The sequence below is a fragment of the Setaria italica genome, chromosome I (genome assembly GCF_000263155.2).
Source record: "Setaria italica strain Yugu1 chromosome I, Setaria_italica_v2.0, whole genome shotgun sequence".
In the NCBI taxonomy this organism is placed as follows: Eukaryota; Viridiplantae; Streptophyta; class Magnoliopsida; order Poales; family Poaceae; genus Setaria; species Setaria italica.
In genome coordinates, this window is record NC_028450.1 from 3,396,054 (window position 1) to 3,450,927 (window position 54,874).

Genomic DNA, 54,874 nt, shown 5'->3' on the forward strand with positions numbered 1-54,874 from the left:
CACACGTAGGTCTGCGATGGCACAACGCCTTCGCTCAGTCTCGTCCTTCGCCATGTTGGCAGCGCTCGCCACTGAGGTCACTCCCGCCCCCTAGGACAAGCTGTCCAAGCCCTCATTCCTTTGGTGGAGCCACTTCCACCTTGGCGATAGAGGAGTGGTGTCGGTGTAGTGTAGAGAAGGGCAGGATGGAGCGGAGGAAGAGAAAGAGGAGAAAGAAAAAGGAGAGGGGAGAGGAAAATGTGCTGGCCTGTGGACCCCACTTCCACGTGTCATCCACGTCAGTGAAACCACCTCAAAACATGTAAATGGTCAAATGTGAATGGTTTTAAAATAAAGTTGGATGGTCCAAGATTTCTCAACACAAGCGATAGTTCCATGATTAAAAATGGACTTTTTTAGTTATTTTTAATGCAAGTGATAGATTTCCTTCCCTTGCATATTAGTACAGAGGAGATAATACCATACAATGCCCCCCTTTGGCAGGGCTTCTTGAGCGGCTTCTCCATCGGCTTCTCAAGAAGCCCTGCCAAACAGGCGCTCACGAAACGGCTTCGTTGGAGAAGCCCCACGATTCCCGCTGAGAGGAGCTAGGAGAGGGAGGAGAAGCCCAAAATTCTTGCATTGGCAGGAGGCGGAGGACGGCATCGGGGCTGGTAGGAAGGTGACGGGTGAATGGATAAGAAAGAGAGAGGAAGGGAGGATAGGGGAAGGATTAGGAGAAGAGAAAAGGAGAAATAAAAAAGAAAAGAAGAGAGAAGGGGAAATAAAGAGTTGAGAAAAAAAGGAGAAGAATATAGAAAAATAAAAAAAGAAGGGATAAGGGCTTTATAGATATTTCATCCTTTTTATCCTTACACAGTCAGAAGAACCGTTTTACCAAACGTTTTTCTAACCAGACAAGCCCAAGCCAAAAAATAAAAGCCGCTTCATCAGAAAAGCCACAGCCGCAGCTCAGCCCAATGTCTTCCAAGATTCAAGCGTATCATTTATTTATTTGTACTCTATCGCTTATAGTATCCGGATATTTTTCTTTGAAATATTGAGCGTGCCTCTCAAAGTATTTGCCTAGTATTTAAAAAATGCCGCTCAAAATATTTGCCCATTTCAAATTTGCCGCTCATGGCCTGCGGTTGGTGGCAAGTTCACCTTCCACATGAGGACCCCCAGCTGGCGTTTCTCAGCAACGTGACCGAATTGGACACCCGGTGAAAACCGTCGTCGAGGCTACAGCAGCGACCAGCTCAATTCGGCGCCGTCCTCTGAGAGACAGGCAGCGACCGCAGAACCCCACCGCCAGCGATCCCTCTCCTCGCCGGCGCCGCCGGAACGCCGCTATCTGCTCCAGCCGAACCGCGCGAGTCCGAAGCCTTCGTCTCTCGCGCGTCCGCTCGCAGCAGCAGCAGCGCGCGAGTGCTGAGTGGAGTGGAGTAGTCGTCCCCGCCGCCGGCGACCCCATCTCCATCTCTTCGCTTGCGCCGTGGTAAACGCGCCGCCGCGCCGCCTCCTCCAGCGGAGTCGCCCACATCGGATCTTCGGTGAGAAGATACATACCTCGCCTGCATCGCGCTTGCTAGGAAGTCCCGATTGATTCTCCTCCGTTCCCTGCGCTAAGGATCTTCTTTTGTCGTTCGGTGCTCCGTAGATCGGCCTCTGTTTTGGGGGCCCGGACGTGAATTCTTGCAGTTTCAATACTGCTGGCAGCTGGGACGCAGACGCTAGTCACGATCGAACTTGTTTTATACGTGCGTCCTCGTACTGCCTTTGTTTAGTGCGTGGAAGGACAAGGTGAGTGGCGGATCCAGTGTAACAAGGTAGGAGGGGCTCATCTTCCTTCTCTCCTTTCTTTCCTTCCTCTTTTCTTCTTCCTCTCCTTCATCATATCCATGGCTAAAACTTTAGGAGGAGCGTAAGGGAGCTCCATTGTATCTGGAGCTGTAGGAGGGGTTTGACTGACCCACCGTTGGATCCGCCCCTTGGTGTTCTTCTTCTTCTTCTTTCCTTATATAAATGATTGCTACCAGTACGACATAGGCCCATGCATACTCGATATTGACATGCTGATAGAGTTTGCTACCAGTACTTTTTGTATGGCAGACTGGCAGTTAGGTGTTCTGACCGTTAACCATATAAGATCTAATGGTTGGGAGCGTAGTCATCATGCAAGAGTGGTCTCCATGGGTAAAATTTATTGGTCATTTGTGAGCTTCTCTTAGGTTGTTGGTGTCAGTTAGTTTGTGATCATTAAATATGTCATTTTTAAGAGAGGAGTGGTATATTCCTTTTAGATGGCGTTTCTCTTTGATGTTTTATGTTCTTTTAGACACTGGGTAGCTCTATTCAATTAATAGAAAAATCTACTTTTGGTCACTTTTGGATATTTATTTAGTGTTCTTTGAAACAATGGGTGTATAGGATATTTGGTACCGATGAACACAAGCGTAAGGTGATGTGGCACGCCGACATGGACGGTCAACTAGAATAAAGGATGATTTTGATCCGAAAACACAAGTTCGAGAAGTCTAATTGAGAGTTGAGGGACGAACTTGACCGTCAGACAATAGTTGAGGGACGAAAACACCTATTTTGCCTTGTTTAATATTCTAGAGGAAAGATCGTTTGCAACTTCTTTTGTTAAAGTGCAATAATCATTGTGTTCATTTATCTGCTAAGTTTTGAGAAACCTGAAATTCACACGTTCTATAATCTTGTAACTTTATAGTGCCACATATAAGACAGTATAACAATGTTGCACAAAACTAAAAAAGTGAGCTGATTTACTATTAGTTTGTTGCCATCGAAGATGTCCTTTTTAATAGGGAAGTAGTTTATTCCTCTGCCTAGCACCATTACTGTTTTGTAAGATTCCGTTTCTTGGATGTTTATTTATATTTCTTTAAGGTATGGTGTCGCTTTGTTCAATTGATTGGCACAGTAGTTGGTCACTGATGTATATGTGGTTTCTATCTTCATCCATATTATTATGGAACATGAGGGTGTTCAAGTACTTATGGGCTGTAGATACCAAAGATGTTATATTTGAAATTTTGAAATAATTAACTCGTTTTGTTCAGCATATAGACATGGTTTTGTTCGACCTAATCCAGTACTCAAAGAGATGTTTATGTTGCATTTGGTTTCTATGAAAGTATATCTAGAATTGCTTAAATCTTTTTCTAATATTCTATAGAAAGTAGTGGAAAAAATCCTGTGCAATTTTCTTTTGTTGAAGTAGAGAAACACTGTTTTTTTTATATATACTCTCTAAATCTATTGATCGTTGGATATATATGTGCAGAAAATAAAGTTTTCACTTGTTTTACCTAGGAGTTAATACAAAGTTACCCTTATTTTCCTTACTATAGAGCTAACACTGATTTTTCTCTCTTTTTTTCTTTCTATATCAGCAGCTTACTTGTGTTGACAAAAGCAATATATAGCATAACATGGGACAGCCAGAGGGCATGCATCTGGTTCGGGAATGGACAAGACATATTTCTTCTCAAGTTCTTGAAAGTATGAGCATGCGAAAGAAGGCTGTGCCAGAACAAGAACTATCTGGTAAAAAGAGGTGCTATGCTTGTAAGGAGACATCCCACAGTTTGGATCAATGCAGCATAAAATACAAGCCTGTTACTGTGGCACATGAATTTGGCTATGCTACAGAGTATCCATTTATCATGATTCATCCTTCAGAGGAGATGCTTGAAAAGGAGAAATTTTACCACCACTGTTTGCTGATCACATCTGATGTCAGTAATTTGGACCTGGGTATATTGAAAGTTCAACTGCAGAAGCTTTGGAACCTGCCTGGTAGCTGGGTATTAAGAAGAGAATGCAGTAAGAGTTTCCTAGCATCCTTCAGCTCAGAGGGTGACGTAGTAAGCTGTGTAAAGAACCCTAATATGGAAATGGTAATGGATGACAAGGAGGTGAAATTGACTTTAACAAGGTGGTCAGAAGGCGAAGATGAAAGTAATGGCTTGATTAAACTGTGGTTTTTAGTGTGCGGGGTTCCAAGAAAATACAGAGGTTGGGCGGAGTTATATGAAGTTGTTTCTATGTTTGGAGTGTTAATTGATGTGGACGTGGGAAGTTTAGAAGTTGGGGATAAGGACCCTATAAGGTTGAAGATAGCATTGAGAAATCATGATGGTGCTCCTTTCTCTTATAACGTCGTGCTTGGATGGTCTTCCAGAATGGTCATGTTGACAGTAGAAGCCAAAATAGATTCAGAGAACAAAGACCATAACACAAGGATTGTAACTTCAACAGGCAACCATGTGTTGGACTTCGGAGATTCCTCAGAGAAGGAGCACGAAAAGGAAGTGATTAATGCATCGCAAAGTATATTGCTGGAAGAGTCAATGTGCATTAACGAGTCAAGATTAGATGGCAAAACCAAAGAAAACAAAATAAGCACTCCAGCAGCCACAGTAAACAACTCAAAGGAAACAACAATAGAGAGTTCAGAACCTGAGGGGGTGCAATCCATATGTCAAAACTCAACAATAATGATTGGAGAAGACCGCTTCAGAGGTACGCAGGCATGATTTTTTAGATTTTATCCAAATAAAAATCTTTAGTGGGTAGGACTGTTTGGCCTATATACATATTTGTTTTCTGACATCTTTTTTTTGTTGACATTGTCCTGAAGGTATACCGAAGCCTCCTATCAAGCATGTATTCAAAAGAAGAGGTAAGAAGCAGCAGGTTACTGAATCAACAAACAAAAGCCCATCGAACAAACTGGATAATGTAATGGGTCCAGAGAGCAGCAATGCCACATGGATTGGAGCTTCAGAAATGGAACGCAAGAGGGAACTGAATATGGAAGAAATTGCTCCAACGGGAGTAAGTAAAGAGTCTGAAGAGGTTGAAGCATGCATGGGGAAGGAAGACAACGGTGCCACCCTAACTGCCAATACAATCAACTCTGAGAAGAAAATATCAGAAAACAGTTCAAAAACTGAGAGAGAACAATCTGTCACTGCGCACACAAAAGGTGACCTAGAATCCCACATGCAGTTAATCCTGTATCCGTTATATTTTTAACAAAATTCATAATTGTAATTTAGAAGGAAAATGTGTCAATGTATTTGGCTAATGATTTCTATAGAAAAGAAAAGGGTAACTAATCCTCAACTTTGGCTTTGACAGTAATTGTGCCAAGAGATGAGGAGCTGAAGGATATCATCCAGTTCTATGTCAAAGTTAAGAAAGAAGAGATGAAGCTTAGTAAACTGTATGCTCTTTTGCATACTGGTAAGGTCAGAAATGTGATCATTTTTGTGAACACAAAGGATAAGGTCATGTCACTCTCACAAGATGTTGGCAAGCACTATAATGTCTCGGCAAGTCATGACGACATGGATCAGCATGCCCGGGATGCTGCCATCCAGAAGTTCCGGTCCGGATCATCCAGTATTCTCATCGCCGCTGACCTTCGAGGCACCAACGCGGTGAAGGTTCCCGTTGTGATCAACTATGACCTGCCAACACAACCCATGCAGTACATCCATCGTGTTCAGCAGCAAAATCGACAGCCTGGGAAGAGAAGTGTGTTCATCAACTTGGTAACTCGTGCTGATGAATGCATCCACTTTGAGATCCAGAGGTTTTGCAACGGACAAGTGAAGGAGCTTTCTGACATGTGACATCTTGGTGGGCTATGGAGCGCAAGGAAAGGCGTTTACAGAAGTTTTTCCTGGCTGCAAGGAAAGCTCCGATGTTTACATTGAGGTTGTTGTATCTGTTTCCTCTTTCGTGCGATGTGGTCAGCTAGACTTTTGCTATTTTCCTAGGAAAACTAAACTAGGCAGCATCTGCGTCTTTTTGGAATACTAATGCGACTTCAAAAACGTGAAAGTTTTATTATTGCTCATCTGAACCTTGTGTTCCCCAAGACCATACTCTCTCTCTCTCTGAGCAGGTCATAGTGTTACCTGCCCCTGCAAATGTATTTCCAGGTGGACAGTGGGCTTTTGTAACAGGCTTTTGGCACTGGGCTTAAGATCGAGGTCCACCCCACTCGGAGTTTCCTATATGGCTTCCGGAAGCCAGGAAGCTATTTAGCTTTCGGTGTTAGAGATTCGTGCAGCTAGTCGTGGCCACACGATCCCCATCATATCCACCACCTCCTCCTCCGTGCTCTCTCTCTCGTCACGCATGCTGCCGTTGAGGCCCGGGGTGGAAGCAAGAAGGGGTCGCCGCCGGGATGGAAGTTAAGGTTGGAGCGGTGGGGTGTGGGCGGGAGTGACCGGCGACGAGTCGCCGCCGGCCGCCGGTGGTGGTCGAGGCGGCGGTGGTTAGGGTTTGGGGTTCTGGGGGTGGGGGCTCCAATGGCCGCCAGCCTTAGAGGAGAAGGTCAGGGGGCGGCGGTAAGCCCGGTGGCGATGATGGTTCGGCCGGCGGCGGAGGACGCGTACCGCTGGCCGGGCAGGGTTGGACCCTGGTGGGTGGTGGTTGGCGTCGGGGACTAGGAAGACCACCAGATTAGAAAGGGCGGGGTGGATGGGTGGCGGCGGATGGTGGGCGGGTGGCGCGGCGGAGCGCCAGCTGCCGGTGGCCAGGGTGGTGGACGAGGAGGCGGGCGGAGGTGGAAGATGGTCGGAGGAAGAAGGTCGCTGGTGGGCTCTTCATGGGGCCAAAGCTATGTAGCTATCTGGCTTGTGGAAGCTAGATAGGAGTCCCCTATACCACCTGCATTGCGCCCGCACATACCAAGGATGCCACCAAGTCAGTCGGAGGTGAGACAATACCGCAACAGCGAGACAAATCAGAGTTTTTTTTAAAAAAAAAAGATAAATCAGACACTACAAGAAACCTATAAATCTATGATGAATTTTCCGTGATGTTTTCAGAGAACGTCACGAACGGTACTGCATCTATGACATTTTTTAGTTTTTTGTCATGGATGTGCCTTGGTGGATATTCAAGCCCAAAATATAGTGATGTTTTGTAAAATTCATCACAATTCGGCCCACAACACTGTGACGTTGTAGCAAATTCGTCACGATCAATAAATTAAAAATCATCATGTTATGTCTGGAAAAATAGAAAAATCAGGGAAAATCGAAAAATCATGAAAAAAAAATTGAAAAAAGGGTGGAGGTCAAGGATCAAACTTTGAACCTCAAGAACAGAATATATCACACTTACCATTGAGCTATTTGTTGTTTTGTTCTTCTTCCTAGTATTCAACCTTTTTATACATAGTTGCTTCCCTTGTTGCCTACGTGGCAACCACATGGCCAGGACGCCAGGTCACCGGCCGTAGCCTAGCCGCCAGCGCACTTCATCAGCCGCGGACGCAAGGTCACCGGCCACCAGCACCACTTCACCAGCCGCGGGCGCCAGGTCACCGATAGGTCACAGTCGTGGTTGGTTTGCCCACAGAAATTTTCATCATGTTATGTCTGGAAAAATAGAAAAATTAGGGAAAATCGAAAAATCATGAAAAAAATTGAAAAAAGGGTGGAGGTCAAGGATCAAACTTTGAACCTCAAGAAAAGAATATATCACACTTACCATTGAGCTATTTGTTGTTTTGTTCTTCTTCCTAGTATTCAACCTTTTTATACATAGTTGCTTCCCTTGTTGCCTACGTGGCAACCACATGGCCAGGACGCCAGGTCACCGGCCGTAGCCTAGCCGCCAGCGCACTTCATCGGCCGCGGACGCAAGGTCACCGGCCACCAGCGCCACTTCACCAGCCGCGGGCGCCAGGTCACCGATAGGTCACAGTCGTGGTTGGTTTGCCCACAGAAATTTACCCAAAAAATACATCGCAGATAGGGTTCAAACCTAAGACTTGGGACTACATCCAAGCATGCCATACCACTGCACCACATCGTCATTTGTGTCATGTTTCGGCGAGCTCAGTGGGGCAAACTAACAGTTATCATAAATGAAGGGAATATCAGGCCCGTGGTACCTCTTGTTGCTGCAAAGTTTGCAACTGAATGCAACATTGCAGTCATGAACCATGTGCCTGTGCTCACGCACTGGGCAGGAATATAAGAAACAACCTGCTCTAATTAATATTTTTATGGGAAGACTTCGTATAAGTGCATTCTCAAGGCCATTCCCCCTTTTAATTGCAATAATAACTATTGTTTTGTGAACTGTAGTATGACTCAAAGAATGTTGTCAAATTTAAAAGTAATTATAGTTTGTGTCACTGGATTCCACGTAAAAGACACTACAGCAAACAGGAGTTGCTTTCTTTCAACTTAAAAAACTTCTAGATAATATGGTTATAGAAAACAGTAACACCCTAACAGGTGTTGCAACCTATTTATTTTCTCAGATATTATATTCTTACATATGTTCTTCCATCTAAATAGGCAAAGTTTGACATTGACACAAATGATGCAATAGTTAGAAAAGGTTGTCTTGAGATGCAATATGCAGTTCGTCAACAGAGACACAGGCTGAAGCAAAAAAAATTTGATCCTTTTCCACTAAATTTGGTTACGAAAACTTCTCCTGTCAAATCAACAAGTAATGAACAGTGGATTGACCTTGTGGAATCATGGAAGACTCCCAGTAAAATGGTATGTTTTTCCCCTAAAAAACAATGCTTGCCTTGTACATGCTATTGTGGCGCATGCCTAACAAGGTTACATTCCACAATCTAAAAATTACAGGAGTATCTTGACATAGACCAAACATGACAAATTACATTACATATGACAAAGTTCACAAAACGTACGAGTTCACAAACATACAACACACATTGCAAGTCCTGCATACATGAATCACAGAAGCCCGTCATTATTCCTACATGCACGACGATCCCGACCACGCGCTGAAGCATTTGCGTCACCGCTTGATGGTCCAACTTGGTTACTCCCGCCTCCATATGTCGTTGCAGGGCAGTTCTTGTACGTGTGACCTGCTTCATGGCACTTGGAGCAGAGGCGAACATCAGGACTAGCTTCAGATTGATCTATGTTGTTTCGGATGCGTCTGTTCTTGCGTCGCCTGACCCCTTGGAACATTTCTGGATCAGGGTTAGAAATGTAACGCGCGGCATTACCAGTATTGTTTATGAAGCTTCCTAGTAAACGATATCCATAAACCTCGTTCCTCTAAGTGTGCCATATAGTTTCCTTGAGGAAATAATTTGGTACGAACTGAAGAGGTTGAAGTCCCCCTACCTCGATGCATGCATCAATGACATGGGTGCAAGGCCTGTGCAGCAATCTTGGTTTCTAGCAAGAGCAAACACACCCGTCATTGGTAATGATGCACTCATGTGTGTGCTTCTCCCGCGTCCCCCCAATCGACCTTTGTCCCTGCAAACAACCTCGAACCGGCATTCCACGGCACCCACTTCATTAACACGATGCTTATGAGCCTTCTTAATCGCCTCCTCAATGTACTCTGTCATCTTGTACCCATAAATTTTGTGATTATCGCCCATTGAGTTATCAGCCACCATGCACCGTTCCCTGAAGTACTTCATGGTGCGGTATAAGAAAAACTCCACGATACCAACAAGGGGCAGTCCCCTAACACCACGCAGGACCTTGTTGTACACCTCAGCTAGGTTTCTAGTCATTATACCCCACCTAGCACCTCCCTCGTCATAGGGTAATACCCATTTTTCCTTCAGCTCATGCTCAATCCACTGTGAGAAGTTCTTGATGGACCTACCATGTCTTCGCCTGGCATTTGGACCATCCAGTCCAATGTCCTCCAGAGACACAAGGTGGTCGGCCTCGCTGTTTACCGGCCTCTTGCCTAACTCTTCGATTGCTTCTTTGTAAGCTCATCAAGTTTCTTCCACAGTAGGTTAAATTTCCTCTCCTGATTCTGGGTACATAGCTGCTTGAACATTTTCATAAGGGTCTTGTTCTTGAATTGACTATGGAAGTTTGCCCCCATATGCCTCATGCACCACCTAATCTTCAGGTCCGGCCATATCGGCACCCTGAAACGTTCCACACTGCCATTCTGTAGGTCTTCGATTGCTTGTAGAATGTCTTTGTCCCAAGCATGAATTACACAAACACCCTCCACGTCCTTCACAATCATCTGCTTCACCCTCTCCAGGAACCAATACCAACTATCTCCAAACTCCACAAAGGCGATCGCTAGTGGCAACACCTGATTGTTACCGTCAGACCCAATAGCTGTCAAGATTGTGCATTTATACCTTCCAGTCAAAAATATGCCATCAATGCAAATGACTGGGTGACATCGCTGAAAAGCCTCAATGCAAGGACCCAAGGCCAAGAATGACCGCTGCAGGACTTGTTTGCCTGGAAACTAAGCACATGGATAGGCTTTCAGGTCGTAGTAGCTTCCTAGGTTCCTCTGGCATATAGTGTGCAACAGGAGAGGGAGGTTATCATAAGATGCTTCATACGTACCCCACTTCATCTCCAACACCTTCTGCTTGGCTTGGTAAGATTTGTGGTAGCTAATCTTGTATTTTAAACTTCTCCTCTATGGCACAAACAATCAACTTGGGCTCGAAGCTGGGATTCTCCACTATCTAAGGATACATGCATTGAGCAACAAAATCAGCAGTGAGGTTGCAGTGTATTCCTTCCAATTCATCCAGTAAGCATTGGTGCTCCACCACTCTGGTGACCTCCCCGTAATCCTTCCACTTCCCCTTGTATGCGTGCACTCTAAACGGGCAATTGCTTCTGACATAGCACATATCATACACTGTCAGGTTGCTCTTTACCACCCTGAACTGCCGTTGCAAAGATAAAGTAGACCATCACTTCACATTTGCCTTCACCTCAGCCCCACCAGGGTACAAAGCACCCACGCAAACCTCATGCTCCTTGTACTCCCAAGGGATATTTTCCCCTACATTGACCTGTAGGGCGGAATGATCATAAGTTGACCAGTTCCGCGGGATAGGATAAGCATCATCCTCATCCGATGAGTCATAATCCATGGCACCATTAGTCTCTTCTCCTTCCCTCTCCACCTGCTCAACTAACCCAGGGATGTCTTCCCCCTCATTAGCCTCCCCATTTGGCTCACGGGTTGCAACATCAACCTCTGCATCTCCCTCTTCTGCCCCATCATCATTATCTTCTTCATTTTGCCCATGAGTACTTTCCACACCTTCCACGGTTGTAACTTCAGCACCTCCTACTTCTTCCATCTGACTGCTAGACCCAACATTCATGAACACTTCAACAAAGAATATGAGCGGTAAACCATGCTTAGTGCAACCATTTACATAGGCCCGGTAGTTCTAGGTTCCTTCAAGCGGGATCAGCTCCCAAAAGTTTATGTCAGGCCGTCTCCTCACTATAGCCCTAACAGACAGATCCACTTGCTCTCTATCAAGATCAAAAGCCTTAAATAGCCAGTTGCATATTGAAGCCCAAGTCTTCTCTCTTGCTCTTGGTAAATTCTTGCAGAACGACTGAAATTCAGACAAATCTACCCCTTCTGGACCATATCTAAGCTTCCTCCAACTTTAGAACACTTGAAAAAATAAACTTTTCGACATGCCTGCCACTATACACGACACGAACAGTGGAAATTTCTCTCATGTACTTAATTTAATTAACTCCAACAACACCTACAGTTCAATATATGGTAGAAACATCTAACTCGAGCATCGCCAATAATAACAATTTTAGAGTTATCCAAAATTATGAACAAATTCATTTCATTTTACCCGATCAATATACACGACATTATCATAGGCAAGTACTAAATATTACTAAATTTAACTAACCCTAAATGCCCAGTCAATATACAGGACATGAACAAAAATTTTAACTAAATCAACTACCCCTAACGCACCTACATTCTGAATACCTATGCAAAATGTAACTCTAGCATTGCGAATAATATTCATCTTAAATTTATCTAAATAAATCAACAAACTAATTTTAGTATCATCTAAATACCTAAGCTAAATCCACTACATCGACTAACCTATATTTTTCCATGTCCCAAATCAACGCCTACATTTCATCTACTAATTAACACTATACTATTTCTATAGCTACTACATCAACTACTACATCTATCTACTACGAGCTAACCTAAACTACGGGATTAGTAAAAATACCTCTACCGAAGTGAAGAACCCGGTTTCAATCTCCCCTCCCCTCCTCCCTTCCTTCCTTTCTTTCTCTTCTCCTCCCTTCCTTCCTTCTTCTCCTCCCTCTCTTCCTCTTCTCTCGCGTGGGCTCGCTCTGGCTCGGTTGTTCTGGGCGTCGGCGGAAGGAAATGTGGTGTGGCGTGTGCCAGGGAGGCCGCCCGTGGGTTTTAAAGAGACGGGGGAGCTACCGCCACCTGATTTGGGGTAGCTTTCCCGCTCCCGCCGTTTGAACTGGCAGGACCTGCTACCGCCAGATCCTTCGGCGGCAACGGGCTTTCGTCGTTCGATCCAGCGGTAGCAGCCTCATCCCCCGCGCCGCTGGAATCCGTGTGCGGCCTGCCGGATGGAAGGGCAGTAAGCAAGTTTCGCGCTGACGTGGCGGGCGCGGGAAGCTATCACCGGCGGTAGCTCCTATTACCGTCGTCTCAACCGACGGTAACCCGTTATCGCCGTTTGATCCGGCGGCATAAGTCTATTTCTGCAAATTGTAAGAAAATATATAAATAAATAAATTCCCTATGATCACACAGATGGGCCGGTGTGCAAATGGAAGGAACGAACGAACTTGCTTTTGTTCCTTTTGGTCCCCTGCCTCGCACAACTCTGTTGCCCAACAGAGGCGGCAGGTAAGTCAAAGACTCAAAGGCGTGGATCGAGTGAGTGAAAGGGCGTGCATGCATGCATGCGCAGATGTGCTTCACTTTCATTATACTCCGTTCCAAATTGTAGGTTATTTTACCTTTTTAGGTTCATAGATATTATTATACATTTAGACATACCCTATATTTAGATGCACAATAATATTTATGAACCTTAAAAAATTAAAACAACCTACAATTTAGAATGGAGGGAGTACTGTTACCAATGTAAATACAAGTAAGTATACATTAGAGGATAGGAGACCTAAATCCCAAATCCTACATAACAGTAATACTCCGTGCTAGGAGGCCAACGCCCCCTTTTTTTCAACGCGAATGCGCGTGTACCGTAGGGGGCTCAGCCCGAGGCACACGCACATGGCTGCAGTGCACGCGTGGTGGTTGTTTCCGCTTACCCTGGTTGTTCCACTTGCTTATCACAACCACGGGGGTGATGCCCTTGTTAGCAACAGGCCTTTGAGGTTGCCTCTGACCAAACTAGAGAGGCAAAGCAACTGTTCAGCTCGCACAGGGGTCAAATTCTGAATGACGTCACATGGGTGACCTCATGCTCATGCCCATTCCGTGTCAACTCGATCGACCCTTTAAACCAAATTATAGGTTGTTTTGATTCTAATTTATAGGTGTTTGTATACATCTAAATATACCCTATATTTAGATGTACAAACACCAATACACCTAAAATATTTTAATTAGCCATAACGGTGACAAGGTTTGGACGAAGATGTAGCTAATGGCAGGGTTGACGAAGAGAATGTAGCTAATGGCAGGGTTAGTGTGAAGCGTTATGCAGGCTGATGGATTTTCTCCCTTTTTTTTTGATTTGAACATATAAAAGGCAGACAGGTCACAGATGGTAGAGCCGGACGACGTTCCACGGCGACTCTTCTTTTTTGGGGAAAATTAGTTCCACGGTGACTCTGGGAGATGAGGTTAATTAGCAAAATACAAAGAAGCCATGCGTGTTCTTGATTGCGACACAAATTGGGCATCTGAGATCCTGATAACTCATTTCAGGATTTTTTTTATAACCCATTTCAGGATTAAGCCATTAAGGCAGCTACGAGCTAGTCATTTGATATTAGTAAGCGGGAAACTGATTGCAAAAGATTACCATCTAGGAGGTCCGTTTGGTATCCCAAAACGGCCCAATCAAGAAGCAACACGTATGAAAGCTCACACACAGATTAAGGGGAGAAAAAAAATACATTGCATATTGTCAGACAAGGCAAGTTCTTGACACATATGCTGGAACTTTTACCGATACACCCTCGGCCTCGACCTCTATGCGAGGTGTAATTGCACTTAGCCCCCTACGGCGACTGCGATTTCGTGTTGGAACCTACTAGGCGGTGCCGGTGCGGCGGAGCGTGTCCCGGTAGCGGAGGATGGAGTCGAGGCGCTGCAGCCGGAGCTGCTCCCGGAACCGCCGGATGAAGTCGTCCGCGCGCGCGTCCACCTCCACCGCCGGCTCCTCGCCGCGCCCGGCGACGGCGACGGCGACGGCGCCGGCCTCCCTCGCCGCCACCGCCGCCGCGCGGTGGGCGCGCGCGGGGGTGACGACGACGTCGTGCGCGAGCGCCGGCTCCTCGGCCGCCGCCGCCCTCCGCATCCTCCTCGCCCGCGGACGCCGGCTGATGGGCGCCAGCTCCGCGGCCGCCTCCGACCGGCTCCTCTCGATGCACACCACCTCCTCGCGCTCGAGCTCATCGTCGTGGCCGCCGTTCCCCGCCGCCGCCGCGGCCCCCGTCGCCGGCGGCTGGGGGGACGGCTCCGCGGCCGCGTAGTCGAAGAGCGGCGCGTGGTCGGCGGCGAGGCCGCCGAGGCGGGAGAAGCTGAACGACGCGCGAAGGCGGTCGACGGCGAGGGACGGCGCCCGCAGGAGTGCCCTCCGCCCGCCGCCCACCTCGTCGACACCCCCGGGCGCCGCCGTCCCCGTCCCTGGCGACATTAGCCTGGACGCGACGGCGATGGTGGCGATGACGAGGTTCACGAGCACGAACAGCACCGCGGGCGTGAGCCACCCGCGCGCGGCCTCCAACATTTCTTTCCCTCGGTGTACCCGAGGTCCCGAGCCCGGTGGTCTGATTCCGCCGCTGCTGCAGGGTTTTAGTAAGCAGGCCGGCCGGGGTTTTGCTGTGCGGTGGCGTGGGAGCGAAACGGAGGAGCCGCGTGCCCGCGTGGGAGGGAGCAGAGAACGGGGGGTGGGGCGAGGTGTTTAATGGCGGTAAATGCGCATGTGGGGCACATGGAGGGGATGGAGGACGAGGAACCAAGGAAGGAAGAGGACGAGGGGAACCGACCGACCGAGAACGTGGTGCGTGGCCAGTGGCTGACAAAAGGGCTTCACGGCTATAGGTTATGGCCTCTGCGGTGGGGCGCGGGTCGACGGCCGGTCACGAGCGGTGCAGCGCAACCCATGTAAAATACGAGCGCGTGGATAAGAACGTCCCAGCAGACTCGAGTAGAGTATAGCACAGAGGCACTTTAGTAGGTTTCGACTTCATCTGTTTTACGTAAAATGAGGAAATGTATGGTGAGATTATTTTGTAGATCAAGGTTAAAATAAATTGGAAGTGGAGTGAAACTACTATTTTTTACTTTACCGGTAAAATTATTTTGGAAGAAATTTTCCCGAACGGGATTTTTAGATTGCCTTCATATGTTAACAATATGTTACCATGTATATATTTGTTCTCTCCCATCTAAAATATAAGAAATCTGAGTGTATTATAAATAAAACTATCTAAGTTTGTTCAAATTTATAGAAAAAGAACAATATTTATTTAAACTATCAAGTAAGTACAATTAAGTATATTATAAAATATATTTTTATAGTTACCTTTTTAACGTAGTGGAGGTTAATATTATTGGTTATGGACAGTGGGGGCATGGAAGTTAGAATTTCCAATCCTCACTTCAATAAAATCATCGCAAACATTTGACTGTAAGTTAATCATACTTAAGTCAAATAAGTTAATCATACTTAAAATAGTTTGACTTCTTAGGATCCTTTATAGAATATTTCAGGACTAAGAGAGTGAGTATCTATATTTTTCCGTTCATTCCCTCCAATTTGAAATCATCGAGAACATTGACTGAATTCCAATTAGCCTCAGGAATAGCATATTTGAATTCGACCTCTTCGGAAGGGATCATTCTTCGCCTTCCACCTATAAGCTGCGCTGCAAAGTTATTTAGGGTCGGCTGCGTTGCAGTGTTACTGCTGTGTTCCCCTGCATTCGTAGAAATACGGTACTTGTATCTCTGCACGCTTACAAGATTGGAATCCTCAATGGGCTCTAACACGGACGCAAACCAATCATAAAAAAATATCAGACGTACAGAAACAAAACAACAAATCGTTCCACCAGAATGCGAGAATTCCCTGCAAATATGTACAAACAGATTCCAAACATCTCAGATTTATGTCATTGTTCCTGGGCATCCCGTAGTTTCCATGTCAAGAATATTAATCAACAATCAGTTTGAAGACTAAAACCAAATCCTTTAATGAGTTCCTAATTATAATCACCACAGATGGCAATTGTTAATTGCTCCAAAAAGCAATGTTACAGCACAAAATATAGTTCTACCGCACCAAATACTGTTCCTACCATAAAGCGTTTGTTTCTCAGGGTTCTAAGCTCTCTGCATATTACCAAACTAAAGAATACAACACAGGTTTCAAGTGTAGCTTCTGCAGCAAAAGGCAGGCGGGCGGGCTCAGCAACTGCAATTACACAGTTGCTCTAGTAGCGACTAAGTTCAACCCAACAATGTTCCATTGCCGCTGATTAGGTGTGGCCTCACATGAAAACTGAACTTCTAGAAGGCACGAGGAACCCCCGGGCCCTAGAAAACCAGATTAAACTTGTCGCTTATTTTCCATATGGATGATACCTGCTAGAACCCCGAGCACCTGAACTCCCACCACCAGCACCACCTGCTCCACCTGCTCCCCCATAACCGCCATATCCGCTGGCACCATAGCCACCTGGGGCACCACCATAGGCACCGCCTCCATATGCACCCCCTCCATAAGCACCCCCTCCATAGGCACCACCACCGTAGGCACCATATGCACCATAAGCGCCACCATACATGGAACCACCATACCCACCGCCAAAACCAGACCCAAAGCCAGCATTGCCTCCATAGCCATACCCTCTACCGTAGCCATATCCTGCTGCTCCTGCACCACTGTCATATCCATAGCCTGCCGCAGCAGACCTATAAGCACCACCATACCCATAACCACCACCACCGCCAGCACCGCCACCACCGCTGCCACCGCTGCCGCTGCCAGCTCCACCACTACGGTAAGAATTGCGGTAACCACCACCCCCGTGGCTAGATCTACCGTTACTGCTGTGATCAGATCCATGCTTCTTTGGTTCAGCCTTCTTTATTTCAACCTGAAAACAAAATAATACAGAAGAAACTAACATCACTACAAATCACTTCAGCTTGAAGTAGAGTAAATAATCTTCAGTTAATGGGTACATATATCTTAGATTAATTCCAGTATGTATGACCAAAAAATGAGAAATGCATAAATACCACACACCCAAACATCATACATTATGGAAAACACAATGAGCAATACCAACGAAAAGATATCCAGCAGAAAAAAACAGCTGCCCAAAGAGGAACCACAGAATACAACACCACCACCTTGCAGTCCCAAGCAAGTTGGAATATGCTAGAGAGCTACACAGCACCATTCAGAACTTTCAAGCAGGTGATTACAAATTAGGTGCTAAACTCCTTGTGCCCTAAAAAAATGGTCCTTTACTCTGTAGCACATGAACATGAATATATTTCTTTTTCTTCCTTGTTAAAGTATAGTTGAAGAAAAAAATATATGAGACAGCTGCATGTTCAACAAAAGCTACTACGGCTTACTGCTACTACAGAGTTTACAACAAAACACAATAAAAATCTAACCTGCTTCCCACCAAGATCACGCATTCTCCCCTCTGATATGACCCTTTCAACAGAATCCTCGCTTTCAAAAGTGACAAAACCAAACCCCCTTGAACGCCCAGTGCTATGATCAAGCATTATCTGATGTTCAACCACCTTACCGTAAGAGGAAAAGTGATCCTTCAACTCATCTGAAATTTTGTACCTTCAGTATCATCAACAAAATGTATTAAATATTTCATCATTCGTAGCAAACACCTACCTTCAGTTAGTGATGGTGGTAGCCCACCAATGAAGATCTTTCTTGTCTTGGGGCCATCTTTGGTGGTCATTTCTTCCCTAGGGACTGTCCTCTTTACTTCAACCTGCATAAACAAGACGTTGAGAGGGGTCGAGACAAACTAAACTATTCAATTGCAGAAGCTTGCAAATGAGAGTAAACTGCAATCTTAGGTCCCACATTACGGCCGATCTAAATTTAGATGTCCTACCGTTCTGCCATCTATAACGTGCTCATCCTCCAAAACCTTGTCTATAACAGATGGATCAGAAAATGTAACAAATCCAAATCCACGAGGCATCTTAGTATGCTTGTCCTTCATAATTACAGAATCAGTTATTGCCCCATACTTCTCAAAATGCTTGGAGAAGGTTTCTACATACAAACAAATAAACCATACAGATTTGTCAATTGGGAAAAAAGAACAAAATCACGAAAGTAGCAACACGGTCTATTGAGATAAGAGGGTGAACATATTTCGCATAAGATCAGACCTAGAAACATTATCCAAGAAACAATTGACAGATGCATGTCAAAGCAACCTAGTTCACAAATGACATGCACCCATGACTGCTATCTTTGGAGCAGAAAATATATGAATCTTCTTAAATAAACCATATTAGTGTATCTATACCAGCATTTAAAAGGGATCATGATCATGTTCAAGCTATCTCACTACATCTACCCTAGACATTACTTTGATAGATTAGTTAATTTGGGCAGCATATCCAGGTAGTGTCAATTCTGTACTAACAAAACAGAAATATTAATTTGACAATCTACTGTGGTTCAAGGGACAAACAATGTGTTAAGAGAACAAAGTACATGGCTTGTACAAGATGGAACAGTCTTTTCTTGCTGGTGTAAACTTGATCCAAATACTCAATGGTTCTAAAAAAAAAAGCAAATTTCAGCATCATATTGTAGTGCGCTATATTGAAAATATGCTTCAGCAGAAGTGCTAAGTGCAGTCTACAAAAAATATGTTGGGCAGAACATGCAGAAAGAAAGCATTTAAGAACCATGTTCATATCAAGCACATCAACAAGTATGCACATAAATTTTTATGACCAGCCACCCTGGCATTCCATAAATTTATCTAAACCCATTAGGAGTTACAAAAAATGGCAAACTAACGCATGGAAACATGCATGCTACATCCATCGTACAAATACAGCAGAGTGTCGAGCAACATAACAAATACTGCCGTTGGCAATCAAAAAGTACAACAGAAAACATGGATAACATTAAGCTATTACACCCGAACGCATCAAGCAGCAAACAAGGAAAAAGGGCCAACATATATGTACCCTGCTGGCTGTTGGGCATGTACCAAAAGCATGCTAACAGAAACACTACTTTCCACAACAAAAAAACGCCATGTCCACCCATAATAAGGGACCTGCAGCTATTCTCTACCGCATGCTTCTACATTGTTTTAATTATAGCATCCAAATTAGACAAATCGGACTCTGAGGCACGCCCAATCAGTAGTAAATGTCAGAGAAATTCACCTTCAGTCGTCTCCCAAGCAACGCCTCCAACGAAAATCTTCCTGCAAAAGGAAGAAGCATATTAGCTCTCCTGCTCCCCGCACCCTTCGAAATCCAGAACCAATCGGAACCCTAGAGCCTAGATCGCTCACCCCGACGAGTCGCCGCCGGCTCCCCTCCCGTCCTCCCCGCCTACATCGCCGTACCCGGAGCCCCCATCCCGGCCTCCCCGCCTCCCGGGGTGGCCCTCCTCCTCGTCGACCTCCTCCTCCTCGTACCCGTTCAGCGCGTGCTGGTTGTCCTCCGGGTACCCCGCCATGCCGCCGCAAGCTCTCTCGAAGCCGCCGCCTGCGAACGAAAACCAACGGAATCTGAGCAAACAAGCGGACTAGGGGAAACCCTAGCTCGGGCCCGGGGAGAGGGCGCGGGGGTTGAGCGGATTACCTCGGAATCGGAGCGATCGGAGGGCGGGGTTCGGGGGCGGAGCAAACCCTAGGAGCGCCGCTGCGGGTGCGGGTTTAGGGGGAGCGCGGTGGGATTGCAGGAGGGTATAGGAGAGGAGGAAGAGGGGATGAGAGAAGACGGGGGCGGCGGCGAGGTTTGGTTTGAGTCCAACCCGCAAGCGGCTCCGGGGCTTTTTATATGAGCCGGGCGCGATGGTGTGGGTTAGGGGATATCTAATTATTTGGCACCGAAAGAAATGCTGCTCCTTGAGAAACCACTTTTTGAAATTCCATCAACATTTTTTGTCACCGGACAGAAGTTTTAACAATAAAATTACCATTTTAGCCTCCGTGGCGCGCCATGTCACGGTTTCATGCTGGACGCCGCTTGTGAAATGACCCTGTGCCTCTAGCCTTTATGCTTCCCGCGCGCCGCTCTTCTCTCTCCGTCTCCTCCTCAAGACTCACCATCGTGCCCCTAGCTTTCTGCTTCCCGCGCGCCGCATCTCGCTCCTACCTGTAGCTCGCGTCGTGTGGCCCCTTTAGGTGCCTCCTCCCGCTACCGCCTATCGCCTCACGCTGCGTGGCTCATGGCGCCGGTGTGGACCTGGCCAGCCACCCGCACCTTTGGGGCCGCTAGCTCGCTCCGTCGGGTTCGCACCGGCATGCGCCGCTCCACCGCCGCTGGCAGCGACCTTGATGTTGCTGAGCCTCAGGTTCTTGCCGAGGCAACTCCTAGGGCCGCAGTTGAAGACGGCGAACTTGTGGCTCGGCTCGTGCCGAACCCGGCCGACATCGGACAGCCACCGCTCCGGCCGGAACTCGTGGCAGTCGCTACCCCGTATCTGCTCCATCATGCCCATGGCGTAGATGCAGAATATAACCCTAGTGCCCTTGGTCACCTTCGTGCCGTCTAGCAGCATGTCGCCGCCGACCGCCTCCTTCTCCTCGAACGGCATCGGCGGGAACAGCCGCAGCGTGTCAAGAACCGCGGCGTGGAGGTAGGACGTGAGCTGGAGCGTGCAGGCGACGGTGGCGGTGGGACGTAGAGACTTGAGCTTGTCGAGGATCCTACACTCGACGTGCGGGTGCATGCAGAGGATGTAGAAGAGCCAGGTGAGCGCGGTGACGATGAGGTCCTTGACAGCAAACATGTACCCGACGGTGGAGTCCTAGAGGAACTAGTCCCGCGAGCACGAAGGGGAGCATGCCCGCCACGGGCCAGCTCACCGGTGCGAGCTGCCGCCGCAACACGCGGCGGAGGGCGGCGAGGGAGAGAAGCACAGCGTGGCCAGGAGGAACTCAGGGTAGGAGATGAGGAAGCTTCGGAGGGCACCATTGCCGAGGAGAGGCGCGGCCCCGACGGCGGCGGCGACCCGCGGGCGGCGAAGCGAGCCTTACGGCCGGCGGAGGAGGTGACAGCGGCAGGTCCTAAGGGGGAGACGGAGAGAGAGAAGAGCGGCGCGCGGGGAGGCCAGGGGCACGGGGTCATTTCGCAAGCCGAATCCAGTGTGGAGGGTGACATGTCATGCCACGGAGAATAAAATGGCAATTTTGTTGCTAAAACTTCTCTCCGGTAGCAAAAATGTAGATGTAATTCTAAAAGTGGTTTTTGAAGGAGCGCCATTTTTTACGGTGACAAATAATTAGATATCCCGTGGATCAGAGGGTTTGGGTTTGTTACTGGAGGCTTAATGATCAAGTAGGAAGGAACCAAATAAAATCGATCACCACCCTATTGAACTTTAAACAATCATTAATCTCTATCTAATATTAAAGTGCGGTTGTTTCTTCCAACCGTCATAGTTATTTTGCAAAAAAGTTTCTCAACTTTTTCGTAATCAACCCGCAGTCCTTGGAGTAGTTCTTGATAATTTTGCAAAAAGATCCCCGAACTTTACTACATTGACCTGAGGTCTAGCCTTTGCTTTGTTCACGGGCAGGGCGAGCGGCAGTAGTGCATGGCAAAACGAGCGGGGTGACGGCCGAGATGGCCGACGAGGGAGCATTGGCTTCGGACCTCCTGGATGCGGTGGAGCATAGCGGCAAGATCGAAGAGGCGGCGGTGGCCGGGAACAAAGCTGATGACGAGCCGGAAGAGGCGGAGGAAATGGGATAAGCACAAGGCGGGGCGAACCTTTACGGCCACAAATTGGAAGGATCAGACGTGGAGGGCGAGGGTGAGTGGGAGATGGTGACGGATGAACCTGTGCCTGCGACATAGACGCCAGCACTGCGCCCTGAGTCGCCGAGGCCCCAGGAGCCGGCGGGGACAGAGATTAGGAGGGCGGCGGAAGCATGTGCCGCCGCAGGCAACGGCAGCCTGGATGCTAGGAAGGTGATGGAGATGGTGGCGACGCTGTGCGAGCGGAACACGTAGCAGTGTGCGGTGAGCGGCGTGCTAGCGGAACGGGTGGGCGCACTGGAGCACGTCGTGCGGCGGGTCGAGGACGCCGAGTGTCGGTGCCGACGGGAAAGAAGGCAAAAAAAGAGGGGAGGGGGAGCAACCACAGCAAGTGCTACGACGATTGTGGGAATATGATTTGCATGTCTTTACTCGAGAATTATGTCCTGCCTTGGTCCCGTGGATCTCTTAATCCAAACTATAGATAGCTTAATCTCTTGTTCATCCGATCTTAGTTATTCCAAACATGTATGAGCAAGCGATATCATCTAAAATTATTTAACTTTGATCATCAAAAGTGTGGCGAGGTTTGAGATACCGAGGAAAGCCATGATTAGGCATGGAGCAGCTGAATGACGGCTGGCCCTCCAGCCGGCGTGCTGCACCAGGTCCTAGTAGAAGCATTTCTTCAGGTGCTCGCACAACCGGAAGTTGTTATCCAACGAGCCGGTGTGTTGTGCTTGTCTGAGCTGATTTGTCGTGGTCAAACTAACATTATTATATATGGTTATTGTAATATATGGCGCAATGCAATGTCTAAGTTAATACATGTCCAGTTTTAAAAATACTATAGCGAAAGTTTGCAAACATATGAATTTTTTTCTTTTCGTGCAACGCACGAGCACATTTGCTACTAAACTTTGCTACTAAACTTTAAATTAAACTAGATGATCTCTCATAATTCTTTTATTTCTCTTTGCAACTCCTACAATTTTATTTTTGAGGCTAGCTGCTAGCTAGCAATGACCAAGGAAATAACCAAATTTAATAATAATGGTCATAAGATAGAGTAATCTTTGTAGAGCTGCTTCATTCCTCCTTTTCACCGAGGATGGTGGTTGGGCGACCACGAGAGTAGCCAAGTCTGGAAACCACTTTTAGTATGATGGTAGATGCATAATAATACGATTCCACCACCAAAATGTCTACAAATTATGTACATGCGGATGCATATAGTGTTATCACTTTGTGCATGTGTTACCATCCATATTTACGAGTATAGAGTATGCTGCGAATACGTGATTATGTGTGCATACCTAATTGAAAAAAAAATCATATCGCCTTGCGCTTCGCCTAGTATTAGGAAGTGTAAGTGTATTTTAAGATGTATTTATCACTTTCTTATACACTTGATGTATTCCTTGTACTTCAAGCCATATTGGCTATATATATAGAGGTCACCCCCCTCGTTAGGGTGTGTGGTGTTTTCCCGTGAAATACATATATTCTCAGTGTGTCTGCTCACGCCCTCTTCGTCGCTACCTGCCCCTCCACTCGGTCTGTGACAGGGGCAATCCAGCAGCGCCATTACTACCGCATGACAGCCTCGACTTCTTCTCTGCCCTCTCCGATTTCGGCGACCTATCGCAGTGCCCTGGCTGATGCCAACTGGCGTGCCGCCATGGTTGACGAGTTCCAGGTCCTCATCAACAACAACACCTAGCGACTAGTCCCGCGACTGTCTGGTGCCAATGTCGTGTCGGGCAAGTGGATCTTCCGGCATAAGTTCCATGCCGATGGGTCCCTCGCCTGGCACAAGGCCCGCTGGGTGGTTCGTGGCTTCTCCCAGCGTCACGGCATCGACTACGACGAGACCTTCAGTCCGGTCGTCAAACCGGTGACGATACGGACTGTCCTTAGCATCGCCACTTCTAGCGTCTAGCTGATCCACCAGCCGGATGTGAAGAATGTGTTTCTTCACGGACACCTCGCGAAGACTGTCTACTGCCAGCAGCCTCCCGACTTCGTCGACCCCGCCGCCCCTGATCACGTCTATCTCCTATAAAAGTCCTTGTATGGACTGAAGCAGGCCCCGAGGGCGTGGTACCAGCAATTCACCTCCTTCCTTCGACAACTTGGCTTCGTCACCTCCACCGACAACTTGTATACAAAGAGGGGCTGAGTATCGCCTACCTGCTGCTCTACGTCGACGACATCGTTCTCACCGCCTCGTCCTCAACTCTTCTTCGGCACATCATGGGGCGTCTTCACTCCGAGTTCGCCATGATGGATCTTGGCAACCTACACCACTTCCTCGGTATCTCCGTCACGCGTTTCTCCCAGGGCATGTTCCTGTTTCAGCGATAGTACGCCCTGGATCTTCTTTAGCGTACTGGCATGGCTGAGTGTCACTCTACATCGACTCCCGTTGACACTCATGCCAAGCTTTCGGCACACGATGACGCAAAGCTCCAGGACGGCTATGAGTATCGGAGTCTTGCTAGGGCCCTTCAGTACCTCGCTCTAACTCGACCTGACCTGATGTATGATGTTCAGCAGGTGTGCCTCTTCATGCATGACCCACGCGAGCCCCACGTGGCCCTGATCAAGCGCATCCTGCGTTATGTAAAGGACATGCTCTCCTCCGGGCTTCACATCGGCACCGGTCCGGTTCAGTCTCTAACGGCCTACTCCGACGCCGACTGGGCTGGCTGGTCAGAATCTAGATGCTCCACCTCTGGCTTCTGCGTCTACCTCGACGACAATATGGTGTCTTGGTCCTCCAAGTGTCAGACCACGGTGTCTCGTTCTAGTGCTAAGACGGAGTACCGAGCTATGGCTGATGCTGCGGCAGAGTGTTGCTAGCTGCACCAAGTTTTTCAGGAGCTTCATGTCTCGCTTGCTTCGGCCACTGTTGTCTACTGCGACAACGTAAATGCTGTCTACGTGACAGCCAACCCAGTGCATCATCGGCACACGAAGCACATCGAGATTGATATTCACTTCGTCCATCAGAAGGTGGCCTTGGGTGAGGTCCGGATCCTCCATGTGTTGTTCTCTCATCAGTTCGCGAACGTCATGACGAAGGGCCTACCGACTCCTTTGTTTATTGAGTTTAGGTCCAGTCTTTGCGTCCGTGATCCTCCTTCTTCGACTGCGGACAGGTATTAGGAAGTATATATGTATTTTAGAATGTATTTATCATTTTCTTATACATTTAATGTATTTCTTGTACTCCAAGCCATATTGACCATATATATAGCGATCACCTCCTCGTTAAGATGTGTAGTATTTTTCCATCTACTTTTCTACACCTAGGCTTCGTCTGGTTGCTAGGTCTGCCACTGCGCATAGACTACTCAAAGATGGAGCAGCACGCCCGGGCGTGCAAATCGCTAGCAACTTCGTGTCGTCGGAGAGAGGCTACTCATCTGTGAGCTACTACATTGCGTACTTCATCAACAGCATGTACGCATGTCATTGTTCTCCGTATTTGTTTAGAAAATGTCTTGTGGGTCCCGCTGGAACTAAGGGCAAAGTGGAATTTTCACACCCTTCTCTTTCATATCAAGTAGGAAATTATTTTTTTATTAGCTCCGGTGTCCATCAGCAAATAACCACAAAGGACGTGTGTCCGCCAGTAAAGAAACATTCAAGTGGTGTCATTCAAGCTAAAGTCAACATTGAAGGGTGTTCATGAGATTTTTTTTTAAGGAACCAGGAGCAGAATCATGGATGCATGTCAGTTGAGTATGGCTAGAAACTCCATACGTCTCCCTTTCTTCATGGAGATATTCAGCATAGCTACTTGGGAGATACGGAATGTGAGGAATGGGAAGGTCTTGAAGGGGGTGTGACATCCATAGGCATTTTGGACCGTGAGGTTCAAACAACAAGTTGTTCTCTAACTTCAGAGTTAAGGACGACTTAGTTATGCAATAGCTCAACACTGTGTTGTAAACTCTCCTCACTCTCTTCTTCTACCTTTTCTGATGTAAGTATTCCCTCTAGCTTGTAAATAAAACTCTCTTTCTTTTTGAAATGAAGTACTGAAGTGCTGTGGTGGTGGTGGGGGAATTCCTCCACAATTTTAATTAAAAGAATTACCCATGCATGAAATACTTAACTCGTGAAAGGGAAAAGAAAAATACTATCATCACAGTTTGCTTGCATGCCCAGTTGCCCACGCAATCGAATTGGCCCAAGATCAAGGCCCGGCCCTCTACCACACTGCCCAGGCCCCAGGCCAAGTTTCACCATGGTCCAGACACCAGACCCCTCATTAACTCCCTCCACTGCCATGTGGTCCCACAATGATGGCCCACATGCCATAGAGTAAATGAGAACAGAACAGCTGAGAGTGGACTAGTGACCAAATCACCGCAAAAAGCACCGAAAAAGAAAAGTGAGAAGTGACCGAGCCGCGACTCGTCGGCCATGGCGAAGCCGGCGGCGGCGGGGGCGAGGAAGCCCTCTGCGTCGTCCACCGTCGCGCTGACGCTGTCCCTGGCGCTCGCCTCTGCGGGCCTTCTCTTCCTCCTGCTCCGCCTCTCGCCCTCCTCCCCGTCCCCCACCCCGCACCCGCACCGCCGCCTCCGCCTCCGCGCCCGCGCGCACGCGCAGCACCACCAGATCCCATTCGACCCCGTTGTCGCGGACCTCGAGCGCCGCCTCGAGGACCGCGAGTGGGAGCGCCTCGCCGCCGCGGGGCTGCACGCGCCGGGCATGGAGGCGGCGCCCGTCCCTGAGGACCTCCTCTCCGACGGCGAGGCCGGCGCCGACGAGGACTACATCAACGACGCCGCGCGGTTCAACGTCACGCGCCGCGTGGAGGAGCTGTTCCCCAGGATCGATGTGGACCCCGCCGACGGCGCCGTCACGGGCGACGAGCTGGCCGCGTGGAACCTCGCCAACGCGCGGCGGGAGGTGCTGCACCGCACCGCGAGGGAGCTCGAGCTGCACGACCGCGACCGCGACGGCCGCCTCGCCTTCGGCGAGTACGAGCGGCCCAGCTGGGCCTGGCGTTTCGATGGTACGTATGTGTATGTACGATTCCAGCTATTTGCGTTTGTTTCTTCAGTGAGGCTTGGATCCTTGAACTAAATTTGGGCGTGTGGGCTTATTTTGGAAGTTCGTTCTGCAATGGTAGCTGGCTAGCTGGGTAAGCTCTGAATCTTGGTGCTGAGATTTGTCTGACCACGTGCTGTAGTTGTTGGAATTGGGGATGCATTTGCTGATTGTAGGCCACATTGTGATGCTAATTCATTTTACGGAATAGAAATGTGCTTATGTACTCTAAAAATGATTTGTCTTGCTAGTCCATTTTCTATTGATACTTTGACCATGATGAAGCCAAGCAATTGACGTTTTGTATAACAGTTTTGCCAGAAGTGCTGTTTTAGTAATGTATTCTGTAAATCCTTTCATTGAAAGTTTCTTAAATTCATCACGTTGAGCAATTTTCAACATTTTTCAAATAAAATGAATGTGGAGTCATACATAGTGCCCCTATGCCTGAATTAACAAAAAAAGTAATTTTGTAAAATTAGGAGCTAAGACTGTGTGTGCGAATCAGGAACCTTTCCATTCTCCATTGATGGAATACAGCCTGAGTAAACACCCTCACTTACATGTTTTCTTGAAACCGTAATTGTACTTGTATGCTCATTTGAACGTTACTCCAGATCAGCGCCTACTTAGTGGCATGACGTAAGCTGCAAGAGATATTGCCATCAAGTTGGAGTTCTGATACATTTTAAATAATTTTCAACATGTTCCCCGTATCAACCAATAAATGTTGAACTTTCATTTTTCCATACATTTTGAACAACGATTTCTAAATACTCTAGATAACAGCCTGAATAGTTCTCAGCTAGTCACATGGATTGATGATATTGTATGTTACTTGGGGTGAAAAAATTTCAATGCGCTTGCCAATCTCATAAAAAATAGTCCCATTTATGTCTGGGTCATAACTCAACCAGTGATACGATGGTATGCTGAAAAGAGTTTAATAGACCACGACCTGCAGCAAATTATCACGTGCATATCTTAGTGATTTGGGCACAAAGCCTTGTCTATGTCCAGATCATAACTCAACCAATGATGGGGTGGGATGGTGGAAGGAGGAGCATTTCAGTGCCGCAGATATGGACGATGATGGCTTTCTCAATCTGACTGAGTTCAATGAGTATTACTTCCTCTCTGCCACCTTTTTCAAAAACCTTATTTTACCTAGCATTCAGTATTTACTTTGAATTTCTGTGTCCAGCTTTCTACATCCAGCTGATACTGCCAACCCAAAGCTAATACATTGGTTGTGCAAAGAAGAAGTCAGGTACAAATTTTCCCTCCAAATGTTTTCATTACATGTTTGCAGTCAACTGCATTGTTTTGCATGGTCTTAGTATTATTTCAGTTTTGTGCAAGAACAACGGTGATGGAAAAGTTTCTTTTTTTCTGCACTTGAAGGAAACAAAAATTAGATGTTTTCTTACCAGAATTAGAGATTATAACAATAGACATAAATAAAAGAAGAATGTTTAAGGTGCTTGCCAGTTGCCACACATGGTATTCCACGATTGTGACACAAGAACTAACTAGCTAACTGCTGCAGGCGGCTTTAGAGGTAGTAGTTGCCTGAGAAGTTCATGTGAGGTTTAGCACTAATTTGATAACTATAAGCATGTAACCAAGGAATTAACAGTTGAATTTTGATCCGCTGTTTTAATCCTACTCATTTATCATATTGTGCTGTTGATACTAAATATTCTGGAACGCCACATTGAATTCTTGATATTTGATTGTCAACTATGTCAAACAGCTGCTTAATGCCACAATCATTATTTGGAACTTCCTGGTAGTCAAGCTAGGCTCTGGGGCTTTAATGGAAGATATGTTTGAGTTGGGTTCGTTTTATGAATGATCTATGCATCTTGCTGGGTTCCACATCTTTTGTGGATGTAAATGCAGTAAGTTCAATGCTCCAGAAGATGTGGTTGATTCAGTTTTTAAGAATCATAAAGTCCACCAAGCTACACTAGAATCCCATCAAAACCATGCTACTTCATGCCTCTGTTTTGGAATGTCCAAATTATTTGCGACGAATACTATCTAGTACCAGTACTGGTTATCCTGACTGAAATGGTTTTATTAATGCTGCCTGGGCCATGTTCCTCTTTGAGCTTTGCAGCTTTCTGTTCTAAGATATCATCATTTTAAGATGCATTTGTAATGATTATTCAGGGAAAGAGATAAAGACAATGATGGAAAGCTCAATTTTCAAGAGTTTTTCAGTGGATTGTTTTACTCCATTCGACATTATGATGATGAAGGCATAACAGATGACACTGGTGGCTCTGATGCACCAGCTAAAAAGTCATTTTCACACCTTGATCTGGATAATGATGGGTAAATATTACAACTTTCATTGTTTAAATTTTTTCTATGTATTTATCAGTGTAAAAAATTTCCGATTGACGTATGAGGCTTTCCTCATTTTGAAGGCTGTTATCAGCAGATGAACTAAAGCCTATAATTGATAATCTCCATCCATCAGAACACTTCTATGCCAAGCAACAAGCTGACTACGTGATATCGCAGGTAAGAGAAGGCTGCATCTTGCTTTACTTTCAGGATAAATTGGGTTTCTTCCATCTCTAGTGCCAGCAGAAGTATGTACTACAGGTTATGGGCTTAAATTTGTCAGGTGTTTTGGAACAGCTTGCCCTTATCTATTGCAATAAGCTTCAATTATGCTGAAAGAGACATCATCTAGCACAGAATGTTTCTCTAGGTAGACCTGGTGACTTTTGCTATCTAGTAATCCTATTCTCCAATGTAGGCTGACACGGACAAAGATGGACAGTTGAGCATGAAAGAGATGATTGAGAACCCCTATGTCTTCTACAATGCTTTATTCACAGAAAATGATTATGGGTTTCACGATGAGCTCCGTTAGTTCCTTAGGCAAGTAAGGGCACCAGCTTGTAGCCTTGTACTCTGTTCTGCTCCCTGCATTGGCCAGCTTTCATTTGTTCACAACTTTGTGTATTGCAGCAGCACAAAGCTTTGCGGAATCACCACCTCTGGAAGTTAGAACACTTTGTTATGCACTGCTGTGAATAGATCATTTTCATGATCTGTCTGATTTGTGATTTTGTCCACGGCTGCAAGCACATTCGATGGTACGACACTTGACCCACTCTTCAGTTTCATAAACCTCAAATATTTATAACCTGGCAACTTTTTGTTTGTTTCAGGTGATTCCATGTACAATACAAGCATGCTTTTGAATGCACCTGTTCCAGAAGCTGTGTGTTCTTCTGTAGCCTTTTATAACCTTTTTCCAGTTTGTTTTCATCGCAGTTACGGTGAGGATGCAAGTTAGTTTTGGTTCTTTCATTTTTTGATATGAAAGTAGCTTCTCGTACAAGGATCACAATTTGTAAACCAAACAAAACCAGGAAGGTGTTACTGTAAGCCATGAAATGAATTTGCCTCCCTGAACACTATGTCTGTAAAAATCTTGCATGTCTCATAGAAATTTGTCAAATTCATGTTTGAAGCTGTACAACATAGGCACATAGCACTAGGAAGTGGAGGAACCCCTTCATCATACACACTGTTGTACGGAAGTTGTATCTGCAACGCATTCACCGACGGTTCAATGCGTTGTAATCTTCTTCAGCTATTTGTATGCAAATACAATCTGCTATTGATATTTTGATATGCTATGAAGTAGTACAAGTTACACACGAGAAGACAAACCATGACACCATCACGGATGCAGTTCCACACGTGAGCCCAAGCTTAGCTACGCAGCCAGTCTTTCACTCCCTCCTGATAGCCCTGAGCTTGACGCCGTGGCGGAAGGCGAGGACGAGGTCGAAGTCGAACTGGATGGGCGACTCCATCGCCGGCGAGTGCCGGAACACGTACCGGCGGTAGAGTCCCACCACGGCGAGCTTCACCTGCTGCAGCGCGAACTTGTGCCCGATGCACGCCCTCGGCCCGACGCCGAACGGGATATGCGCGTACGGGTGCCGCGCCCGCTCCTCCTCCGCCCCCGCCGCGAACCGCTCCGGCCGGAACTCCTCCGGCTCCGGGAACTGCGCCGCGTCCCGCGCCAGCACCCCCGGCGCCAGCCACACGTACGCCCCCTGCCGTGCACACGCCTCGTTAATTTGTTGCAAGTGAACAACTGGCTGGCAGCATGAGTCTGGAACCAGCTCGCCGGCGGCGGCGCGTTACCTTTGGGAGGACGTGGCCGCCGATCTCGACGCGCTCGGAGGTCTGCCTGGCGATGAGCGGCGACACGAGGTGGAACCGCATGGCCTCCTTGATGACCTGGTCGAGGTAGGGGAACCTGCTCTGGAGCTCCTCGGCGTTCGGCGCCCGCCCGCCCGGCGGCGCGGAGCCGTCCAGCTCCCGGAGTAGCTTCTCCTCCACGCGCGGGTGGCACGACACCAGGTACACCACCGACGACAGCGTGAACGCCGTCGTCTTCGTCCCGGCGATGAGGTGCTCGTACGCCAGCGCGCGGACGTGCCGGTCCTCCAGCGCGAGCTCCTTCCCGCCGCCGCTCTCCATCGCGTCCAGCAGCGCCGCGATGAAGTCCAGCGGGGCGGACCGAGCGGCGTCGCCGTCTCCGTCGCCGTCACCGTCGCGCCGGCGGGAGGCCCGGTCCCGCCGCCGGCCGGCGATGATAGCGTCGATGCGGCGGCACAGCCGGCGCTCGTTCTCGTCCATCTTGTAGTCCGCCGTGCCGGGCAGCCGCCGGAGCAGCCGCCTGCACGGCGTCTGGACGCACGGGAGGAAGAGCCCCAGGATAGTGGAGAGCGAGCTCGACAGGTCCATCTTGATGAACTCCATGGACCGCTTGTACTCCTTCAGGAACTCCCTGATGTCGTCGTCGACCTCGCCTCCGCTGCAGCCGCTGCCCGCGGAATCCTTTGACAGGCCGAACTCGACGCCGAAGGCTGTCTTGCCGATGATGTCGATGGCCATCCGCAGTGACAGCTGGCAGAAGGGGATGCAGTCCTGGTCCGGGCAGCCGGCGATGTTGGCCACCAGCGCATCCACGTAAGACTGCATCACCGGGATAAGCCCGGCAAGCCGCGCCGGCTGGTAGAGCGGGACCACCGTGTTCCTCATGGCCGACCACGTCGAGTCCCTAACATTATATGAACACTATGTTGAGCTCACTGCTTCGGCTCAGCAATTTTCAGACAACAGATGTTCCCATGCCTTCTCTGAACATTCCAGTTTACCTCCATCCAGCCAATGTTTCAAACTACTTGTCCGTTCATTCAGTTAGTAGAAATCACTAGTACCTGGTGAGGAAGAGGGCATCCTGGTGGAGGGAGCCGACAGTCGGTGGCGGGGTGCTCCGGTTGCGGATGTCCTTGAACTTCTTGATACCAACTTCCTTGCACAGCTCAGCATTGGCCACGATCACCAGTGGCTGCCTTCCCATGTGAAACCTGCGCGATGTAACCACAGTTGATTTCTTCCCCATCTACCCATAACTACTAAATCTGCAGAGCCTTCAAATTACGAGGATTACCTGAAGATCGGACCGTACTCCTTCGCTATAGCACGAAAGACGTCTGGTCCATTCTTGGCAAGAAGATGAAGATGGCCTAAAGGAAACCTGGTTGGAGGCCCCGGAACTTTCCTCACACTCCAGAAGGGTGCATAGAAGTATATCAGAAATGCGCTGAACAGAGACACAAAAGATATGAGCACCAGAACAGGTACGCTTTGGTGCGCAACAGGGCCGAGTGCACCATTGCAAATGGTTGTGGTCTCCATGGGAGAAGCTTGAACACTGGCACGTGTGGAAGAGAGGAGCTGCCTAGCTGCTCAGAGTTCTGGTGTTCAATTGCTGATGCTCCTGCCAATTTATAAAGGGTGAAGTGAATAGCATCCGATGCTGTCCTCATGTTTGTAGTCTTCAGATCCTGCTGAGCCAGTCGATTTGCGCCATATGATCAATAAATCAGAGGAATCACAGGCAGCATATTGGCGACACATCAGCAGATATCCAGTGGTTTTGTAAAAAATCTCAATTAATCTTACCATTTTCTGAATTTTCATTCCCTTGAATAATTCTATAAGGTGTTATCAGCCAGACAACCACAGATTGCCTCCAGGCAACTATTTACATCCGATGGCTATTTTTTCCTGATCTACTGTTCTTCTATCTTAATGGATTTTACTGCACGTACTGTTAATCTGAATGGATCACAGGAGCAACTGCAGCTATTTAGGTCAGCAGAAGAAATTGGTCACAATTTTATTATACTTTTATAACCAAATAAAAGTAAAAGAATTGTATGAGAAAAAACAGAAACATACAAAATGTATGCATGTGTCGGTAATACAAATCCTTGATTTGTTTTACAAGAGTCAAATCACCTAAGTGAGACATACAAATAGTTCTATTCAAATATATCAACCTGCAGCCATTAGTTGTACCACAGCACAAACCGAAGAAAGAACTAAACTCCTGAGTTGTTCTTCTCACATCATTTTCTCATGGAAATTGGGTCTGGTAATGCATTAGTCATAGGTTGCCTCCATACACATTGTGCAGCACATGTTGCAATGACATCAGTGACGCGATGGCGACAATAACAAGTCGCACTGGAAGGAAGAATCGAATGGACCAGATCAATGCACTGATTCGGACACTGTAATGTGGCCAATAAATTCGCATCATATATTTCATGTGTGGGATCTTGGCCAATTACAATCACTGTCTGGTGTTTGCTAATCACTGTATGAATAGAATAAACTTTCTAAGGATATCCAGATTCCATGGAGGCTAGTATTGACAATACGAATTCTGTCAAAATGGAATTGACACCACCATACTAGACCAGCATGTATCTTTCAATCTTCTTTTTCTTGCTATGTATTTATAGATTACTTAGTTCATAATCTATCAGCTGAACAGTTAACAGCTGCAAACGTGTATTGACTAGTTGTTCATGGATCATGACATGATAAATGTTCTCTGAAAGAAAAGTTGAAACTATACTAGATGACAGTTAGTTTTCGATGAAACAGTATGTTCTATTCACGTAAGACTTCAAAACACCCTGATGATTATGATGACTATAATAGACACACTATTAAATTAGGTGAAGCCAAAATCATTTTTTCTCCAAGGTGACCCATAATTTCGAAAAGTATGGTCTACATTCTTTGGATATTGGTTGCAGGGTTGACATTATTTCTCTTGTTGCCATCTCCTTGAGGAAAGATTCTTCTGTGGGATACCTTTTTCCAAGGCTGTTAGCGAGATGAATCCATGGCATCTTACAGTGATGGCATGGTCCTTCCAAACTGATCTTTCCAACCTAGAAGGATCTTGCTTGGACTGGGTACATGTAGACTCTTTCTTTTATGGATGTCAGTCTTTCTAGAGGGGGTTTACGTAGTTGTCGTTGTGTCTTCTTTATTCATTTATAATGAATTTTGATTAGATCCATCAAATTTTAAAAGTTGATTAGATTTTGTTGTTTATTTTCAAAAAATAACTTTATGGTTGCAAAAAGACAGAAGTTCATTTTCCAATAAATGTAGGTATCAGAACAATTTAAATTGTTTGTTCATTATTGTGAGTTTATTTGTTACAAAGCTCCTCCCTGCTTGATTAGTTTGCATCAAAGCAATGTTTCACCACTTTCAGAAACTGTCCAAATGTAAGGTTTGACAAAACATAAAGGTCTAGGTATGCTTGAGGTTAAGTGCAGAACTATCTAGTCAAGCAGAGAAAGATGCAGAAGAAAAATCTAGCAGGACCTTTCAGAACCTGCTCCACCCTTCCTTCCCTTCTCATTTCTGAAGATAATTATTAACCCATAAACTTCACATGACGCACCCGTGAATGAATCAAATGGGAAATCATTTACGAATAGTCATTTTAGTTTTAACTCTGGTTTAATTTTAATCACAGATGGCATGCATCATTTACCATAACTAAAGAATAGCTAGCGGAAAACCTCACAAGATATTTCGTAGGCTGATAGCCTGTACCAATCCTCGAATATTCTTGGACACACCAAAGTCAGAAATGTACCCAGCTACACAGTTTATCCCATTGGGAAAATGTGAGTGAGCGATACACGGACCACCAAAGGTGACTGAAGACCTGTCACTTTTTGGGGCCAACTTGCAAACGCACCACAATGACAACGATAATCATATTAGACCTACAGCCAAGTCATAGCGTCTTGTGAGCGCCTCCTGATTCTGTACTACTGGAGTGTGAAATTATCCTGGTTGTCGTGGCATGATACCTGGTTTGAGAACTGAGTGGAATTGGTGATTCACAATTATTGAAACAAGCTTCACACTGCTATATTGCAGTGCACTACTTTTGGAGCCTATCTGATTCCGCAGTGGTTTCAACAATATATTGCACCAATACAATATGCTATACCAGTAAAACTGAGTGCAAATCTTTTGATTGGATGATTAGTCGGTTTGGGTCCCAGTATAATGGACTAAAGCACCGTGACTTTTGCTCATCAGTTTAGAGGCTCCCTTGCAAGATCGGGGTCAAGGAGCGCTGTGGGAGAAAAAGAACTAACAGGACAAACCCTAGCTGGCCAATTATTGTACCAGGGGGTTTCAACTGGTGCTGTTGCTCTTTTGCATGGTGTTTGGTGTGTGATGTGCATTCTTTGGTCCTGAATTCTGCCTCCCCTTTTCTGAAAATGATGTGCAGAAAGCCGAGAAACTCTCATTTTTGGACGTGCAACTTGATGGCTCGGTGTTTGGAGATGGTTGTCTGGGCCGATTCAACCTGTATAGGTTGGGTCAATGGGTGCATCTCAGTAGGAAGGTAGCTGGGTGGGTTTTCCACACTTTATGTGGATACCAAGGATTGAGGGTTGATAACTGAAAGTGAAGCGCTCTCATTACTTTGTGTGACGACACTCACATCGGCATCTGTTGGGCCAGTCCTGAATCATTGTTTACCATCAGCTATTCAAGTTTGTAGATTCAGATTCAGAAAGTGAAGGTGATGCCAAGGAGCAATTGCTGAAGTCAACCACTTGGGGTCTTCTCGGAATTTCACAAGAAACAGCATAATCTCTCCAGATCCCACAAGAATGCTCCATTCTAAGAGCAGCACTGGACCATTTATCAGTAATTGAGCAGCAGATTGAGACAGGTAACAATGACAAATTGACAATCAACTACCTTTCAATAATTCATTGGCTATCTAATATATAGTATATTGTGGGAGAACAGTACCCCATGCCCCAATTGGACTGGAAAAGTGAAATATTACATGAACCCAAAATCTCCTAATCTTTAAGATAGCATAGAATCTCCTATCTCAATAGAGCATTGAAAAGGTACAATCTAACAGGTTCATAGCCAATGAGTGTTCTAAACTTGCCCCACCATTGCTGTGCATCAATCTGGCAAGAGTACTTTCCTTTGGTCCTATTCATACTTTACATGGCAGATGCTCGTGCACATGAGGTCTTCTATGCTACGAAGATCCTTTTTGGTCTTTGGATTTGCCTTCTCCTAATTATCTCTTGTTTGTAGGGTGTCAGTAACAGGGATTAACAGACAAAGGTTACAGGAGTATCACTGCATCAGGTCAAAATGCTAATGATATAGGTCCTCACAAAGTGGTGGCATCCGTATGCTGGCTGGCTATGCATGTTAAAGTGCTTGATTTGACTACAATGGTCAGGGTGTCTCTTATTCAATTTTCGTTTATTATATATATAAGTTAGATAAATTTGTGTAATGAACAGTAAGTTTCAAGCAACCACAGAATGTATGAAACATAAAAAACTAAGTATCAACTCTGAGCATATTTTTCGTCCTTATGAAAAATCTTATGTTCCTGCCAAGGTCTCTCTCCCCCAAAAAAATTAACACTAACAATCTTGCTTGAAAATGGCTGCAATCTATGGCTGCCTGATAGTGGAGGTGATTATGCATCCTAGCTGCAAATCACGTTATTTTCAAGCGACACGTGGGAAATGTAGATGCAGTTACTTGTTCTCGAATATGTAGAACATGCTGCTATTCTCACAACAGTACCAATAAGCATGTAACAGTCGAAGCTGCAACTTAGATATCAAAGCTTGATCTATCTTCCAGTAATTACACTACTTTATGCAAAGACAAACTAACATAACAGTAGTATTTCACAATATGTTGTTCTTACGCGTGAAAAGTGAAGGCCTTGCAAAACAAATTTCCCAATCTTAGCACTTCTTTTTTTTTTGGAAGACCAATCTTAGCACATGTAAACAGCACTTGCAATTTCGCGCATGACGCGTGACGCATCTGTTGTCTGGATTCAAGAGAACCGAAACAAAACATGTAATCAAAAGGGACAAGAGGGATTCTAACCAGGGCACTCACAATTTGATGCCGCATTGCAGCACGATGCGGCGGCGGATGTACGGCAACGGCAGCGGCAGCGACGACGGAGGCGCTCCTCCTTCACCGTCTCTTGGGACGGTTCTAGCCGATGATGCCGCCGACATGAGGCAACGCCTGCGGCGGACGAGGTGGAAACCGCCGTCGCCGGCGAGGTGGGGAGCCGGAGGAGGCGACGGCGTTGATGTGAAGGGAAGAACAGGGAGGGGTAAAACGGGAAACCGACTCCTCTAGGGTCACTGGGGCCCACTCGTCAGGGACATGATATTCTCCTGCTGGCGTCCAGTTCCTTTCCACCGTCAACTCCGGCGGCGGCTTGGTCACCCCGCACATCGCTACCGGCGAATGCCATCGCCGCCTCCGTCCCTCAATCTCCGCTCCGGCAGCTCCCACGGGTCCGACCATCTCGCGACTAATCTCGCGCCAAGCTTGGAACTGAACTTTGCAGTGTCCATTGTTTCGTTTGTTGATTTATGCCTTCATTTCAGAGAAGCATGCTTGGGATGAAGACTCAAACGAAGAAAGATGGTTCAAGGGTGGATTTCGATTGTTGTCTCCAGAGCTCAACGTCTCAACCCAGTAGAATTTGGGGGCAAGTGATCGAGTCTCAAAGCCCCAAAGGTATCAAGAGTTCTCCTGCGGATATCCTCACCTTTTGAAGTTTCTGAGTGCCAAAAGATCTGATTCCTGCAGAGTCCAGCAATAGCGTTGTGTTATCTAAGCCATTTGCTCACGCACCCATGGTATGGTTCAAATTGTGCACATCTCATTTCTGCCTTTCTGGGGCTTTCACAGCAATTGCTCTAAATCTGGGGTGTTGATTTGCAGGTTTTGACAAACAGAAATGTCCCTTCTTGCTGTCTGCGCAGCATGGTTTGAGTAGCTTGCACTCCAAGTGGCAAACATTTTTAAGAATTGATGCGGTCTCCATTCCGGTTAACTAGTGGCTTCTCTATTAGACATATTTTCCCTTAGATGTCGTGTGCAAATTGTCAGACATGTCAACATGCTTTAGTTTTGATTTAAAAATGTCACATGACAACAAACTTTTGAAAGATTGGCTGAAGGGAAGCTGCTTGGATACTACCCTGGTCTCTGTCCCCATCTTTGTTGGCAACCTATCAGGGACACCGGACACGTATATATAGTAGCATTGGAGCCCCTCCGCTTGTACCCATCCCACATCCATTTGTTCAAGCGACTTGAGGTTTCTAGTTCTAGTTGGCTTTGTTGTAAATTAAGTAGCACACAAATGGATATGCAGGAAGGAAGGAAAGGGATACCATCCTTGCTCTCCTCACAGGGGGAGTGCATTGCATCCAACATTACACAGGTGGCTATATTCCCTTCGTGCCGTATCATTTTTTCTAGGAATGCATGAAAGTGGTGTGAAGTCCGCTTGTTGTTGATGTTTGCTGCATTTTTTTGAGTAAATTCTCTGCCTTTCAGTTAATTGGTTGGACACCACTGATAGAACTGAAAAATATTGCCAAGAAGGATGGAATAAATGCTCGGCTCATTGGGAAGATTGAGCCATACCAGCCCCTTTCCTCTGTCAAGGATCGAAGTGCTCTCAGGTGACTTCTCTACTTCTTGAGATGACAACATACTGTTAATTCAGTAATTCAGATACAGCATGCATGGTAACATGGCAAACCTATCTTAGCATATGGAAAGTGTTAATGTGTCATAAGACTCTTGTGAAATGTGATCTTGCCTCTTTGGTTCTAGCACTTGTCTCATTGATACATAACATGTAGCTTTCATTGTGAGCAAGGGTTGTTTAAATATAGTTCAAGTAGCATAAAAACGTTAATCGTATGAAAATACTGGTAATGGCACATGACTTAAATAATATATATGAGGCTTTTCCTTCCTTGATGTATATTTCTTTTCTTCAATATAGCATACAACTGTTTATGAGTTTACACAGAAATATAACACAAACGATTAATTTGTTTTCTTAACATCATAGGAACTCAATATTTGCAGATTGATTGAAGATGCAGAGGAGAAAAACCTGATCTCACCTGGCATAACAACACTAGTGGCAGCGACGAGTGGTAATCTTGGTATTGGGGTGGCACTTGTTGCTGCTCAGAAAGGCTATAAGTTCATCGCTGTCATGCCAGCAAAAATCGCAATAGATAAGCAGATATTATTGAGGTACTTGGGCGTTGAAGTGATATTAGTTGGTAAGAACTAAGAAGCTATACACCATGTCCATCATACCAGTTGAGCAACTCTCTCTGATGGGAACTTACTTGTCTATTGCAGATCCTGCAATTAATGGATTCAAGGGGCTACTTGATAGAGTAGAACAGCTGAAGAATGAAATGGAAAATGTATATGTTATAGACCAGTTCACCAATCCTGCGAATCCTGATGCACACTTCAGATGGACTGGTAACATGATTTATTCAAATTAAATTTGATATGATAGTAGTATTGTTGGAATAATGTTAGATGTTTGATTTTTCCTGGAACTATGCTATTTTAGTATTTTGCCCTGTAGTCATTGGCATCCTAAGAGTTGAGATGAAAACATGAACTTCTGAAATTAGTATTCTTTGAAGAAAGATCTTCTGAAACTAGTTAAAGCATGGTGTAGTGCCAACTCTTTCTTGGAGTAAGGTTGTGACTTTTACATGAATACATGTTTCCATGAAAGTGTCGAAGTACCAATTCTAGAACAGAAAATGAATGTTGGTAAATTACTATTCTGTTCCTGAAATTTCTTTTCTGGACTTAAATTTGTCAATAGGACCTGAGATTTGGAAAGATACAGAAGGCAAAGTGGACATATTTGTCGCTGCGTCTGGTTCAGGAGGTACCTTGACAGGCACAGGGAGGTATCTGAAGATGAAGAGTCCATCTGTAAAGCTAATGTGTGTTGAACCAGCTGAAAGTGCAGTAATTTCAGGTGAGACATGTGACCCCTATCCGTGTCGTCATTCCATGGTGCAGCATGTTCTTCATTTTTTTTGCCTTGCTTAGTGAGCAAGATCTTTATCTTTGTGTATTATTATCACTTGCAGGTGGTGAGCCAGCATATCATAAAATACAAGGGATAGGGCCTGGTTTTGTCCCAGAAATACTAGACACGTCACAAATAGATGAAATCATAACAGTTACTGCCCAAGAAGCCATGGACGTGGCGAGAAGGTTGGCAAGGGAAGAAGGATTGCTCGTTGGCATATCTTCAGGGGCAAATGCAGCTGCCTGTTTAAAGGCATTCTCTTTACTGTGCAAATTCTGCAGTCATCCATACCTGCTTGTGGCATGGTCATCTGATCTGTGGACTACATTGCAGGTTGCGGCAAGAGAGGAGAACAAGGGCAAGATGATCGTGACGATGTTTTCCAGCGGCGGGGAGAGGTACCTGAACTCGGAACTCTTTGCACAGGCGAAAGAGGAATGTGTCAACATCAACATGGCCTTCTGAATGTTCAGGTTGAGGCAATGTCAGCATATGGCTGAGCCCGAAGTGCAATGCGGTCCTAAAGTCTACTTCGCAAGATTTCGCGTTAATTGTAGTCTGACTCAGTGGGTTATAAGATGTAAGGAGTACCTTAGTAAGTGACATAAAACCAGACAATGTATCTTTATCCTTTTATCAAAAAGGAAATGCAATTAACTGCTGTGATTAGTTCTGCTGAAGCATGGACTTGCTGTCAACTTATCAATTTATCATACATCAACAGCTTGCCGCTTTTCTTTAAAGTAATGATATGTACATTGAGCAGCCTTGTTATTGACAGGTTTAAGAAGGTATGTATATGATTCGATATCAAAGCAAGCAAAAGATCACTATTTATTTCACTTTATTGTAACCTTTTTGGTTCATTTGATACATGTTGGAATGTTATGCACACAAAGCTCTGAAATAGAGAGGATGGTGGCATACAATTTGAAAATTTGCATAAATCTTGATGCAAATTCAATGATAGTCATAGTACATGTAACTAAATATACATCTCTGAATACACCTGAGAGGCAATCTTTGGAATGATAGGAGATTGATCCTTGTAATCTATGCAACGTAGCTGTACAACCTGTGGCTGTGCTGGTTCTGTAAGACTGCCTTGCCCTTGTAAGCCTAGTTAATTCTGTACCTTTTAGGTCCTTGTATAGTTGAAATTTCATCCAAAAACGTAGGGTTCAGTTCCAATTTTCAAAAGTATTGAAGTGATCCCTTCATCCAACTAGGGAGTTGGTTTGAGTAGGCGGCAGAAGTGAGAAAAAAACTAGTGTAAATGTTTTCCCGACGTCGTTGGAGAGTATTACCTCACCTCTTCTCTCTCTCTCTCTGTTCTTTTTTCAGCCTCTAACCATCTTTGGTATGTACTACCGTGTAGTGAGGGAGTGCTGTCTGAAGTTCGAAATATCAGTTATTTTCAACTAAACCTCATCTCGCTTTGTGTAACTCATGAATGGGCACACTATTATGCTTCTTTCAAGCAAAAAAGTGAGTTTGGAGAACAAAAGCATGAGCTAGATGTGAAAGTGTAGTAACACATGCATGGCTGCATCTCCTTAAGGGCAAAAAAAAAGGGGATGATCTCTGCTTGGCTGGTATCTCCAACACAAAAGTTCTGGATATAAGCTCTTTTGAAGATCGCTTTCGTTATAAATGGTTTACATCCATGTCTTGTTCAAGCCATCCATTTCTTGAGCTTGATGGTTCCAATAGGTTTCACAACTAATAATCTAGCATGCGTTGGAGCAAAACAAACCATCCTAATATGTTTGAAGGTGCAGTCAGAAGGGACTCATAACGGACTCATCGGCGGAGGTGGGCACTATGCCATTTGGTGCAATTAACGGATTCTAAGTCTAGCAAGTAGTATAAATGAGATGGTTGTAACGTTCAGCTGAATTTTCACGGATATCACACCGGCATATCGCAGATAATGGTCCAAGTACACACAAAAGGGTGTAATGTTTGGGTAGTTATGTTGCCCAAAGCCAAAATACAAAGTCAAACATAAGAATTATTTTTGCTATCATTGAACTATTTGATTGAATCATCAGGAAATACCTTAAGTCAATTACAGAAGTCGAGTTTGAGACTAGAGCCTGTCCGTTTAATGAGACTCGTTTGTGACGTTGAGATTCATCATTCATGTCATATGAGGAACCGAAGTTGAGCGGTAGCAGCTATTATGAGTAGGCGTATAGATACATAGCCTATTGCCACTCATTATTGTCTTCATATCGTAACCGAGTGTAGTGTGTTGCTTCTTTTCATTGTCTGTCTAATCTAGTGCCCTAGCTTTTGGTTAACAATTCATTTGTTTTTGTTATATAAGTCAACAGCTAAAGCCAGATATTACATGTAGTTCATATCCACCGTTCAATATGCTCATGAAGAGGCACATTGTTCATCTTCCAACATGCAAAAGGTATATGGAACTATCTATTTATTTGTCGATAGTTTATTACTCATATAAATGACACTTTCACCTATTGGATCTCAGATTCATGGGATAAAACTGAAACATTTTATTTCTCTACATTGAACATTTCATTTCACTATCAGATTTTTTCCCTTAGATTGGAACATTGCTGATCTGACAGATTTTACCCTGATTTTATAGAACATTATTTTATTTCACAACATGTGACATTTTATTTCGCTACTGGATATTTTTTTCTAAGACTGGAACATTGCAAATCTGATAGATTTATCAAAAATATATTTTGACAAATAAATAGAATTTCTCTTCACGTAAAGGAAATATAACATCCTGCCTCTACGCCCCACCATGGATGTGTATCTCTACTACTCCCCCGTTCCAAATTATAGGACGTTTTGGGTTTTCTAGATTCATAGATATTATTATGTATCTAAATATAGGGTATATCTAAGTACATAACAAAATCTATGAATCTAAAAACCAAAACGACCTATAATTTGGAACGGAGAAAGTAACTCGCAACAAAAATCTAAATAACTAGAAGTAGTTAGAGTTTAAACCATACTGTGTTGATCAGTCATACACCCAGGACCACACTATCATATTACATGCATGATCCTCGCTCTCGAATCCTGGCTGCTATATGGTTTTCTATTATGTGTGAGGGTGAGCTTGAGCTATGGCTTAACCGTCACCGAGAAAATACCACCTCTTCATGGAACTGGTGAAGAGGCAGACTTTTCCGCTTCCTTCATGCAAGAAGTGATTTTAGAGAAAAAGTCACGAGCTAGATGTGAAAAAAAACATGACTGCAGGGCCGAAAAAAGGATGACTTCCCTGGCTGGTATAGCATGGATGGCATTCTAACACCATATATACCTCCACATAAAAATTCCCTCGGAAAATGCTTTTCTTTATAAGTGGTGATTGATGAAGCTACAACCCCTGGCCTTGTTAAGCCATTCGTTTCTTAAATGGTCTGATGGTTCCAGTGGCTATCGTGTGAAGTTGGAGCAAAACAATAAGTCTGCCTAATTTAATATATCCGCACGAGCAGTGAAGAGGGAGGGCATGTCGTGTGATCCATGACGAGCAAGCGCTTGTCTATGTATTTCACACCCATGATCATTTTTTGAACAAATGACGGAACTGCTGTGGACTTTTGAAGAGTTTCCCTTACACGAATGTCAACGCTGTTCTTTGTAGTGATGTACATTTGTGAGCATTCAGTACAGATAATGCAGTGTATTATTATGACGGTCAACTGCTTTTCATTCTAAATTACCTACTGTTGTGCAAGAAACTGTTTCCATTCATTCAAAATCCTACAATTCAGCATGGATACCAGAAACACAAGTTGTTCAAAACACACAAAATGTAGTCATATTCTGCATCCCGCTGCAGTATGTTATGTCTTTTTAATCAGTTCCGGTGTGATTACCATTGTAAAAACTGCTCCTCAACATTTTCAGAACTATTTTCAGCTCATGGTTCTTTTTTCCCTACTTCTATTCGTTATAAGCTATTGGCAGCATTTTGCCTGTTTGATCGACAGGTTGCTTACTACTTGCATGCCTGATGCCCGCGCGGTCAGGGAGCTTGCCACTCGGATTACATCGTCGCGCGCACAGCCAGAGGCTTGTATCGTTTAGCTTGAGCTTTCGTCTCCATTCGCCTGGGAGCAAGACGGAAACTAAGACGCAGAGTGATGCTGTATTGCTCTGTGCGAGAAATAGATCACAAGGGTCAAGGGGCGTGTCGAAAGTCGAAACACAGCAACTCAGCAAGCAGCAATTTTCTCTAACTTTTTTCCTTCCCAAATGTTTCTCTAAGCTGGCATGACACGTGGTGATTCGGGCCCACTTTTGACATGGCACCGAGGGGGAAATGCCTAACCTCCTTGCATGGTCTCCCACTCTGTTGTTTTCCTGACAAGTACACAAATACAGAGTGTTCATGAAGAGAGAATCTGTCCTTCCTCTTTCAGGCAGAAAGTGAAATATGAGCTAGGTGTGAAAGTACCATGATATAAGCATGAATGCGGAGAAAAAAATGTATGATCTGCGTAGCTGCTATAGTGTGGTATTCCAATGCAACAACTCTCTATATAAATTCTTTCGAGAATTGTTTCAACGTATATGGTGATTTGGTGAAGCCACACAACCATGTGTTGTTCAAACCATCCATTTCTTAATAAGTCTAATGGGTTCCGACGGATCTCATCGCCATTACAGCGGTTGTGGTGAGACATTGGGGTAAAACAATCCAGCCTAATAAATCAGAGCCATGCTAGAGACAGAGCCTGTGACATGCCATCCAGTGCGTCGATCAGGCTCGACGTCGAGCACATAAATCACAATCTACTCAAAGGACTGCAGCGGCACATATAATGTCAACTGCGTCAAGGTGGCTGCTGTCCCAAGCTTGATCCACTGATTACAATACTCCAGGTGGTGTATTACGTGGGTTCTCTTATTTGTCAGTCTAATCTAATTCTCAAGGTCAGTCTGATCTAATTGTCACGCCATTGTTGTCGGATTAACTATTCACCTACTATAGATGTTTTATTTTGTTGTATTTAACTTTTTTTTGCTCTTTTAGGTAGGACAAGTACACTCTCCGTCCCAAATTATAATTCGTTTTATTTTTCTAGATGCCGGTGTTTAGACTCGACAACCTTTCTGTTACCGATACTCACAAACTTTCTGCTGCCAACTTCATCTGATCCATCCGCGAGATGTCGTGCTTATGCAGTTATGCAGGGCACCTGCATGGATGCGAGGAAACGGCCAGTCCATGATGATCCTTGAAGAGGCCATCACACATATTCTCTACTTCCTTCACACAAAAGGTGATTTGGTTAAGATAAAAACATGAGACAGATGTGAAAGAACAATAATACATGAATGACTGCAGGCCAAATTCTTGATGAAGTTTTTTGAGGGCACCAACTTCTTTATGACTTGGGTCATATAAGTAAACAAAGAATTTGGGATGCCAATGCTGTCTTTGTTCAAGCCATCAGTTGCCATGAATTGGATGGATGTAAACTTGTAATGTGTAACCCACAAGAACTGTGCTTATCTTGTAATCTTGCTGTGAGAATTTGGAGCAAAACAAACAGCCATGCTATGTCAGGGAAAGCAGTGAGGAGGGCACCATGCCGGCGGTAGAGACAAGCCAATACGGTAAGCGGGTAACGTGTCTATGGAGAGCAATGTGCCTAGTTCTCAAATTGCTTGTGAGATGAGCATTCAGATTCATATATGTGGCATGCATATGTACATATGTTACAAAGGTGATGTGGAATGAACATTGTATCTTATCTAGACAGTCATGTTAGTGTGCATACCAGTCCGAGCCAATGGGTACAATTTTTGAGGATGGGTTCAAAAAAGAAACTCTCCTCATCGCTGTGCAGTGAAATATATGGTCTAATGTTACAACAAAATAGGTGACCGCAGAAATAGTTAGTGACACGTCCTTGTAGCTGGGATTCAGGGGTTTTGTTCGCTTCCACAGATGAGTTGTTTCGTCTTGGTGCAACACCCGGAGAGGTCTTTCCTCTGGTCTGAGTTCTTTTGTTTTTCAAAACAAAAGATTGGTCGAGCAACGGGTTCTACTCAAGGCTCCTACTCCAAATTTGAAAGCGGGGTAAAAAAGTCAACTCCAGTATCTACTCCAATCTCAAAAATGGGAATCTCTCTAAATCCCCCCATATCCTGCAGGGTCTTCAGTGGGCCATCAACCCCTCTTTCTCCTTCCTCCCATGACCTGCTGCAGACACAAGTCCACGCCACCACCATTGTGCCATGCCACACCTCGATCCCCTCCTGTTGCACCCCACCTCCCGCCGCCACGCCCCGTCACTTCGAGGGTGGAGCCTCGGAGTGAAGAACAAGTGCACGAGAAGGAAGAGGGTGAAGGGGGAGAGATGGGCATGGCTCAGGAGGTGGAAAAATTTAGGCTGGAAAAAATTGAGAGTTAGGGGTTATTGCTGGAGTTGGGAGGTATTTTGTGGCTTAAAAAAGGGGGTGGGGGGGGGAGGTTTATCGAGGCTTGTACTTGAGGACTATCTGGTTCGAGTTAGTTTATCTGATTTGTTTTTTGCACGGCGGAGCTAAGCTATCTCCAGGATTCGTGATTAGTAGGCGCATAAAAGGACAGTAAATATATGCATGACCTATGTATTCCTAAGCAGGTGCTTCCATACAAATGGTCACAGAAACTGGAGGTACATGCATCTGCTGCTAAGCCATTTGTACCAACTGGTGGCAATGTGCTAATAAACCATTTCCGTATGAGTGGCAGATAGTGCATGTTGCCAGCGATGGTGGAGTGCGGCCGCGTGCAGTCCGGTGCACAAGGTGCATGTTGAGCTAAGGTTTAGTTCATGGAAGACGAGTATGCAGAGGCCATTTAACATAATTTTAATGTTTAATAGTTTAATTGCACGGTCGAACGGACAATGGCTCATACATTTTGCTTGTCCATTTCAACATTGTCATTTCCATGTTTGGACATAGAACTCTGCAGGTTGTTGTCGCCTTGAAATGTAAAACAGTAACACAGACTAGCATTGTCACTTTGTTAAGATATAAGATAGTATATTTATAAGGATAATGTTAGTCAAATTATCGCTTTGTAGACTGTGTCAATGTTCTAATGGACTTATATTTTTGATTGAAGGAAGTAGGACAGCAGGAACTCCCTCCTTTTCTTTATGTAAGGAATATTGGCATTTGAAAAAGTCATGGGAAATAAAGTTTGATCATTATTAATTCCTCTTAATATATATTATCGATTGAGGGATAAGGGTACCACAGGTTCCCACCGACTAGGATACTGGTCGGTCCTGACAGGTGGGCCCGCCCGACCATGCCGTGCGGGCCAAGGTATGAAGACGCGTGGAGCACAAGTCTGGAGGCCGGGTGAACATATTCTACTCGGATATCCCGGGTTACTTGTTGTAAACCGACTCAGCTTACTTTTCATGTAACGACCGACTAAGATCATATTCGATTGTAAGTCTAGGTCGTCAGCCTAACGGCCAGGGACGCCCCCCCGAGAGTACCTCACGTTAACTCTTCGCATGTGCGATCAGCAATACAATCCACTAGAATAAAGGACGTAGGGTATTACTCTCCAGAGGTCCGAACCTGTCTAAACCTTGCCCTGTGTTATCATTCGAGTTCTTGGTCTCGTGATCTCCCCTGCCTACAAAACTACCACCTGGGTAACCCCTGATAGAGTGCCGGTCACTAAATCCGATAGTTGTTATAAAATTAATCTCTACATCTCCAACAAAAACTATTGCGAAATACTCTTTATACTACGGAAATAAAGGTCACTAAATATTCCAAAACTATCATCTTTCGTGACACAAAACAATATTTAATTTCCGAAAGTACCAGTGCACATTTTGTTGCAACGGACATTAGTTTGGTCCAGTAACAACGACTAAAGTTTACATGGGGCCATCCATGTATGGCTAGAACACCTCCGCTGTGGATGCGATCTAGGAACTCATGGAGAGGTCACTGTAGTAGAATAGATTTGGATGGGATTGTATCGAATTGAGCTTCTCGGCCGGTACCAAATGCTCTAACAGTCACCGCACATGTTCTGCTTCCTTCATGCAAAAGGTGATCTCTAGTCAAGAGAAAAAAAATCATCTGATAGGTGTGAAAGAACAATAATACATCCATGGCTGCGGGGAAAATTCTCGATGAGCTGGTGGATATAAATACAAGAACTGGCGAGAAGTTACTGCACTTCTTGTTCAAGCCATGGATTACCTCAAATCTGATGGTTGCAATGAACGTAGAATGGGTTAGAAAACTTATACTATGGTATTGCTGTGAGACATTGGAGCAAAATAAACACGCCTGCTATGTCCCCATGAGAAGCGAAGAGGCCACCATGCCAATGGAAGATATCATCAGTGTGCCGCTGTGTGCCTTCAACCATGTTTACTTCGGGTCTGCAACCATAGGAGTACTTCTTTGACAGTTGTAGAAGATTTCGAAGAAGGGCAACTGCATCCAGTGAGCCTGCATTGAAGTCGAAGAATTGGTCTGCTCAAAACAAAAGGAATGACGTCGGAATAGCCGATCAGAAAGATAAATTGGTTCATGCACTTTTCTATAGATGCTTAAATAAATAAATTTATTTATGCAGGCCTCTGTGTACCGTAATTGATGAGAAGCAAATGACAATAATAGGTGTAGTAAGTCTGTGCTTCTACCAAGGATCGTTGGGGTTTTACCCTCACTTAGTGGCACGAAACAGAAAAAATTATTGTAAATCATGGCGAGTGTATATAGCATGTGCTCATTGATTTGTTGAAATCATATTAATTTGTAGAGGACATGCACATACAGTCAGGACTGGCTCTAGAATTTTGAGGGCCCTCGAGCGAATCGGACATTATGAGCCCTCGAGAATGCCATTGCCGGTGTGGCGGTGTCAAGTCAAGGATGATAGTGATCGGTGATCACTGATGCCAAAGTCGTGCAGAGCTTGTCGAGGGTGTAGGCCGCACTGCGTGGTGCTCACGTCGATGACGCGATGTCGTGCCTATGGGTATGTGCCGCAGCCGCATGCCGCCGTGTACTACTCGCAGCGCGCAACTAGGGTCATCCTCCCTATCTCGGAGGGCACGGGCATGTCCGCCAAAGCGCAGGCTTCCCGGGTCCCCAGCATCTGGACGTCGGAGTAGTTCACGGCGTGGAAGCCCCTCTGGTGCATGGGGCCAGAGCCGGCTCTGCATACAGTTTGGTTTGGAAAGGATGACGGATGCTTCTTATATAGATAAATACTTGTCCATTAATCTCTACATTTAGAGGCATGGTCCATCCTTGGACATAACAGCTGAACCTTTTTGTTTTGTAATTATCAATTATTAATAATGATAATGACATATTTTCTAGTCATACAAAGAAATACTTCTGCAATCAGTAGCATGCTTCACAAACTTCTATTATTCTCCTGAGATGTTGGCTAGAAACAAACAAGTTCCCGTGTGATCAGTACGGCTACAATCGATCATATGCAGTACTGCAGTTCTTTGATGGAGTGGACATGGGGCTACCATGGGCGCGGTGACATGGAGTTGGTGTCAAGTTGGGGGCCCTTATGCTGCTTAAAGCCAAAGACAATGTGGCTGAGAGGCATAGCACAAAAACACTGCCTTCACATGAAAGGATTGGTGAGCTGTATCTTTTCCGGACAGGGGATATTCGAATGGGTTAGGAGACATATTATAGCTCTGGTAATTCCACATAAGCCTTCACTTTGACTCCCAGCTTGATTTCGTGAATGCACGTAGGTACGTGCCACAAGCTGATTAAAGTTTGATAATGCGCTAACTTCAACTGCTCCATATCTGAAATATTCTGCTTCCTCACATGTTCTTTCTTCTAATCTACCATCACGCGCAAAAGATGATCCAGTCAATCAAAAACATGAGACAGACGTGAAAGAACGATAATACATGCGTGATGGGTGGGCAAATTCTCAATGAGCTAGCTGATATAAATGAACCAAGAGCTTCTGAAGCTTCTGCCATTCTTGTTCAAGCCATCATTTGTCTCGAATCTGATGGTTGGTAAACTTGTGTACTAGGTTATCCAACTAATACTACCGTGTTGCTGTGAGATGTTGGAGAAAAACAAGCAAGCTTGCTATGTCCTTGCGAGATGCACGGAGGACACCATGGTGGCCATTGAGGCAAACATCGTTCCTTCCGCTCCGCACGGCCGATGGATCCGTTGTTGACTTGTGACGAGGGAAATACTTCCTTGACAGTAGTAGCAGGTTTTGAGGACAGGAACAAGTGTACAATGGGGTTGGATAGAAGTCGAAGATTTTGGCTATTCCAAGCAAAGGGGCTGATGGTTGGTGCTGGCTTCATGTGACAACAACAAAAAAATTTGTTGTAGAGTTGCTTATATATATATTGATAAAAACTGATATGAAGTCCCCAATCGATAGAAAACAATTAAAAGAACATATCATACCACTACTCGACTCGATTGGCTGGACTCCATTCACGTTGCACAATACATTAATGAACCTTACCGCCACTTAAGCAACCATCCATGGACCTTTACCATGCCATGACCGTAGAATCATCGACTTCCGCACTACTTAGGCCTCGTTTGGATCCAAGAGCTCGACATGTTTGCCCTCTCTTTCTGAATCCCAAAATTCCAACTGCCCCTGTGAAGCCCAGACAACGATGTTAATCGGTGGCTAAAAGACACGTATGCCCATGCATCACTAGTGCTAGAATTTAATGGGATCTGCAAAAAAAAAGAAGACCAATTTCAATCAATATGTGTAGTTTGAAATGAACTTTCGCAACCTTCTCACGCCTCCGCTTGGCCCTCCCTCACCGTTCCTCTGTCGTGCCATTCACCACTTGGTCCCCGTCATTGCATCGTTTCCGTAAGGTCGTCGGAGGACAAGGCACACCGGTGAGTGGTGCGGTTGCGCGACAGTGGCTAGAGGAGCGTGTTGGCACCGCGGCCCATCCCATCGTGCTCCGTCCCCAAAACTGCAACAAAGCTCCTGGCAGGCCCATTATCATAACCGACGTGGGCTCTTGATGGAGTCGCATCCCACCTGGTCGACTTGGCTCTTTGGAGCAAACTCGCCTGTTCTCACGGGACCCGACTGGCAGATTGGAGGTCAGCATCAGCTGAGTTGGACGACGAGGTGCTTAATGATCGAGGCAGAGTAACAGCGTGAACATGTACATAATTAGTGAGATATACTTCACTGACAGGTGCCAAAGCTCTATTGTGGATACATAGGAGCACCATTTTGTTTAGCTGTTGACTCGTGGTGCTCCGATCCAATGGATATTATGGGACGACCCTGGGGTTGCTTGCATTCTGCTGCCTTTTGAGTCCGTTTATACATAGCATACTGACGTTCCGTTGACCCTCGAAAAGAAAAAAAAACTTATGAGCTCCATGTGCTCCTCCATGTAGATGTTGCGACCTTCAATGTTCCTGCAGCCATGACACTTTCCGTTGTCCGAAAAAGTAGCACACTTTGATAACCCAATACGGAGAGGTTGTGTGCAAATCATTGCAACAAAGAAACTGACCAATTCCTAATAGGTGTATGCTGATTAGTCACAAAATAGGACTGGAGAAGTGTGTCCTTCCATCGGATGCAGAACTGAAATGCACAATCAGAACGAACAATATGCATGTTACAAATAGGGTCTGCAATATAAATAGGTAAGTCTAACTACCTTTAGCATGTCCTCCCAAAAACAGATGGTTCCAATTCAATATAATTATAAACCAGCTAGAAACAATATTATATTGACCTTGTATATCTCAAAACTGAACTCCAACTATTTCAGATTGTTTATTCTTATTTAGCATTTCAAAAGAAATAACAAAAATGCTCTAAAATGCTTCAAACTTTGCACACATGTTATTTACTATGTGCACGTTTCATTTTGAATGCATGGTCATCAGTTGGTGCTACATAATTATTGTAATTGAATTTAAAAATGGCTAAGTGTTAATTGCATGTGGTTGTCAAGAAACACTTAACCATTTAAAAAAATATAATATCTTCAACTACATACCACCAAATGATGACCATGGAACTAATATGTTTGTAAAGTTTGGTGAGTTTTGAAACATGTTTAGTGGTTTTTTAGAGTACTATGTTCCTAGCCTGCCAGCTTTCCAATGGCCGACAGCCTTGTCTCCTCCGCTAACCCGTCTTTGTGGTGTAGTCGATAGGATCTCTGTCGGCTATCCAAGAGCCGACAGCCTACTAGATTTGCAATTTCTTGATTTTGATATTATTTTTGTAATTTTAATTAAAGCAACATTACTTTTTAAAAAAAATCGTCTAAGAGGTGCCGCCCCGCCACCCTCTCGGCCACCCCAACAAGGACCACGCCACCACCGTCATCGCCCGACAAGGAGTGTGTTCCCTTATGGTCTGCCACCACCATGTATAGATTTCCATTTGGCACTAACACGATGGGCCGGCCCGAGCACGACACGAAGAAGCACGGTCCAGGAACGGCCCGGCCCGACACCCATCATGCCAGTGCCTGGCACGACCCGTAGGTAGTGCCGGGCCTGGGCTGGCAATTTGGCCCACAGTGCCGGCATGGGAACGGCACAGAAATTGGGCTAGCACTATACTGGCCCGATTCGTATGAACCGTTGGATGTTTGATATTCTTCCTAAGCTGTTGGATGTACTCGATTGAAAAACCCTAGAATAAAAACACTGATCCCAACCTCCCATCCCTCCCCGCGCCGCTCTCTCTCGCTCACGGAGGCAGCCCCGACGCCGCTCTCTCTCGCTCGCGGAGCTGCTCCCAGGCGGCGGCGGCGATGGCGCGGCGACGACGGAGCGAGTCGCGGCCGGCGCGGGCACGTCGGGCTACCGTGCTCGACAGCACGGCACGGCACGGCTAACCGCCCATAGGGCCGTGCCAGGGCCGAGATGTCGGCACGGCGGCACTACACGGCACGGCACGGCTAAGCCACCGTGCCGCATAGTGCCGTGCTGCGCCGTGCCCGTGCCAGTGTCGTGCCGTGCAGCCCGGTTGGCCATGTATACCACCATGTGCCTCCGAGCTTGGAGCGCTGTCTGAGCCCCCAGCCTTCCCGCGCCACCATGCAGCACCACTCCTCTATCCCGAAGCCAGCACCGACGCCGTGTCCCGCCGTGTCCTCCTTCACCTAGTGAGCACCCGACCACACGCACCGCCGGCACCCCTCTCTCTAGCTCTTTATTCCCTCCTCGACGTGTGTGCACGAAATTGGTGAATATGCGATGGAATTGATGAATATGTGTGATAGGTGGGATCGTGGCCGCATGAGCGTCATGTAGGCATGCGCCATCATTTAATTTAATTATTAAAAGGGGAAAAAAAGGGGGTGCCGGATAAGAGTAGAAGATTGACTTGCTTCCCCGTCGTCTCGCCATCGTCGCCTCCGGCAAAAGCATCCCAACTGATGAGACCAACACCATGACGATTTAAGAGAACGACCAGCGCCAGTGCTGCCACGTTATAGGAAGTTTCCTGCCAAAAATCTCACCGTCGGACCGTCGGTACGCAAGCACGCAACTTCCCCCGGAGTTGCTGGTTCGGCACACGACGTACGTTGTGGCCTATAGATAACGCGCGACGCCGCCCTAGCTCCCTGATGCTACAATTCAATTCGCTTTAACCGTAGCTGGCAGTCGGCACTCGGAGCTTAACGGCAAGAGGTTATGCCGTATGAGTACGAACAAGGGACAACTGCACAAGATCCTCCGGCAGTTGTGCCTCATATGACTTTCCTGGTGATAAACTGACGAGAGGTTTCACACGCTGCATTGAGTTTCGGCTACGACAACTCTGACAAAACATGCGAATAGTAGAAGAGCAATTTAGGACAGCGCTGCCTTTGTGCGCTGGCTACACAATAATAATGTTTATTACATAATTCAATCAATCTTAGAGCAAGTTTTAATAAGGTTTGGCTATAAGCCAAGCCAAGTCAGCAAGAGGTAAGTGTAGAGCCCAATACACGTACACAATAACTAGTTTAATTTCCACACCTGCCAACACAATATTTTTATTTGTATGGGTCCACTGCTGGCTTGGAGAAGATCGGAAGAGGAAGGGAGGCGAGAGCAGAGGTGATGGGATCCAGCAGCGAGAAAGGATTCTTGGATCGCGTGTTCAGCCGGTCGACGAGTGCAGTGACAAGCCCACTTTTCTCTCTCATTCACCTCCGCAAGCATGATGATGTATCGGTCGATTCGCCCGTGCTTTTATTGAAGAACATAAATCGTCATCCTTGTCAAAAAAAAAAAAGCAAACCCGTGTCTATCTTTTCTAGATACATATCTAGATACGTAGTAAAAGCTATATATCTAGAAAAGACAAAACGAATAGTAAGGCCTGGTTTGGTTCCTCTTGCTTATTTTTAGCACCCGTCACATCGAATGTTTAGATACTAATTA

At 45.7% G+C, this 54,874-nt stretch overlaps 6 protein-coding genes across 10 annotated transcripts; 3 read left to right on the top strand and 3 right to left on the bottom strand.

The window, feature by feature from the left end:
- Positions 1–16,157: 16,157 nt before the first annotated feature.
- LOC101770183 (glycine-rich RNA-binding protein 3, mitochondrial) lies at positions 16,158–20,061 on the bottom strand. Its single transcript, XM_004951406.2, has 7 exons — positions 19,897–20,061; positions 19,605–19,800; positions 19,474–19,514; positions 18,171–18,334; positions 17,942–18,044; positions 17,701–17,870; positions 16,158–17,168 (listed from the first exon to the last, which is right to left on the bottom strand). Exons 2-7 carry the CDS (start codon positions 19,769–19,771, stop codon positions 16,632–16,634), a joined length of 1,182 nt encoding a protein of 393 aa, XP_004951463.1. The 5' UTR covers positions 19,772–19,800; positions 19,897–20,061; the 3' UTR covers positions 16,158–16,631.
- A 400-nt stretch (positions 20,062–20,461) lies between these two features.
- LOC101785021 (alkane hydroxylase MAH1-like) lies at positions 20,462–21,049 on the bottom strand. The gene has a single exon (XM_004954580.1). It carries the CDS (start codon positions 21,047–21,049, stop codon positions 20,462–20,464), a length of 588 nt encoding a protein of 195 aa, XP_004954637.1.
- Positions 21,050–24,561: 3,512 nt separating this feature from the next.
- Positions 24,562–24,885, top strand: LOC106804187 (uncharacterized mitochondrial protein AtMg00810-like). Its single transcript, XM_014804807.1, has one exon. It carries the CDS (start codon positions 24,562–24,564, stop codon positions 24,883–24,885), a length of 324 nt encoding a protein of 107 aa, XP_014660293.1.
- Positions 24,886–26,398: 1,513 nt separating this feature from the next.
- LOC101769099 (calumenin-B) lies at positions 26,399–30,530 on the top strand. Of its 2 annotated transcripts, none has more exons than XM_004951404.2 (8): positions 26,399–27,052; positions 28,108–28,210; positions 28,292–28,357; positions 29,266–29,430; positions 29,526–29,622; positions 29,864–29,992; positions 30,079–30,206; positions 30,282–30,530. In XM_004951404.2, exons 1-6 carry the CDS (start codon positions 26,458–26,460, stop codon positions 29,978–29,980), a joined length of 1,143 nt encoding a protein of 380 aa, XP_004951461.1. In that variant the 5' UTR covers positions 26,399–26,457; the 3' UTR covers positions 29,981–29,992; positions 30,079–30,206; positions 30,282–30,530. The 2 variants fall into 2 exon arrangements, with proteins under 2 accessions (XP_004951461.1, XP_004951462.1); XM_004951405.2 differs by having other exon boundaries at positions 29,864–29,988.
- A 9-nt stretch (positions 30,531–30,539) lies between these two features.
- Positions 30,540–37,625, bottom strand: LOC101768158 (cytochrome P450 711A1). 3 transcript variants are annotated; one of them, XM_004951403.3, is made up of 5 exons: positions 37,432–37,625; positions 32,588–32,987; positions 32,355–32,504; positions 31,273–32,194; positions 30,540–31,181 (listed from the first exon to the last, which is right to left on the bottom strand). In XM_004951403.3, the coding sequence occupies exons 2-5, from the start codon at positions 32,833–32,835 to the stop codon at positions 30,852–30,854; spliced, it is 1,650 nt and encodes a 549-aa protein (XP_004951460.1). In that variant the 5' UTR covers positions 32,836–32,987; positions 37,432–37,625; the 3' UTR covers positions 30,540–30,851. The 3 variants fall into 3 exon arrangements, with proteins under 3 accessions (XP_004951460.1, XP_004951459.1, XP_004951458.1); XM_004951402.3 differs by having other exon boundaries at positions 32,588–32,984; positions 37,432–37,614; XM_004951401.4 differs by lacking the exon at positions 37,432–37,625 and having other exon boundaries at positions 32,588–33,763.
- A 73-nt stretch (positions 37,626–37,698) lies between these two features.
- On the top strand, positions 37,699–41,112 carry LOC101767749 (cysteine synthase). Of its 2 annotated transcripts, XM_012847663.3 has the most exons (10): positions 37,699–37,844; positions 37,938–38,070; positions 38,143–38,192; positions 38,278–38,782; positions 38,899–39,026; positions 39,442–39,644; positions 39,727–39,855; positions 40,214–40,372; positions 40,488–40,681; positions 40,763–41,112. In XM_012847663.3, exons 4-10 carry the CDS (start codon positions 38,702–38,704, stop codon positions 40,892–40,894), a joined length of 1,026 nt encoding a protein of 341 aa, XP_012703117.1. In that variant the 5' UTR covers positions 37,699–37,844; positions 37,938–38,070; positions 38,143–38,192; positions 38,278–38,701; the 3' UTR covers positions 40,895–41,112. The 2 variants fall into 2 exon arrangements, with proteins under 2 accessions (XP_012703117.1, XP_004951457.1); XM_004951400.3 differs by having other exon boundaries at positions 37,938–38,192.
- Positions 41,113–54,874: the final 13,762 nt, after the last annotated feature.

Excerpts from the sequence above, each read along its gene's own strand:
- LOC101770183 (XM_004951406.2), bottom strand. The coding sequence starts at position 19,771 with ATGGCGGGGTACCCGGAGGACAACCAGCACGCGCTGAACGGGTACGAG. Across the intron at positions 19,515-19,604 it reads GCCGGCGGCGACTCGTCGGG|GAAGATTTTCGTTGGAGGCG; the intron begins GTGAGCGATCTA and ends TTCCTTTTGCAG. Across the intron at positions 17,871-17,941 it reads ACCACCATCACTAACTGAAG|ATGAGTTGAAGGATCACTTT; the intron begins GTAGGTGTTTGC and ends ACAAAATTTCAG.
- LOC101785021 (XM_004954580.1), bottom strand. The coding sequence starts at position 21,049 with ATGTTTGCTGTCAAGGACCTCATCGTCACCGCGCTCACCTGGCTCTTC.
- LOC106804187 (XM_014804807.1), top strand. The coding sequence starts at position 24,562 with ATGTATGATGTTCAGCAGGTGTGCCTCTTCATGCATGACCCACGCGAG.
- LOC101769099 (XM_004951404.2), top strand. The coding sequence starts at position 26,458 with ATGGCGAAGCCGGCGGCGGCGGGGGCGAGGAAGCCCTCTGCGTCGTCC. Across the intron at positions 28,358-29,265 it reads TTGTGCAAAGAAGAAGTCAG|GGAAAGAGATAAAGACAATG; the intron begins GTACAAATTTTC and ends ATGATTATTCAG. Across the intron at positions 29,431-29,525 it reads CTTGATCTGGATAATGATGG|GCTGTTATCAGCAGATGAAC; the intron begins GTAAATATTACA and ends CTCATTTTGAAG.
- LOC101768158 (XM_004951403.3), bottom strand. The coding sequence starts at position 32,835 with ATGGAGACCACAACCATTTGCAATGGTGCACTCGGCCCTGTTGCGCAC. Across the intron at positions 32,505-32,587 it reads GAGTACGGTCCGATCTTCAG|GTTTCACATGGGAAGGCAGC; the intron begins GTAATCCTCGTA and ends TACATCGCGCAG. Across the intron at positions 32,195-32,354 it reads GATGCCCTCTTCCTCACCAG|GGACTCGACGTGGTCGGCCA; the intron begins GTACTAGTGATT and ends ATATAATGTTAG.
- LOC101767749 (XM_004951400.3), top strand. The coding sequence starts at position 38,702 with ATGGATATGCAGGAAGGAAGGAAAGGGATACCATCCTTGCTCTCCTCA. Across the intron at positions 39,645-39,726 it reads CGTTGAAGTGATATTAGTTG|ATCCTGCAATTAATGGATTC; the intron begins GTAAGAACTAAG and ends TGTCTATTGCAG. Across the intron at positions 40,682-40,762 it reads ATGCAGCTGCCTGTTTAAAG|GTTGCGGCAAGAGAGGAGAA; the intron begins GCATTCTCTTTA and ends ACTACATTGCAG.